We start from the raw sequence: 68,534 nt of genomic DNA on the forward strand, positions 1-68,534 counted from the left end.
TCACGGCGTTCGTAGTGACCGTGGATACGTTTCCAGCTGGAGTTCTTGCAGAGTTGGCATTGACGGAAGTCCCGTCGTGCGTTTGCTTGTCTTTATCAACGTCGATCGTCATACCTGACTGAGCGTGCGCGGTTGCGTGAGAGATAGATCCGTACCCCCCTCCTTCTAACGCTAAACTGTGGGAACCAGAATTCACACCGTCGAGATTTGTTAATCGAAGGAAAGCCAAGCTAACCTAGCCTTCCCTGAAGGTCCCGGTTATCTGCTGGACCACGCACAACACAATCAATATGAAATAGTCGAAAGTAATAAATCGTAAAAGAGCGAAAAGAGAACAAAGAGGTCATACTTCCGAATTCGCGTTTGAGCGAGAACAACAAGTAAGATCCTAGGCCACGAGAGCTGTCGGTACGTTCGCTAATCTAGCCACCTAAGTTCTAACCTAGTCGAGTCGCATCTCGATAGTAAAAACGGAAAAATGCCTAAATTACTCTAAGTATTAAGCTTTCTCTGAGAAAGCTCCCTTTTGCTCCTCGCCTTAAGCCCTCCTTATATACTCTCTCTAGGTCGGTTTGCACCTTTTCCTGGGCCAGATTCGTCGCGAGATGGGCTTTTCCATTTTTCGTCACCCTTCAAGATTATCTTCGGAAACTTCGGAAACTTGACATTTATCTTTTCCTGCGAATAAAAAATAGACCGTCATATCAACCTTGGGCTCAATTCTGTTCTAAAATCATAATTGGGCCGTTTAGCCGCTGTTCAGGCCCCTTTTGGGCCGTTTTGGGACTTGGACGTTTTTACGATTTTTCTTAAGAAACAGCCGTTGGTTTTTCCGAAAGGATTCCAATTCCCCGTATAGTTAAGGCAACTGGTGTTCAAGCTAACCATAGCCGTTTTATACGGAGCAGGAATCCATTTCGACGACCAAGTTTTTATAACTTTTCCCAAAGACTTTCTTTGATAATCCTAACCGAGACGAGACATGGGTATTGCGTCCAAGGGCCCGAGGATTGTGTTACGGGAACTTAGACGAGGATGCACGGTTTCTGGACAGGAGGTCGGTCCTCGCCCAGGGGCGAGGTGACCTCGGTGTGGGTCGTCCTCGCCCATGGGCGAGGTGACCTCGGCGCGGGTCGTCCTCTCCCATGGGCGAGGTGACTTCGGTGCGGGCATCCTCGCCCATGGGCGAGCTGACCTCGGTGCGGGTCGTCCTCGCCCATGGGCTAGGTGACCTCGGTGCGGATCGTCCTCGCCCAGGGGCGAGGTGACCTCGGTTGAGACGGTCCTCGCTTACGATCGAGACCTCAACCAGACTGATCCTCTTCTCGACATTCCTCGGTTCGCATCCGAGAAAAATTGTCTTTTACTTTATTAACCGTTTACCGGGAATGTCTAGTTTTCAAGGATCGAACGAGAGTTGGTTTTCTGGGAACTTTCAGGCATTGATTCTGTCGTGACCGGTTTTGACCCCAACAAGGATCAACCTCCAATCCTACGCGGCCAACTACAACATTGAGTATGTGGACACTCCCTATCTGATCTCGTGCCACATCCTCCGCGACAAGACCACATACAGATTCACTGATAAAGAGGGAAACGTGTTGTTCATCAAGCTGCCCCAACCGCACCTCACGAACTTCAGTTCGATAGAGAACATATGTTTCTTACCTGACCCAAAGTTCCTCTGCGCCGACCCGCGAGCACCACCTCCTGATGATGATATGGATGAGCCAGAGGACATCACACCGAACGAGGAAACGGCGTATGACTTAGGCCCACTCGACGATGACGCGGACGAGGCAGCATACCGTCGCTGGATGGTTGATTCGCAGCGGAAGAACAACAGCCTCATGAAGAAGATCCTCAAGGCGATAACGGGGGGGAAGTTTCGGCGGTCAAGAGCCGCGACCATCCGCAGCTGAGCAGACTCCACAGCAGTCCCATCGCGCAGGCAAGGAACCGGTCGGATCTTCCGCTGGAGCAGGGCGTCATCCGAGGAACCGGAGGACGGCTAGTCGCTCCGAGAGCGGGGAGTCAGACTAATCCCGCCTTTTCACCCTATCTCATTGTCTTATCCAACTGAACAATTTATTATCTTGCCTTTTATTTGTTTGTTTGGTTTGTTTTTAGCCTACCTTAAATTTACTTTCACAACCAGGGATGGTGTGAACTAAGTTTGGGGGACGTGATTGTGTGAAACTAATTATCTTTCGTTTTTAATGTTTGAGTCAGTCTTTGTGTTTCATTGAGTCAGTCCAAACTCTTATGGGAATTAGGACTCTATTTTGTGATGATCTTTTAACCACGTCGTGCTCTAACATTCTTATTCAGTGACCTTAGAAGCGACGAAAGACCCACACTTGGACCTGAAACAGCCCTGACTTATCTCATCTGACTCTCCAGAAGTTTTCAACCGATCAGGTTACACTGGGCCGACTTAACTCCATCCAACTTTAACCTAATTTTGACTGCAAATTCCTCTTGTTATTGGCATTAGAACAGGGAAACGAGACTTACACTCATGACTTCTTACTCTTTTTACCAATCTTACTGATCCTGAGTGGCTAATTCATTTTTAGCTAGTACCCACCTTGTACCTAAGCCTTTATTCCGCCTTCATGCATTCTATTCTTCAGTTTCATATGTGCAGATATGTGCAAAAAGGTTGGAGAGGAAAGGATCGACGCAGCCTCTTACTCGTAATCGCTGCAAGAACAACCAGAACAATCAGGAACAACCAGCTCCAGAACAATCAGAAGAGCAGCCAGTCGAGAATAAAGGAGAACGACCATAGGGCACCGATCATTCCGTGTATTATCTCCTTCTCTGTCACTTCATCATCTATGATCTCATCAGTTATCCAAAAAAAAAAAAGAGAAATATATGTACGTATATTTACCATTTTATATGAGATCATCGATAGAGAAGGAGGATTAAGTCGGTCAGATGCCCTTTTGAGTTGACTCGGTCAGAACTAGGACAAGGAGAGTTGGTACCAATAATAGGGAGCAGAAGAACAGTAAAAGCGATAGCTCCAGAAGTCAGCAAAACGAGTGAGGGGTTGTAGACGTCAATGGATCCATCCTGTCTTGCTATTTTGCGTGATATCCTACATCCACTACAAAAAATTTGGTAAACCTTAAACACTCTTTTGACTCACAATAAATTAGCATATTCATACCTAGCCCGTATACCCTGAATGATGTCTGTGACAAGAAGATCACAACACTTTAAAACGAATATAGGGAGTTCTGTCTAGAAAGTGTGCCTTTTCAGGATTGAGATATAGAGTATGGAGCCGATCTTTGAACAGTGATCAGCGAAAGTTCTAGTAAAAGTGTGTGGTCATAGTCGGTTGCTTATATGGTTCAGAGATTTGAGGTTAAGGTATGGTTATTGAGGATTAGGAGAGTTCCCACACTTTCAAACCTTTTCCTTGTTCTTGATACTTGCCTTGTTCGAGGACAAACAAGGATCTAAGTCTGGGAGAATTAATATATGGTGTTTTTGACATCATTGTGTATATGCTTTCTAACTTTTTTTCATTGTTTTATCGAGCTAGTCTAGTCTTTTTAGAGTCATTTCAGGTCTGGAGAAGATTGAAGAGCTAAAGGAAGAGGCATGGAGAAAGGAGCAAGAATTGGAGATTTCTCCCGAAGAACAATCCGCGGAGCAGTCTGACGGTCGATCCTACCAGGAACAGCCAGACAATTGTTCTCTATAATTATGGAAGTTTCCATATCCTCCAAAGATTTGCCCTAGTAGCCGAATCTCGACTTTGAAGTCTAGGGGGGGGCTCCATATAAAAGCGCCCCCTATCTATTTTATTTGAAGATGCTAGTTTTTGCAAGAGACCTAGACCTTATTCTTAGATATTGATATTGTAAGGGAGACGGCTCCTCTTCTTGACAGAGAAGATCATCCTAAACCCCATTGTTTTACCTTTGATTTACATGCATTATTATTCAGTTATCATGTCTTGTTCGTCTTGTGTTATGGCTGAGTAGTCGGCTAGCTTGTCTAGGGTTCTAGGGTGTTAATCGCGAGGCTAAACATAAATAAGCAACTCTTTTGTTTCTTCGTTCATTCTAGTTCTTAATGCTAGTCCTAACCTGATCACTTACTGCTAGATCTTACGCTAAATCATTCACTAACCGTGTAGTAGTTAACCTGATTTTGAATGAATGAGATGAGCATCTCTGGTCAGCGAAAGTAGATACTAGAGTGTTCAGTGAACCCATCGGACTTGATCTCTATAGCTTGCGATCGACCCTTGATCCAAACGATAGTGGGTTGTTCTACTAAGAGTGATCCGTGTTCTAGATCATGTCTCAACGAGCTTGAATAAATGTTTGGCTAAGTTTTAACACCCGATGAGAAACCCTAGATCGGCTTATCTTTAATATCGAATCTAAACCTTTTAAAATCTTTTACTTTACTTGCAAGTCACTACTTAATTCAAAACCCCATTTTTAGTTTTAGCTAAGTTGAAAGCTCATAAGAATAAAGTGTAGACTGGTCCCCTGGAATGAATCTAAATTTCTACAATTATCACTGTTAACTTCACAGTAGGAAATGTTCAGTTTTAGTGTATCACCCAAGAAGCCTTTCACTCCCTGAGAACTAATAATAAATGTAAGAATGAGTTCATGGACATTAAAACAGACATGAGCAAAGCTTATGACAGAGTGGAATGAGACTTCTTAGAATGTATGATGAGGAAAATGGGATTCAGGGAAAAATGGATCCATTGGATAATGAGATGTGTCAGATCAGTTTCCTATAGTGTACTGATAAATGGAAATACCACAGGTCACATAACTCCCTCTAGAGGATTACGGCAGGGTGACCCACTCTCGCCATACATTTTCATCCTCTGCACAGAAGTTCTTATAGCTAATATAAGAACAACTGAGAATTTAGGACATATTACTGGACTCAAGGTGGCTCAAGCAAGTCCTCCGATATCTCATCTCCTCTTTGCAGATGACAGCATTTTTTCTTCTGTAAAGCAGTCCCAGAGCAATGCAACAGCCTACTCAACGCTCTAAACGCATATGGGATTGGCTCTGGACAAAGAATTAATTTTCAGAAATCAGCTATCACTTTCGGTAAAAAAAGTGCCTCAAGAAAATATGGAAAATTTGAAGAATATTTTAGGCATCACAACTCAAAGCGGCAATGGAAAATATTTAGGCATCCCAGAGCAACTCCAAGGTTCTAAGACCCAGGCCTTTGCCTATGTCCAAAACAATCTTCACTAGAAAATTAATGGATGGATGGCAAAATACCTCTCCAGAGCCGGCAAAGAAGTTATGATCAAATCTGTAGCATCAACCATTCCGACATTCCCGATGTCGTGCTATCTCCTCCCTAAAGGATTTTGTAAGAAGATACCTAGTGCTACATCTAATTTTTGGTCTCAAAAGGTATGCATTGGATAGCATGAGACAAATTTTGCCTCTCTAAGAAGGAATGAGGGATTGGCTTCCGATCACTCGAAGAGTTTAATATAGCTTTATTGGCTAAACAACTATGACGATTGGAACAAAACCCAAATTCCTTACTTACAAGAGTTCTTAAAGGAAGGTACTTTCGAAATCCACATCCGTTCAAAGCACCAAAAGCCTCAAGACCATCTTATGGTTGGAGAAGCATTATGGCTGCAAAAGATCTTGTCACCGAAGGTCTTAGACGTATAATAGGAACAGGAGAATATACACTTGTTTGGCAAGACCCGTGGATACCGGATGAGACCGCCAGGCCTCCTACGACAACGCATGACTATGATCTGAACCTTAGAGTGTCTGACCTAATTGACCCTGTGAAAAAAGAGTGGGACACCACCAAACTCAGGAATCTGATCCACCCCAACGACATACCGTTGGTTCAAAGTTTAAATCTCAGTAGGAATCCCATTCGGGATGGATATTGTTGGAACCTAACAGTTTCTGGGAAATATTCAGTCAAGTCAGGCTATATGCTTGCAAGATCAAAACAAGATGAGGATACTGAATTTAGGAGTCAGCTACCTTCCCTCAACCCACTCAAGGAAAAAGTTTGGAAAGTCAAAACCGGAAAAAAAGCTGCCAGTTATTGTGGCAGATTTTATCAGGGGAAATTTCAGTCAATGAAAGACTTTTCAAAAGACATATTGGGAATGATCCTAACTGCCCCAGATGTGGCCATGCTGAGGAAACGATTAATCATACGATTTTTACATGCCCTCCCACTATGCAATGTTGGGTCCTCTCAATGATTCCATCGGCTCCGGGAGTTTTTCCATCAGAAAATCTCTATACCAATATGGATTACCTCCTCTCAAGATCCAATACGGGTGGAATTATGGAGGATTTAGCCAGGGTCTTCCCTTGGATTATTTGGTATATATGGAAAGTCTGGAACGAAAAGTTGTTTAATGGACGTGATTTCTCACCTATGGACACAATTGATCTGGCGACACGAGAATGTAATGCATGGTTTTTGGCCAATGAGGAGATCGACCCAGGTGAAAGTATCATAGAATGCATACCAAGAACCCCTACTGAGGTACCTACATTCATATGTAGGGTGGATGGATCGTGGAAAAATGATGAAACCACGAGTGGAATAGGATGGATCTTACAGCTACAAGACGGATCAATAGATATCCTCGGACTCCAAGGCTGCCATAAAAAAATCTCGCCACTTCACACTGAACTAAAAAGTTTGGTATGGGCTCTGAAATGTTTATCTCGCCACCAGCGTTACTGTAATTATTTTGTTACTGACTCTCATGAGTTCGTCAAAATGATCGCTAGACCTGAAGACTGGCCAGCCTTTGCAGCTGAACTTAATGAGTTTAAAACTCTATGGACGTCCTACCAAGACGGACAAATGGTCTATAAGGACAAATCCAGTAACACCCAAGCAGACTTCCTGGCAAGACAAGCTCGAACAAGGAAGCGTGTTTTCTCATATGTTAACACGTGTGTGCCACACTGGATTGACATTCGCAACTCGGCTTTTCGCTGATTCGTACTAAGATTTATCTTTGTATCTCATCGTGATAAAAAAAAAATAAGGGATGGTTGAATCCAAAAAACTGACCCGACCATCCATGCCTACTCAGAGGAGTTTAGAGGCAAACACTTGAAAACTGTAATCAGATACTGTTTTCGTTGACTGAACGTGTGTTTCATGGTCCAATAATGTATCACACATGTACAACACAAACTTAGTAGATGAATGCATAATGCAGAAGAAACATTCTCATTCAATGGACTAGATATTTGCACCTTGCGTGCTTATATATCACATTATTCTAGTAAAAACCATCTGTGATATATTGATATATACTTAAAAAATAAATACTTATCTCAAGAGTTAGCATCACAAGATCATATTAAATACTTCTGCAACTTAAAAAGACCTTTAGAACAGAGCTAGAGCTGGCTATGTTTTGGTTCCTTGATCAGGCTATCTCCTGTGTCTGTTCTCTCTGTCTTCTCTTAAGCTTCTTCCTCTTCTGTATTCTATCTCTGCATCAGAGCTTGAAACACCAGCGGGATAGTTTCTGTTCCATTTCTTTACAGACCCCACTCTTGACAATAAAGCCTCTTCATGAGCGTGGATGCGGTTTCTTGACAGTAAAACCTCTTCTGATTTTGAGCTTGTTTGACTCAGCAGATTTGCTTCTCCTCTAAGCAGCTTTTGTCCATTACTTGATGAGTAAGCCTTTGCCTTGACTAAAGAGTCATCCATCACATCAGTGAACTCTACATACTGACTAGTTGTGATGACGTCATCAGCACTAAACCCAAAGGAAGCTCTATAAGCTTCTTCCAACTCCTCCATGTCTTGCCTCGCCTGCCTGTTCTGGTTCCCATTAGTAGAGTACACATCTGAATCCTTGGACACACTTAACCTTCCACCGTTTAGAGGAACAGAAGGGTCGTGATCCAAGTAAAACTTGGCAAAGGTTTCAGGACAGAAGAAGTTCGACTCATCCTGCAGAGGTGTGGAGACTCCAGTTTGAGGTGATCTGGCTGGACTACCAGGATAAAGAGAGTACGTAGAGCGAAGATCATTGTAATGGCCATTGCCAGAGTTCAAGAAACGAGCGTAAGGGACATCAGGGGAAGAAGGAGTAGTCAAGTGTGCAAGCTCCGGAGGAGGAGTGAAAGGAGCAGTGGAGGGCTCGGTGGTGAGAGTGGAGAAAACAGGAGGAGGTGAGACCAGTTGGGTTTCGTGAGCGTAAGGTCCGGTGGCGTACATGCTAGAAGAAGGACCTCCAGGGGAGTTGGCAGAGAGAGATAAGTAGTTGTTTGGTGACTGAGCGGTTGAAGGAAGAGCGGAGTTTGTGAAGGAAGCGGGAGAGGAGGGTGGAGCCATGAAAGCTGGATTCATTGCTCTTGTAGTAGCTTGGTTGGTCAAGACACCTCCGCTTGGTTGTGAAGCTGAGGCATTGCCGCATTCAGGAATGCGAGAGGAGGCGGGGGCGATTTGTTTTAGGGCCTTTTGGGACTTGAAACATGACAAGACTCCTAAACAACCTCCCCACTTTTTCCTCTGCAAAAGAGCACACACAGTGTAAGTTTCAATGCCAAGTTTGGTAGTGAATCAACGGTAATCTTATAAGCTTACATGCATGAGTTCAAGATCACAAAAGTTTGGATTTTTATGTAATTGAAAAATGTAAACTTTAGCATTTCTAAGTTAGCAGTGGCTGTAAAAAATGAATTTCAGTAACGGTTTAGCTTTAGAACAAAAAGAAAGGTGGAGACTTTAACATAAACCCTAATGAACATTGCGTGAAAACAGAGTTAAGAAGCTAGATTAGTGTGAACAGGGTTGAATAGTCAGATCTACTAAGCAAGAAACTGAGACTGAAGAGAACTTAAAACCCACACCACACACGAACTCGGATGTAACGAAAGTAGAAGAATTTAAGAGAAACCTGTTCTTGTTCTGAGCCCATTAGGTGTGTCTCTTCGTCAGAAAACAATGATTTTTTTTTTGTCTGAATTGAGGGTTTCAGGACAAAGAAGCAATCTATCTGCGTTTTCTCCGTCTTGTACAACAGGTACGATCCAGAAACTACACAGAGGAGCTAAATAAAAGGAAAATGGGGACAAAAGATTAAAGCTTTTGGGAAAGACAAAGTTGATAACTTTTTTTACCGGAGTGAGAGAAAAAGAAATGGACGAGGATGAGATGTTTTACAAGAGAAAATGGAAATCGGGTTGAAAAGATATCCTTTACCAAACGAAAAACAATTCTTATTTTTTTTAACCAGAATGTGACTGACCGACCATAAAGAAAGCGCAAAGATGAAACAGAACAAAAAGAAAAAAAAAAAAGAGGAAAAGGAAAAGGAAAAACCTCTGTTTTTTTGGGTGGTTTTGATCTCTACTCGTTTTGAAGAAACTAGCAAAAAAAAATGAAAAAGCCTTTGAGTTTTGATCTCTACTCGTTTTGGGAAAAAAACTGAGATTTTTTTGAAGGTTTGTTAATGTCCTTTAGTTATCATATTGGCTTAGTTGGACATCTAAATGCTTACTTGAGCACGTGAAGGACGTTTACTAAGTTGAACATGTAAAAGTCAAAACCATTTACTTCTTTTCTTTTTGGTTTGGTTTAATAAGAACACGTCCAAAATCAATGTAACCGCTTGCTCAAAAAAAAAAAAATCAATGTTACCGCTAAGTCAAACGGCTATTGAAGTTAATAAATGTAGCAGTTACCAGGAAAACGAGCTTGTTGTGTTTATCTTGGCTTTGATGGTTGAAAAAACAAAGTTTAGATTTAGAAAGTTTTTTGTCCAAAAAAAAAAAAAGATTTAGAAAGTTTTTGGGGAACTTTGTAAACAGTAAAATATTCAATATTTGGATTAAATATATATATATATATATATGGATTATAAAAAGGAGTAAATATATTAGCAAGATTAGCGAAAAAGAATAATTACAATGACTTAACGGAGTATATTTTTGAAGCGCACCATAATTATTTATATATACTGCAATTTGAAGGGATTACAAAAGGTGATTCTTTTCTCTGAATTTTGGTTTTGATATTTATGAATTGTCTTTGGGTTTTGAGGGTTCCAATAAAGCAGCGGAAAAGAGGACCCAGTTGTAGCGTTTGCATCTTTTGTGGGTCTGGATTTATATTTAGTGGGACCTAATACATCTAAACTAGGCCGACTAATGTTTGTTAACACAAAATTATTAACAAAAAATTACAGTTCCAGTGAATAAAACTTTACCTTTTCTAATTTTGAATCATCACTCATAGCTTTAAACTACATCACATGTTACTTTCTTGTTTTTAAAACACACATCACATGTCCCTGAGCAGCTACGGTCGTTTTTCCGAAAATGAAACATCTGGTTAGAGTTTTGATGCCATTAAACTATGGTATATAAAACAAAGAAAGATCTATCTTGACTCTTGATATATCATTTTAGAAAATAACTAAAATCACATGCTTGCTTCAGTTGACATTCAAGATGGGTCTTGTTCTTAAGCAAATAAGGAATTATAGGCTTTATTACAAAGATCCAACACGCTCTGAAACTTTTTATAAGTGGAAAGAAATTCTAGTATGGCACACAAATGAATAAAGTGATGATATTTAAAAATTTATACGTTTTTAGTCTTTAAGAATTTCAAGTTGACAAAGGCACAAACAGTTTATACTTCAGTCTCACCGAACTCAACGCCTTTCAAATCGATATGCTCTACTCCTTCCTTGAGGAGTTTAATCTCATCTCAAGAATGACACAAGGTTTAAGCAAAAAAAAAAAGAATGACACAAGGCAAAGAGAAGCGTTAATACTTACAGTCTGCTGAGAGATGTGGAGAAGACGGCAGTGCATACACAAACGAAACCTTTACCATTAACCCTGACAACAGTGACAGTACAAATCCCAACACCAACAACCACAGCCACAACCATAACAGAAGCATACAACCGAAATCATGCTCAACCTCGAGATCTACGTGAAGAGAAATCAAACTACAAAGAATCAATATAACGAATCAGTGTTTTAAAAGTCGGTTTAGACGGCGCCTAGGTGGCAACTATAAAATCTACGTGCAAAGAAATCAAATGATGGAGAATTAATACAACAAATCAATATTCTAAAAATTGGTTTATGCGGACTAGGCGGCAAACAGACGTAAATGGAAATATTTTAAAAATTGCCGCAAGTGTTCTAAAAAAATGGGTAGCCTGCCTAATTGATAGTCTTACAAAGGATCTAATTACTGCTTACCGATTTTTGGTACTCATGATTTTCAATATTATTACAAAAGATATTTTTTTGTGGGCTTTTAACATCAATAATTACATTAACTTCTCCAAGGGCCCAAATTTCCTACTACCAAAGAATAAAAGCATAATTTTCGTAGAATGTCGATGAACAAAAAAAAAACTTTTATAGAATGTCACACATGTACAATAGTACAAAAGGATCTTTTTTGAATAAGCAAGAAACAGCTAGACAGATAGATACCTCCGGTCCCACCTGAATCAATCATAGCCTGGCGGCTAAGTCTTACAGTTGAATTGTTCATGGGTTGTCCATATGGTGATGTGAACCATACACATTACACTAAAAGGCAAATCTCCAAAATAACACATTTCTAAGTTTATATCATAAAAATAGCTATCAAAAACTAAAATGACCAAAATAGCATTTTATCTTTTGAAAAAATTAAATTTGTTTTATTTTTCAAAATTTGAAATCTTATCACAAAACCCCACTCCTCAACTATAAACCCTAAAACCTAAACTCTAAACCCTAAACCCTAAACTCTAAGTTCTAAACCCTAAATCCTAAACCCCATCCTTTCACTCTAAACCCTAAACCCTAAACCCCACCCCACCCCTAAACTCTAAACCCTAAACTCTAAATCCTAAACCCTAAATCCTAAATCCTAAACCCCACCCCTTAACTCTAAACCCTAATGTCTAAATTAATTTACCATTGGGGTATAAATGTATATTTATCTCTTTTGATAAAACATTAAGTGATATTTAGGTCATTTTTATTCTTAGAGACTACATTTGTGACAAAACTTTTTTAGTGCTATCATAGTCATTTTCTCTACACTAAATACTGATAAAAAGGATACCAACTCTTCTATTCGACTTAGAGCATGATTATTAGAGATTCTTAGAGCATGATTATTGGAGTTTATTAGGGTGGAGTTTTTAGCGGAATATAAGAACCCGTCTCTTAACTTTTAACTAAAAAAGCTAAGAACCGGTTCTTAAATAAGAGTTTTAAGAACCGGTTCTAAACTTTTTTAGTTAAAAGTTAAGAGACATATTCTTATATTCCGCTAAGAATCTCACTCTAAGAACCCTCCAATAATCATGCTCTTAAGATAAAGTTCTTAACGGAATATAAGAATCCGTCTCTTAAATTTTAACTAAAAAAACTAAATATAAAAATCCGTCTCTTAAATTTTAACTAAAAAAACTAAGAACCCTCCAATAATTGTTTGTCGGTCTTGAATTTCTAAATCAGTTACTCTAAATCAACAACTTATGTTTTTCAAATCTGAACTTTTATGTTACTCTAAATCTTCTATTCGAGCATTCATTTCAATCTCAAAGCCCGTTCTGTATATGATGCTATCTTTCTTTCTTCTTTCCTCGAACACACCTTAACCTTTTGTTCTGTCGGTGGTCAAAGTCGGAAAAAGTCAATCCAATTATTTTCTTTTTAATTATTAAAATTATATGAGGCCCATTAAAGTTTTGTTCTGTAATCTTTATGCGCTAAAAGTCGAATCTCAACGGTAGATGGAGTAAGAAAGAAACGAGCATTATTGTGGTTAAGTTCAAAGTGGTGTTTACTCTCTAATGTCGTCAATGCATACGTCATGTAAATGCGAGTGGATGGGGTCCACGGATGCATGCGTCCTCAATGACGTCCACGTCCAAAGAAAAAACTTACTTTCCTAATATGTATATCTAACCAAATGTGTATATTTGAACCAAAAAAAAAAAACAAAAAACAAATGTGTATATATATGTTGCAGATATAACCAACCATCTTCGTCCACAACTCACCAAAAACTTGAAAGTGTTTTGAGAGAAAAAGAATCACAGAAATTCATGGAAATGGAAAATGCAGTAGCGAAAGAGAGTATCACTCTTCTCACTCCCTACAAGATGGGAAGATTCAATCTCTCCCACAGGGTTATTCTGGCACCATTGACGAGACAGAGGTCATATGGAAACGTTCCTCAGCCTCACGCTGTCTTGTATTATTCTCAGAGAACAAGCCCAGGAGGGTTTCTCATCACTGAAGCTACAGGAGTTTCAGACACAGCTCAAGGGTAACAAATTACTCTGCTCGTTTTTAATTTGAGTATTTTATGACAAGATTAAAAGTAAAAGATATAGTTTTTTAATATATATTTGATAGTTTAGTATTAAAGCGGTGGAATAATTTAAAATCTTTTATTTGTGGGGTTTGATCTTAGACTATGAATCTAAAATCTGTTACATTTGTGTGATTTTGGTCTTGAAGCTACCAAGATACTCCTGGGATATGGACTAAAGAGCATGTGGAGGCATGGAAACCAATTGTGGATGCTGTTCATGCCAAAGGTGGTGTCTTCTTCTGTCAAATCTGGCATGTTGGTCGTGTTTCTAATCGAGGTTTGTCATTTGAAGTTGTATTCAATTATTCATAAGGCTGGTGGAACCCATATTAGGATACTGAGTATAATATTGTGTGTGTGTTTTCAGGTTTTCAACCAAATGGGCAAGCTCCCATCTCTTGTTCCGACAAGCCATTGATGCCTCAAATCCGCTCTAATGGCATTGACGAAGCTCTGTTTACCCCACCAAGACGGCTAAGTACTGAAGAAATCCCTGGCATTGTCAACGACTTTAGGCTCGCAGCAAGAAACGCTATGGAAGCTGGTAAAGCATTGTTAGTCAAGAAGCTATACTCGATTCATTCAAAGACACTTATCGTTATGTGTCCTTTAATGTTGTTGCAGGCTTTGATGGAGTTGAGATTCATGGAGCTAATGGCTATCTGATAGACCAGTTCATGAAAGACACGGTGAATGACAGAACAGATGAATACGGTGGATCATTACAAAACCGTTGTAAGTTCGCACTAGACATAGTTGAAGCAGTGGCTAATGAGATAGGCCCAGACCGTGTTGGAATCAGGCTCTCTCCCTTTGCTGACTACATGGAGTCTGCAGACACAAACCCACAAGTGTTAGCCCTTCATATGGCTCAATCTCTGAACAAATACGGGATCCTCTACTGTCATGTGATAGAGGCGAGAATGAAAACAATGGGAGAGATAACAGAGTGTCCTCACTTGCTAGTACCGATGAGGAAAGCTTTTCAGGGTACTTTCATCTCAGCGGGTGGTTTCAAGAGGGAAGATGGGAATGAGGCAGTGGAAGAGGGACGGACCGATCTTGTGGCTTATGGTCGGTGGTTTCTTGCAAACCCGGATTTGCCTAAGAGGTTTGAAGTGGATGCAGAGCTGAATAAATATGATAGGCCAACGTTTTACACTTCTGATCCTGTCGTGGGTTACACGGATTACCCTTTTCTTGAATCAACAGCTTAAATTTTTTCATTAAGAATGTTATGTGTGTTCCTCTTTTATGTAATAAGATGTTTCTGGCATTAAGATAATGTTGCAAGTGTAACATCAATCATTAACCTTCCGGCTCAGTTAGCGTGTTTGCTTGCTCTGACCAGCCATTAGGCTTCCAAGAGCTTAGTCTGGTCTGGTTATCATTACCTGCTTCTGCACCTTTGTTCTTTGCGTCCTGTGGTTTAATCGGAGTTTAAGCTATGTTCTTTATCACACAAGAGTAAAGATCAAACTCTGCCTTTAGTTTACAACAGCTTGCTTGTATCTACTGATCCGCCACACTTGTTGCTTAAATATAGTTATGGTTTATTATGTCAAATAAAAGTCAAAATTAATTATTCCAAAATTAAAGAGTTGAAGATTTATTAAGCAACAAAACCGCAATCTGAAGGCCTTTTGAGATTTAGATTTTCCATGCATTTTATGTTGTGTTGATAAACTTTAAAATTTAACAACATTAGTTGTAAGTATTTGAATTTACAGAAATATACCGGTGCATGGAAGAATGTTTAATATTATTAAATGGTGCGTTTACCAATACAAAATACCATTTTTTAAGTTTTGAAAATTTCTTCTCAGAAGAGTATTTTCGTTTTGTCAGATTTTATTTTCTATTTATAAACCCTCCAACTTGTTTTGGTAATAAGACAAATAATCTAATTTCCCGACGTTTAAAAAATTGACTGGAAAAATTTGAATAAAAAGAAAAATAAAACGCTAACATACGACTTCTCATGGTGCATGGTTATTGGAAGATGTTTAATATTATTAAATGGTGTATTTACTAGCCCTGGGACGGATCCGGATATCCGGGAAATTTAGGGTATCCGGATTCGGATCCGGATCCGTCGGATCCGTGGATTTAATATCCGGATCCGGATTCGTGGTTTCCGGATATCCGGGTTTCGGATATCCGTCTCGATATTCTATTATCCGCGGATATCCGGATCCGGATCCGGATCCGTCAAAATAATTAAAAATAATTTTTTAACAAAAAATATTAATTTTTTTAACAAAAAATACTAATTTTTTTAATATAATACATAAATTAAATATTTATAAATATATTTATATATGTTTATAATATTGTAAAAACTAAAATATAATATTATAAGATTAATTCATGTATAAATATTAATATATCAAATATAAATATTAATAAAATTTAAAAATTTAATGTATTTTAAAAATACGGATCCGGATCCGGATATCCGGACCTAAAAATTACGATATCCGGATCCGGATTCGGTTTGCACGGATCCAAGATTTTAATATCCGGATTCGGATCCGGGCACCCCGGATATCCTATTTTCGGAGCGGATCCGGAGCGGATCTCGGATCGAATCCGGATCTCGGATAATAAGTCCCAGGCCTAGTATTTACTACTATTAAAATATTTTTATTTTTTTAAAACAAAATACTAATCATTCAAAAGAGTATATTTATTCGTTTTATCAGATTTTAAGAGGTAGATGTTGGGCGGTGTTATCATTAAATAACATCTTGGTTTAATACGCTTTCTTCCACGTGTCTTATCATTATCCATTCACGTCACACTTACGGACGGCTAAATAAGCGAGTTAACCAATCAGAGCGCGTGTTTCTATCTTATACCCATTTTACGAGAACTGAGTTGCCAAAATTCAAATTTTAAAATATTATCCCCAAAACTTTCTTTTGTATGCTACAAGTTTCTCTGTTTCCATATCTCAAAACTGTTTTGGCTCGTGGAGATGGAGTTTCACCGAATGAAGAGGAAGGAACTACAAGCCATGTGCAAAAAGCATGGAGTCCCTGCAAATCTGAAAAAAATCGAGATGGCTTATAGACTCACTTCTCTTCTCGAGGATGGACAGTCAAAGGTTTTAGCTTTTGTTGTATTTGTTTCAGAATAACACGACATGGGTTTTTGGTCGGAACTAATGAGTTTTGTAATAATATGTAGAATATGTTTGAGACTACTGTCAAGAAAACTCAAGTTGAGTCTGTTCAAAAGGAGTTAGCTGTGTATGTGTCTCTCTCTCATTTATTAAACTACTAATTAGATTTCTTTTGTGTTATTGAGTTTTTGTCTCCTCGTCCAATCTCTCAGCGAAGAATTTGATGGTTATTGCGAGGGCGAGCTTGTCAAGGTTAGTAATGCTAGTCTTCTCCCACTAGATCAGTTCACAAACTAATGATACTCGTTGTGTACTAATGGCTAATACACAAGAAGATACCTATTTTGTCTATTAACAAGCTTGTTTCTGTAACCAAATAAACCTTGTTTGCCAGGTTACGTTATCAGGTAACCAGGAACCCATACGTACTGATATAACTGAGGCAGCAATGGAGTTAGGCTCTGAGGTTACTGACCTGCACCCTGAACACTCAAAGCTCTAGTGTTAATGGTTGGTTTCTAATGTTGTGTGTGTTACCCTTTGGTAGAAACTTTCACTGCTGGTATGGGAAGCGTACAAGGATGCATACGCAAAGAGTCTTGTGGTAAAGCAATCGTATAATGTCTCTCTTCATCTCTTGTAATTTTGAGATTTTTTTTTTTAATTTCACAGGTTACGGAGGAGGAAGAGGAGGAGGATGTAGTTGGCAGCAGAAAGGTTAAGAAAGTAAAGTTCAGCCCTGAGTCTGAGAATCAAGTCTTCGAGTTCACTCGCTCTCTTAAGAAACTTCCTAGGCGTAAGAATGCTAGAACGTGTAGTAGCCAAGGTGGAGGAAGTATAGAGCTGAGGAGGTCGAAGCGAACTGCGTCTAAGGGGGCGACAGTAGCTGCTGGATGTAATGGAAACTCAGCTAGTGGGATTGTTAAGCCTGAGAAAGTATCTTCTAGTTTGGTTGAAGAGCATAGGGGAAAAGATGATTATAAAGTTGAAGTGGTTCTTAGGCGGTCTAAGCGTTTTGCGAATGACATCATCAAGAATGCAAATGAAACACTTCTAAATTCATAGAAAAGAGTTACTAGGAAAAGAGGAGCATGACTCTATTAGTCTAGACTTTGGAGAGGGTTCAAGTCAACAACACACAAGACTAGTATCATGTTCTGTTATGTTCTATTGTTCTCCTTGTGTTATTATCTATTAGACTGTCGGTTTGTGGTGAAGAAGCTTCATTTGGTCAGTTTTTGTTGGTGAAGCTTTTGTGGTGGAGGTTCTTTAGTCGGTTTTGGTGTTTGTAAACCCATTTTTTCTTGTCTAATGATGTTTCTAAATGTGATGTGCACCCATGCATACATGTTATGTGCACACATGCATTATTAAACGGTAGTAAATGTTAATACCATTTGTAACGCATATTAAATTACAATAAGTATACCCACTACGCCACTAGTCATTCATTATCTCACATAAAGGTGTCTAATGAGTTTCCTATGTATTTACTTTAGCCTTTTCACTCTACCATTTACATGTAACAGTCAAGGCCACAAGTGTCTTTATATAAGCTCTCTCAGTTTATCACTCGCTCCTCATCACAAACACAAACAAATCACTTCCTAAACTCTCTCATGGCTGCTAAACCAAGTTTTGTGGTTGCATACGCTGTGATGTTCATGCTTATGGTGGCTTCTCCCACTGTGAGATCTCGACCTCTCATGAAACCAACCGTTGGTGCACCTTCTCCTTCCGCGAGCCTTGTGTACCGTCTCAGGCTTGATGAAGAAACAGGTTACTGCTGGGACTCACTGATGCAGCTCCAACACTGTTCTGGAGAGCTGATCTTGTTCTTCCTCAACGGTGAGACTTACATTGGACCTGGGTGTTGCAGTGCTATAAGAACCGTGGGACGCAAGTGTTGGACTACTATGATTGGTGTTCTTGGTTTCACTCCTCAAGAAGGTGATGTTCTCCAAGGTTACTGTGATGACGACCAAGACTCTGACAAGATTGGTGATGAACATGCTCTTGCCTCCTCACCGCTGCATTTGTCCCTTAAGTTCAAGCCTAGAACTGTTGTTAGATCTTCTAACCCTTGAATCCAGAGCGTATGTTTTATTTTTCTAAGAGAAACTTTATATAATGTAATAAGAGAGGAATGTTGAGAGAGCAATAGCTTCTCTGTTATTACTCGAGAATAAAAGATTGTTACTTAGAACAAGGTTTTGAAAATATAGCAAATATAATCTTCTCTTCTCAAATCAAGACATACAAGGAACATACAAATTCTCCTTGTTTAGTAAATGAACAGTCATCAAAACAACATGGCTAAGACTAAGCCCTGATCAGGTCATGATCCATAACTATGTCTTCAATTCCAGAGAATCCTTAATTTGTTGGATGAGTTGTTTCGCTGCCAAGGCACTCTCCTGGAAGTCATAAATAAAAGAATAGTTTACAGATTACACAAGTACCTGCCAAATCAAAGATTACAGACTGATACAAACTCTTTCCAAAAAATCTAAGCTTGGAATTACTCACAGTCTGTTAAAACGAATAACCTCAATATGCAAAGAGACTACACTGCATCCCAAACTACACCAACAATACAAAGTACATCATATGCATAGTTAACAGTCTCTATAAAGATAAGATAACCAAAGCATGTAGTTAACAGTCTTTTCAAAGAGAAGATAACTAAAAGATATGTTATCATGAAAGTCTTGGCTTCTCGTGCATAAAAATTAAGAATTAAGAAGAGTGAATTTAGAATAGTTAGGGATAGGAAAGAAAAAAAAACTAATGTAGACCAAACGTGACCATTGCTTTGTGGTAAGAAGATCACTTTACAGTCTTGGCTTCTCGTCCATAGAGTGTTATTTATCATAATGCAAAGTAGTGTACACTACATGCATTGGTCATGATCTTTTTTTTTCTATTTGGTCATGATCTTAAAAACAAAAAGCTAATATAAAGATAGCCGTTGCTTCCCGCCAACGCAACCGTGATAGTTAGAAAGTAGCCAACCGTTGGCAGTAACAAAAGACAAACTCATGACTCCTTTTTTCTCAGTTTCCTGAAGAGGAAGCAACGAATATATATATTCTTAAAGAAACTTATGTAATGGCTTAACTTTTTTAAAAGGAAAAAAAACTGTGGATCAGAGAGAGACTTCAACCAAAACTAAAAACATATGGTAGTACTAAAGAAGAAGAAGGAGCATAGAAAAAAAAAATGGAGCTCGAACTAGGTATGAAGATCACTCGAACAAAAGACGATGTCTCTTCCTCTACAGATTTTAGGGTTTCCAGAGATGCTTTTGGTCAGGTCTCGCTTTCTCGAGAAACCGAGTCTGTGTTCATTCTCACTCTCCATCTCAAAGGTTCATAATATAAACGTTTTCATTCTCTCATAGTAATTTTTAATGTACATCTATCTCTCAGAGGTTGATAGTGAAAGAAATGCAGGATTTAAGAAGAAGGGTATTGATATTGATATAAACGAAGAAGGAGATAGGATTACTATAAGTGGAAGGAAGAAAGTAGAAGAAATGGTTTTGATAAAGTGGGTGGAATGGAAGAAGGAAACTGAGATTCAAGAATTCAAGAAAGTGTTTAAGATTCCAAATATCGTGAATCTTGACAAGATCAAAGCTAGGTTTAGTGAAGAAGATGAGACTTTGACAGTTACATTTCCCAAGAAATTGAAGGGGATAACTGGTTTGAAGATTGAGGAGGAAGAGGAGGAAAAAACAGAGCCAGAAGAGGAGGAAACAGAGGAAATAACAGAGCCAGACGAAGAGAAAACAGAGGAAATAGCAGAACCAGAAGAAGAAATCAAAGAGGAAACAATACCTGAGGAAGAAGAAGAAGAAAAGATTGAAGAAGAGATAGTGGAAGAAGAAGAAGAAACAAAGGATCATGAGGAAGAACCTGAAGAAAAAGAAAGTAAACCTAAAAAGAAGAAAAGAAAAAAGTTTTGTTTTCCATGTGTTGCAGGATCTACTCTGCTTATGTCAATTATTGTTTTCATTATTCAATTGATACAATCCAGAAGAAAATGAGATTTAACATTAGGGTTTCTTTGGGTAGATTTTTTTTTTTGTTTTTAAGGACAAGACCCATTATTTCTTACTACTCTGTTTTGTCAGAAAAAAAAATCGGATTAATATTGTGTAATGTGAGTTTGTTTTGTTTCACTGGTCCTCAAATAGATAATATTTTTTTTTATAAATTTAATTTAAAATGGACATACCTATTCAAGTATAATGCTTAATGGAACAACACCTAAAAAAAAAGAAATATGAACAAAAGACCATTGTTTTCATTGTTAAGTATAAAAAGCAAAGTAAAAAAGCAAGTGGTTACTTGTTCTACAAGGCAGCAAGAGAGGAAAGATTTTGACTATTCATATCCTAAAGAGGAAGTAAGGAATATATAGTCCGTCCTTCTCCTTCCCTTTACTCTTCAGTGGAGCAATCAACTAATCAAAACAGTGGAATCCATCAAATCCTCAGGAGACAGATCCAAACACAGGAAAGAAGTTAGTAATGGAGCTAGAATTGGGATTGAAGGTCACAAGAACAAGAGAAGATGTATCATCCTCAGTTGATTTTCGCTTCTCCAAAGACCCATTTGGTCCTCTGGTGCTTTCTCAAGAAACAGATTCAAGGTTCATCATCATCATCCATCTTAAAGGTCTAAACTAATGCACTCTTTGGTCTCTCTCTTTTTGTGTGCTTGTCTAGGATAGTTAGGGTTGAATGATTTAGGGTTTAGTGTTTTAGGGAATGTTAACTTTGGGGATTGAAACTGTAGGATTCAAGAAGGAAGGTATCGAGATTGAGATAAACAAAGAGGGAGATAGGATTACTATAAGAGGAAGGAAACCTGTTGAAGAAATGGTTATGATTAGATGGATGGCATGGAGGAAAGAAGTTGAAATGAGAGCCTTCAGGAAAAAATTTCTGATTCCAGATGTTGTTGATTTAGACAAGATTAAAGCTAGATTTGATGATGATGATGCCACTCTTACGATCACAATGCCTAAAAGAGTAAAAGGAATCTCTGGATTTAACCTTGAGCAAGAGGTGGAAGAAGAAGAAGAAGAAGAAGAAGAAGAAGAAGAAGAAGAACGAGATGTGAGTAAAGTTGAGAACAGAGAAGTTGAAGAGGATAATGTAGAAAGAGAGACTCAGAGGGAAGAAGGTTTTGGAGAGATGATGGAAGATAAAGAGAGAGAGAGTCAAGTTTCTGAAAGTGAGGGTTTCAGTGGAGGTGTGGATGAAGAAGAAGCTCAAATTGAGGATGATGACTTAGAAATGATTCAAGAGATCGATGAGCAACACAAGATTTTGGAATCTTCAGAAGAAGAGATAGTTGGTGAGAAAGAGTTGGCTGATTCAGACTCAGAGAGTGAGGACAGTGGATTTAGAAAGCTTCCAGACATTATAGAACAAGAAGATAACCAAGAGGTAATGGAGCAGAAAGTTTCAGAAGAGACTAAAAGAGATGACACTGGATCAGGAGCAATTGAAGGACAAGAATCTGTTGAGGACAGTGGCTTAGAAAATCTTCCAGACATTAAAGAACAAAAAGACAACCAAGAAGGAAGGGAATATAAAGTTTCAGAAGAGAATGAAAGTGATGATAATGGATCTGGAGCAGTTGAAGAGATTGAAGAAGAAGAATCTGATGAGGATAGTGGCTTAAAAAAGCTTCCAGACATTATAGAACAAGAAGATAGCCAAGAAGTAATGGAACAGAAAGTTTCAGAAGATGCTAAAAGTGATGACATTGTATCTGGAGCAGTTGAAGAGATTGAAGAACAAGAATCTGATGGGAACAGTGGCTCAGGCACAAAGACTAAGGACAGTGGCTTAGAAAATCTTCCAGACATAATAGGACAAGAAGATAACCAAAAAGTAAGAGAGCAGAAAGTTTCAGAAGAGACTAAAAGTGATGACAATGGATCTGAAGAAGTTGAAGAGAATGAAGAACAAGAATCTGATGAGGATAGTGGCTTAAAAAATCTTCCAGACATGATAGAACAAGAAGATAAACAAGAAGTCATGGAGCAGAAAGTTTCAGAAGAGACTAAAAGTGATGACATTGTATCTGGAGCAGTTGAAGAGATTGAGGAAGAAGAATCTGATGAGGATAGGGGCTTAAAAAATCTTCCAGACATGATAGAACAAGAAGATAAACAAGAAGTCATGGAGCAGAAAGTTTCAGAAGAGACTAAAAGTGATGACATTGTATCTGGAGCAGTTGAAGAGATTGAAGAACAAGAATCTGGTGGGAACAGTGGCTCAGACACAAAGACTAAGGACAGTGGCTCAGAAAAGCTTCCAGACATAATAGGACAAGAAGATAACCAAAAAGTAATAGAGCAGAAAGTTTCAGAAGAGACTAGAAGTGATGACAATGGATCTGGAGAAGTTGAGGAGATTGAAGAACAAGAATCTGATGAGGACAGTGGCTTAAAAGAGCTTCCAGACATGATAGAACAGGAAGATAACCAAGAAGTAATGGAACAGAAAGTTTCAGAAGGAACTAGAATTGAGGAAATTGGATGTAGAGCAGTTGAAGAGATTGAAGAACAAGAATCTGATGAGATAGGTAGAACAAGTATCAGTAGAGAAATAGAAAAGAAAAAGAGTGATGCTGGTGATGGCTTGAGGAAGGCTCAAGGGATTGAAGAACCGGAGAGACACAATGAAGAAAGAAAGATCCAAGAAATGGTTGAAGAAGAAACAGGTGGTCAAGAGAAGGACGCCAAGGGAGATTTTGATGGGAAAGAAACTCAAATTGAGGATGACAACTTAGGAAAGAGTCATGAAGAAGAAACAGTTGGTCAACATGAGTTTTCTGATTCAGATACAACGAGTGAGGGAAGTAGTAGTTTAAGAAAGCCTCCAAACATTTTCGAACAAGAAAATAACCAGGACGTGATGGAACAGAAAGATTCACAAGCAGAGACAAAAAGTGATTCTAGATCCTCTGAAGAGATTGAAAAACAAGAACCTCATGAGCAGCTAGATGGAACAAGTAAAAGTAGAGCAACGTCTGATGATGATGGCTTGAACAAGGTTCAAGGCACTGAAGAACCAGAGAGACGAAATGAAGAAAGCAAGATCCAAGAAATGGTGAGAGGGGATCCTAAAGAAGACGTTGATGCGGAGATGGGTGAAGGGTTCACACCAAACATTGAGAGAACACCAGTAGTTGCAGAAACTGAGACAAAAGCTGGGGAATTTGAATCTATTAAAAAAAAAACAGAAAATGTAGAGAAGAAACATGATGAATTGGTTGAGAAGAAAGAAGAGAAAGATAGAAGAAGCTTCATAAAGCTTCAGGAGAAAGAAGAACAATATTCTTCTGTAACGAATGATGTTCCGAAACCAGTTCAGGAGACTGAAGCACCAGAGATGGATACTTTAGTTAAAACAAATGATGAAGAAAAAGAGAAGAAGAAAAGTCTGGAGATGGAGAAAAAAAACATTGGGGAAGGATTTGCACCAAACATTGCAGAAACTGAGAAAAAACCTGAGGATTTTGAATCTGAAAAACAAGGAGCAGGTGATGTAGACAAGATACATAAACTGGTAGAAAAGAAAAAAGAGGAAGATGCTAATGTGAGGGCAAAGGGTGAAGACAGAAGAAGCTTAATAAAGCTTCAAGAGAATGAAGAGAAACATTCTAAGGGAAGAAAGGGACAAGACAAACAAGAAAATATCAAAGAATTGTTGGAAGAGAAAGCACCAGAGGCAGATACAGAGATAGTGAATGATATTCAGAAACCAGTTAAAGAGATTGAAGTACCAGAGGTGGGTACGTTAGAGGAAACAGGTGATGAAGGAAAAGAGAAGAAAAACATTGTAGAAACTGAGAGAAAACCTGAGGATTTTGAATGGGATAAACTAGGAGCAGATGAGGTAGACAAGATAGATGAACTGGTTGAGCAGAAGAAAGAGGAGGAAGATGCAAAAAATGATGAGGCTGGGCCACGAAGTAGCTCAAAAAAGCCTCAGGGAGTTGGAGAACAACTATCTCAGGGACAAAAGCGACACGAAAAGACCAAAGAATTGGTGGAAGAGAAAACTCCAGAGGCAGAGAAAGCTATAGAGGATGATACTCCCAAACGAGTTCAGGAGGAAACAAAAGATACAGACTCAAGAAAGCCACAAGAGAATATTAGACAACAGGAGTTGGATGAATGTGAAAGATGCGAGAAAGAAAGCAAGAACCAAGAATTGACGAAAATCAACACAAATGATGAAGAGAAAGACACTGAAGAAACAATAACAAAGGAGCAAGATTCATATAGGCCAAATGTAGTTGGAGAAGAAAAAGAGGTTCAAGAACTAGCTGAAGAGAAGCCGCATTTTTCCAAAAATAGAAAACTCAAGGAGGAAGAAAAAGTTCCAGAGAAGAAAACAGAACTTGGTGATGATGATGATGATATCTCAAGAAAAGCTGGAGATTCAGATGAAAAAGAAGAGGTTGATTATGAAATGGGCAAAGGATTTGCACCAAACATTGCAGAAACTGTGAAAAAAACTGAGGATTTTGAGTTTGAGAAACTAGGAGCAGATGAGGTTGAGAAGATACATAAACTGGTGGAGAAGAAAGAAGAGGAAGATGATAATGCGAGAGCAAAAGATGAAGACAGAAGAAGCTTATTAAAGATGAAAGAGGATGAAGAACCACATTCTAAGGCAAGAAAGCGACAAGACATACAAGAAAATATCAAACAGTTGGTGGAAGAGAAAGCTCCAGAGGCAGAGACAGATATATCAAATGATATTTTGAAACCAGTTCAAGAGATTAAACAAGAGGTGAGTACGTTAGGAGAAGCAGGTGATGAAATAAAAGAAGGAAAGGAGAAGAAGAAAAGTGAAAGTTTGGAGGTAACAAACAGGGATGCCAAAAAAGAGACTGATCTGAAAATGGGAGTAGCTGAGACAAAACCTGAGGAGTTTGAATCTGATCAACTAAAAGCAGACAAGATACATGAACCGGTTGAGAAGAAGAAAGAGGAGGAAAAAAGTGTAGGCATTAGCTTAATAAAGACTCATGAAGTTGGAGAACAGCAGTCTCAGGGACAAATGCAAGAGGGTGAACACGAAATGATTGAGGAATTGGTGGAAGAGAAAATTCCAGGAGCAGAAACAAATATATCAAATGATACTTCGAAACCAGTTGAGGAGAGAGGTGAGGGAAGACAAAAGATCCCAAAACTTTTTCAAGAGGAGGAAACAAAGAAGCAGCCAGAAGAGCACAAAGAGAAAATGGTGGAGACGGGGGAAAAGATTGATGATGCTGTCTCAAGAGAAGTTCAAGAGATTATAAGACAACAAGACCTGGATGAAGCAGAAAGATGCGAGAAAGAAAGCAAGACCCAAGAAGTGGTGAAAAGCAAAAGAAATGATGAAGAGAAAGGTGCTGGAGAAACAGAAATAGAGGAGCAAGAGTCCTATGGACCCAAAATACTCTGGGATGAAGAAACTGCAGAGAAGAAATCAGTATTTGATGCTGAAGAAAGAGATATAGATTCCAGAGAAGAGGTTGATGTGGAAAGGGGCAAAGGATTCACACTAAACATTTCAGAAACTGAGACAAAATCTGAGGAGTTTGAATCTCATAAACCGGAACCAGATGAGGTAAATGAGAATGATGATATACATGAACTGGCTGAGAAGAAAGATGAGGACAATGCTAAGGTGAGAAGACAAGACGAAGACGAAGACGAAGACAGGAGCTTACTAAAGCTTCAAGACAAGGAAAAACAACATTCAAAGAGACAAAACCGACAAGAGACAAATATTCCAACACCAGTTCAGGAAACAGGTAATGAAGGAAAAGAGAAGAAGAAAAGTGTTACAATGGAAATAAAAAATGGGTATCCCAAAGAAGAGTTTGATGCGGAAATGGGCAAAGGATTGACACCGAACGCTGCAGAAACTGAAACAAAACCTGAGGAGTTTGAATCTGATGAGGTAGATGAAGTGGTTGAGAAGAAAGAAGAAGAAGAGGACAATGCTAAGATGAGGAGAAGAAAAATTGAAGACAGTAACCTAAGTAAAAAGCTTCAAGAGACTAAAGAACAACAACAGCAGGAGAAGATCAAAGAGTTAGTGGAAGAGAAAACTCCAGCGGCAGCAGAGACAACTGTGGCGACTCAAATTCCGAAACCAAGTCAAGAGATTGAAGAACCAGAGGTTGGTACATTAGAGAAATGTGAGGAGGAAACAAAGGATCAAGAGTTGTATAAACCAAAAGTAATTGGCGATGATGATGATCATCATGTTTCAAGAAAAGTTGGAGATGCTGGACAAAGAGATTCAGGTGCCAAAGAAGAGGTTGATCCTGAAATGGGCACACCAAACATTTCAGAAACTGAGACAAAAGCAGTTGAGGAAGATGACATGATACATGAACTAGTTGAGAAGAAGAAGAAGAAGGTGAGAAGACAAAGTGAAGACAGTAGGCTCCAAGAAGAAAAAATCAAAGAATTGTTGGAAGAGGCAGAGACTGAAAAACCAAAGGTGGAGGAGAGGTTAGAGACATGTGAGGAAAAGATATTTTCAGAGGCAGAAACAAAGGATCAAGAGTCTTATAGACCCAAAATACTCGAATGTGAAGACAAAATCCAAGAACTAGCTGAAAAGAAGATGGACTTTTCAAGAAAAGTCGAGGAGGAAGAAGAAACTGCAGAGAAGAAAACAGAACTTGGCGATGATGATGATGATACGTCAAGAAAAGCTCAAGACATTGATGCAATGAAAAGAAAAGAAGAAAAAGAAGAGATTCAAGAACAAGTACTGGAAGAAAAAGTAATTGATAGTGGCAATAAAACCGTTGCAGAGGCAATACATGAAGAAGATGAACCTGGAAACCAATTCCAGGAACTTATAGAAGGAGAAAAAACAAGTTGTCAAGGAGAAGTTAAAGGTGTAGAGAGCGAGAAGAATACAAGAGAGGTAGACAAAAGATTTAGAGAAGCTCAAGAGGTTGAAAGAACAGACTCAGATGATGTATCTGGAATATATGGTAAAGGAGAACTCCCGGAAGAAGATGATAGACTAGAAAGAGGGACAGGTACTATAGAACCAGAATTGGTTAATCTGAACAGTCAAATGGAGCAAGAACTTGAGGATGAGAACATCAATAGTAGTTGCAAAGAAGAAGAATCAGAGATCAAAACTGATGATGTCATAAGAAAGGTTCAAGGTGTTAAAGAACATGAGTTGTCTGAACCAAAAAGGAACCATGGTAGCAAGATTAAAGAAATGATAGAAGAGAAAATAGGAGAGGTAGAGAAAGAAGATGAAGTACAGGAGTCACATGAACCTAATATACGCAAGGAACGACGCTGTAAGACCAAAATAACTGGGACAGAGGAGCCAAGTGGTCAAGCAAGAGAGGAAGAGGAGAAGGAGAAAGTTGTAGAGGCTAGGACAGTAACAGAGATTAAGGACCAACGACCTGACAAGCCAGAGAGTCATGAGAAACGATACAAGATTCAAGAACTGGTGGAAGCTGGACATAATGAAGAGCAAAAAGATACTGTCAAGGCAAAGCAGACCTCAAAAGGGGTTCAGGAGATAGAACAGCAGGAATCTGATGGATTAAGTAGTTCTGTAGTACAAGAAGACAAGAAGCAAGAAACAGAGGAGAAGAGGACAAAAACTGAAGATGCTAGCTTGAGAAAAGTCCAAGATGATGAAGATCCAGAAATGAGTAAGTCTTATAAGATCCAGGAACCAGTGGAAATGGGAACAAGTGATTATAAAGAAGAAGTCAAGAAACAAGTTGGGGATGATACTTTAAGAATCCAAGAGCCTCCTGACAAACCAAATTTAGATGAACTTGAGAGACGCAGTGAGCAAGGAGACAAGATCCACGAACCAGTGGAAATGAGAACACATGATGATTACAGAGAGAAATTCAAGAAACAAGATGGTGATGTGGACGAAGAAAAAGTGGAAGATGACAGTTCAGACACGTTTCATGAGTTTGAAGAACAAAAATCACATGAACCTGAGAGGCAGGAGAAGAGAAAACATTTCAGTAAAGAATCAGAGGAACATGAGAAAACTAGAGTAGTGGAAGAGAAGGAGACTCTGGAGAGGAAGAAGACAAGAAGTAGAGATGTTCAGGATGATGCAGAGCCAGAATTGCTTAAACCTTACAAGCCACAAGAAGAAGACAAGAAGGTCCATGAATTAGTGGAGAAGGGAACAAGTGATTACAGAGAAAAGGTCAAGAAACAAGATGGTAATGATACTTCAATAAGCAAAGAGCAAATATGTACTGTGGATGAAGAAAAATTGGAGAGCATTGCTGATCCAGGAGAAAAAATGGAAGATGATAATTCAAGAAAGTTTCATGAACCAAAATCAGATGATGATTGGACACAACTGGAACGAGAAAAGATGAAATATTTAGTAAAAGAGGAAGCAACTGGTCCCAAAGATAAATGCACTGCTGAAGCAGGCTATAGTGACCACAAAGAAGAACAACATGAAGATATTGCCTCAGAAAAGATTCAAGAGATTTTTGAAAAGCATAAGTCTGATGAATTGCAGAGATCTCTGGAACAAGACAAGATGCAGGAAATAGAGGAAAAGGAAAAAACTAAAGCAATGAAGGAGAATGAGACTGTGGAGAGAAGGAAAAAAACTGAAGCTGGAGACAAGACCCAGGAACTAGAGAAAATGGAAACAAAGGATTACAGAGAAAAGGTCAAGAAACAAGATGGAGATGATGTCTTAAGAAGCCAAGAAACTGAGAAACTGGATTTAGTTGAAGAAGAAGCAACTGGTCCCAGAGATAAACACACAGGAGGGAAAGAAGAAGAAAGATATGAGGAAGTTGCACAGACTGAGACAAAAGTTGAGGACCAGACCAACAAAGAGGTAGAAGAGAACCAAAAAGAAGAAGAAGAAGAAGGTTCCTTAGATGATCCTATGACAAAGATTCAAGAAATTGAAAAAGAAGACTCACATGATACAGAGATTCAAGAGAAGCTAAACATAGTCCAGGAGGACTTTGTGGAAGAGGAAACAGTGGATCAAGAAGATGAAGTGGCAATGGAAGCAGTAGAGGCAAATTATGATGAAAATAGTTCAAGAATATTGCAAACTATAAAAGAACATGAAGAACACAAGGAACAAAGAAATGGTCCTGGAGTGGAAGGAGAAGATGAAGAAAGAATTGTCGAGAAAGAAGCATATGAGGAAGCACTTGATCTCAAACACACCCGTGGAGAAAGATACAATGACCATAAAGAAGAAGAAAAGTTTATTCCCAAGGCAGAAGTGAAAGCTGAGGAAAATAGCTCAGAAGAGGAGTTTGATGAGTTGCAGAGATCTTTGGTACATGAAGAGATGCAAGAAACAGAAGAAAAAGGAAAACCTAGATCAATGGAGGAGAATGAGACTGTGGAGGGAAGGACAAAAACTGAAGATGATGGTAGCTTGAGTAAGGTTCAAGAAGGGGAAGATCCAGAGTTGAGTAAACATAAGAGACATGAGGAAGAACTCAAGAAAGAAGATGATGAGAGAAAGATTCATCAATCAGTGGAAGATGTAAAAGGAGAAGACAAAACATTGGATCAAGAAGATGATACGGTAGGGGAAGCTGAAGCTGTAGTGGCAAACAATGAGAAAGATAGTTCAAGAAAATTGCACACCACCATTGGAGGAGAAGAACTAAAACAACAAGAAGAGATCCCTGATCCTAGAGTGAAAGAAGGAGATGGGGAAAGAGTTGCCGAGAAAGAGACAAAAGTGGACAAGGTTCATGTCCAAGAACCTGAAGTAAAAACAGAGAATGAAGAATCAAGGAGAGGACAAAAAGGCAAACAAGAGAAGAATGATGAGACAAGAAGTGACGATGGTATTGTGAGAAAGGTTGGAGAGACTAAAGTGAAAGAATCAGATGAAAAGAAAGATCCAGAACCGGAGGAACAGATTGAAGAACCAGAGAGGAAAGAAGTGAGTAATGATGGAGTTAAGCTGGTGACTGAAGAGGATAGCCTTACAAAAGGCCAAGAGTTTATAGAAAAGGAGCCATCAGAGAGACGACAAGTGGGACAAGAAAACATCCAACATCAGAGAGACAAAAAGGATGCAGAAAAACAAGAAGATGAGGGAAAATCAGATGCAGGAGTGGAGATGCAAGCTAAGATTAAAGAAGCAAAGGGTATAGAGGGAAGTGAGAAAGTTGCAGAAGTGGAGATGCAAGCTAACACTGGCATCATAATGAAGGAACACGAAACTAAAAGACAAGAACCATATGAGTTGCTAGAAGATGAAGAGCATGACAAGATTCCAGAACCGATTGTTGAAGGAACAAAGAATCAAAGAGAGGAGGAAAAGAAAGTGGAGGATAGAGAAGTTAAAGAGATGAAGAGAGAAGCTGAGGAACTAAGTGAGATCCAAGAAAATCAACCAGTGGAAGAAGAAGAAGTGAATGGAGTGGGAGGATATAAGGCAGTGCTGAAGACAAAATCTATGGAAGATTCAAGCCAGACTCAAGATGTTGAAGAAAAGGGACCAGACCATACAGAACAAGAAAACATCCAAGAGATGATGGCTGAGGATGAAGAAGAAGAGAAGAACGAGAAGGAGAAGAGAATGCCGCGTGTGGATTCAAAAGCTAACGATGATAGCTCAGAGAAGAGTGAGACCGAAATATTGAGAGGTAAAAAACAAAAGGAAGATCATCAAGAAGTGGTGGAAACAGAAACAAGTGATCAGAGGAAAGAAGAAAGGGAGGAGAAGATTGTTGGTAAAGCAGTGACAAGAGATGAATTTGATAGCTCAAGAAAGAATCAGGACCATGAAGAAATACAGTTAGATAAACTAGAAGAGATGAATGGATCACTTGCAAGAGAGGAAACAAGCAATGATAAAGAAGATAACAGAGGAAACAGAGCAGGTGCAAAGACAACAATCAAGGATGACAAGAAGCAGTTGCTTGTGGAACTTGACACAAGTGGTAAAGCAAAAGAGACTAAGAGTAGAGATGACATCTCAAGAGAAAATCAAAAACAAGACTCTCATGAACAAAAGAGAAACTCTGAGGAACATGACAAGAAGAACATGGGACCAAACTATCACAGAAGTGAAGAGGATGGTAAGGAAGATAAAGAAACTGCAGAAGCAGAGGGCACGAGAAAGAAGAAGGGGATTGAAGAACGAAAATCAGCTAAAATGGTGGAAACACATGATAACCAAGATAACATAACTGATTTGGTGGAAGAGAAAATGAACAATCAAGAAGGAGAAGACAAGAAGAGTATGTCTATGAAGGTCTTGGAAAAATCTGAAGACCATGAATCAACAGAACCTGAAAGGCTGAGGAAACAAGACAAGGATAGGGAACAAGTGCAACAAAGATCAACAGATAACCTTAAATATGAAGAAACCATAGAAACAGTCAAGGAAAAGGAATCAAGAAAGACTCATCAGCTCAAAGAAGAGAGGCTTAAGGAAAAAGAGAACAGGGAAACTGAATGTGAAGATGGTAGCTCAAAACAGATTCAAGAGATAGACAAAGATGGATCAACAGAACCAAGAAGAGTTGAGGAAAGAGACAAGATCCGACCAGTGGATAGAGAAACAAGTGAAGATGATGAAGAAGAAGAGTTAAAAGTTGAAGTTGAAGACTCAGAAGAAGATTGGGAAGCTGAAGTGATTCAAGAGATGGATTCAGATGAAGATAATGATAAACTTAGAAAAATAAGAAGAATCAAACTAGGATTTAGGTTAGTTGGAGGATCAACATTGTTTATGTCACTAATAGTCATAGTTTTTCGTTTGATTCGTTCCAAGAGAAAAATAAGAAGCTACAAGTTCTAAATTCCAACCAAAGCACAATATCATCTTTTTATTATTCGAGTTTTTTAATTGATATGAAATCAAGATCCACACAACTCTTATTATAGTGAGACAGTACAGCTTCCTTCAGCTTACAAACTTAAGCCTATAAAGAGAACCAGCTTACAGAACACCAGAGGAACCATGATATGCAGAGCATTGTGTGGGCATCAAGAAATCCATATCCAATGCTGTGTTTTAGATGAATTGTTCCTTAGGGCTTCAAATGAGCTCAATATAAGGAACTCTCATTTATCGGCCCATTATATTGAGAACCATTTAATTTCATTTTAATCTGATTTGTTGACTCTCTTTTATTTACTAAATCACAACTCACTTAACGGATCAATATAGAAAATGTTAAAAAGAAAACAAAAAAAATAATTGATGATAAAAAGAAAAATCTTTAGATCCCTAATTTAAGCAACTATATTCTATTTTTCTTTAAAATAAATATCATGAACGTTCAAGATAGTTCACCACGATTTTAAACTATTTTCTTCTCCTAAAAATTTTAAATCTACTGATATTTTTCTATCTTCTTTATTAACAAAAAAACAACAAATTATTTTTTTTCTCTACTAAATTTTCAGTTTTGTTTTCCATCGGTTTCTCCATATCCTCTTTCTTCGTTTTTCTGCACCAATTCAAAACTTTTGTTATTCACCCCCTGGATTAATACTTTAAAGTTCATCACGGCAAGATTTTAGATCGCAACGGTTGATTACAGTTTTCATTGAACCTCTTTCAAAGCATAAAGTGGATTGTGGCAGTGGAGTTTTAAATCACATTGGAAAAAATTGATATTGGGTATATATGGTGGTTTTGAAGAAATTGATACTGATTCGGTGATTTTGAAAAGAGTTGGTTTTAGATCACTATAGTATAGTTAACTTAGAAGTTTCCTTTATCAATTTATTTACAGGTCATGAAGATCACGGTTTGGAAAGATGGGGTGGAGCATAAACAAATTTATTATGGTGAAAAGCTTATAACTACATTCACGCAGTGATCTTCCACTTTACTAAAGGGACAAGCCTCAGTTTTCCACTTTTTACTAGGTTTCCTTCCCAAATTTTGATTTATGCATGGATTAATGTTTCTTTTGTTGAAACTTGAAACAATAATTTTTCAGTCGTCGTAACTGCAATTGAGTTCGACAATAACACTTATGCAAGATCAACTATGGCAATTTTTCATCAAGAGATAACAATTGATTTCAATTTAATAAAAAGCAAATTAAAGTTGTAAATTTTAATCTTATAACAACAAACTATAAAATAAGTAATGTTGGTTAATTTTGTTTTGAATGTGTGGTTTTCAAAAAGATGTCAGGTAAAGTAACATAAAATGTCAATGAAATCGGTATATTAAACTGTTTAAAAAATTTGTTACAAAAAAACTGTAAAAATATTATAACAGTAAATTTATTTGGTTCACCAAATCCAAATTTATATTAAGATACATTAAGTTTTTTTTTATTCTGAAAGAAATCATTGAAAAAGGTTAATGGATCAAATAAAGTATTAACTATATTCAAATTTTGGTATAGATTTTATTTATCTTTTAAAAATCCTACAAACATGTACCATCTTATAATAATATGAGTTATTGCTGTACTTTTTCAATTGCTTTATTTCAGTGCAACATTGCTAATATTGTGTGTCACTATTCATATAGGTTGCAACTGGATGTGTGTTTTTTGGAATATGAATATTTGGAATGGTCAATTCCTGTAGATTCCAAAATAAAATTACCATTTACATGGAATAGAAAATAGATCACATTCCATTGATTACTGTGAAATAAGTGGAAACAGAAGGAATGCAGTGATAAAACATTCAGAAGAAAAAATGAACGTGAATGAGAAGGAATGAAACAAAATTAAGTTAAAAAAATATTTTTAATTATGTTTAGATATTATCCAACGTAATTATTGCATTTAAATAGTAGATTTATTAAGATTTTGAAGTTGAAAAAGCAAAAGACTACGCAATAAGACGGCCAGACAATCCCGCTAAGAAAAGAATAGAAGAAAAATATTTTGAAATGACTGGAGATAAGATTATTTATGAGCCAGTGATAGTGATAGGTCTGGACATTCGGTGGTCCGTTCGGTTTCGGTCCGGGTAATTCAGATTTTCAGATTTTTGGTGTTATGCTCATAAGTACCATTCGGTTTTTACTAATTATCGGATCGGGTTCGGTTCGGTTCCTTCCGGGTTCGGTTCGGATCGGATTTAACCAATGTTTAAAATCGTTCAAAAATATATTTTTAAAAACCTCAAAAATTGACAAAAAAAAAATTCAAAATATATAAATTATTTACAAATCTAATTAAAAATTAGTTAAACTATCTAAATTAACTAAAAAGTATTAAAAATAACAAATAAAACAAACTACAAAAATATTTTTGAATACTCTAAAATATCTAAATCACCTTAATATATATAAAAACATTAACATATTTAACTAATTTCGGATATCTTCGGATCCTAATTCGGATTTCGGTTCGGTTCGGGTTATAACCAAAGTCCAAAGTAGTAAAAGCTCATAAGTCTCATTCGGATATTTTTGTAAAACAGTTCGTATTCGGATTCGGTTTTTCTGGTTCGGGTTAAGGTCGGTACTTCGGGTTGAGTTAAAAACGCCCAGACCTAGCCCAGAGATTAGAAATAGACTTGACTACATGCGCCGGCTACGACACCATTACAATATTTTAATCAACCGTACCGGAGTTCGAGTTAATCCTACGAGGGAACAAATAGAGATGCCAAGTTCATTGTGGGACGATCGAATTGCTGTAAGTTAAAATGTTCATAAAACATATACTACACGTATTTGTGAAGATGGGTCATAATTTTTACATAAAAATAATTATAGGAGGCTGGAACAACTAATGGAAAATTTATACGAGTGTTGCAAAGCAAACCTCTTCCTTTCAAAGAGCTACTTGATGAAATTTATGGTGAACATGATTTGGATCAATATTTTTTGAATTTTTTTTGAATATAATATATAAGGGGAGAAGCTGGGTTCCTCCGGGAGCTAAAAACTAATAGAGAAAATTGTCTCTAATAAAAAGGAGACAATTTAGAATTTAGAGCGGGTAGCGGGTAGAGGGAATCGAACCCGCATCGTTAGCTTGGAAGGCTAATCTCTTTTTTTATCATCAATCGAATCACTGTTCGCGACCCAGGATTCTATTTTATCATCAATCCGATCACCGCTCACGTTTTTTCTTTTTCTTATCAATGAATAGATGTATTTACGTTATTCACCATTAATGCTCTGGGAACATATCCAACAAATGCAAACGGAGGAAGCTAGTGATGATGAAACAACAGTGGGAGAAACTGCACAAGATAGTGGAATCCGAATTCCTTCTGAACCGATTAGCCTCTTAGCTTCAGATGATGAATTTCCCACTAGAGAAGAAGCACATCGATCTCCACCTCGTGCAAACAAGTCAATTTTGTGTGTTCAAAGTACATCTACTAAGCGTACGAATAGAAGAAGAGTTAATTTCGAGACACAAATCCAAAGTGGATTTCAGCGTGTGGAAGAGTCTCGAACAAACTTATTAGATGTTTTACGGTCACGAAACCACCAGAAATCAACTTTTGGAGATGCTTTGGCTCTATTAGAAACATTAGATGTGGTACCGATGGGAAGCTTTTGGTGGGCTGCAAGTGGACTGTTGACGAAAGACGAGGAAATCCGAGATGGCTTTATAAAATTACGAAGTAAAGAAAATAAAATTCGGTTTTTAGAAAGGCTAAGTGGTGTTGATAGATAATTTATAAACAGTTAACTGACCCGTACGTAGCCGGGCGGTAATACTAGTACAAAATAGTTCACACTCTAAAAGACAGGATGGGTTGATACTTCATGTGTTTCAGTCTTCTAATCATTTTTATTCTCTGTCCCAATTTTATTTTTGTGGATATATTTTTTCTTTTCGTTATAGTGGAAGACAAAACGAGACGAACACGTATACGATACATTATAATACGAAGCCTTGAAATGGAAAGCATGAATTATTAAATCTTGGAACCTCCACTACATGTTTGTTCCTTCCACACAGAATTCATGTTCCTAGACTTCGAAATACTAAACTTTATATGAATTTTTCATTTTTGTCTCATGTCTTTTTCACTAATCAATTTTTTTTGTTGCGGATTTTTAATCAGATGGTTCTCATCTTCCATTTGGATATGTACTTTGTGTGTTCTATAAAAGTATATATATATATAATTTTTCACTCATTTTCTCTGTTTTAAGCCATTTAAACGTTTTTTATATGATATGCAGGTTTTTCAGATCTGGATTTGCTATACATGTTTTTCAGATCTGGATCAGACTTTGCAAGACTTATGGGAAGTCTTCTCGGAAGTCTTCTAAAATATAAAGCGCTAGAAGATTTCTAGGAAGTCTTCCAGACGACTTCCAGGAAGTCTTCCAAATGACTAGTTCGAAAGATCCATGTTGTTGTCTATGTAATGTCTATGTATTAGCTATGTGGAGGAATGATCTCTAGTCCCATGTTGTTGAAGACTGTAATGTCTACTCCCATGTCTAATAGTTTGTTTATGATCTATATGTGTACTCTTTCAGTTGTGATTGCTTACTTTTGTAAACTGGCCAAAAGTACTTTTATTGATACAACATATTAAGAATCATTTTAACCACTCTACTCACTCATAGCAAAAAACATGATTGATGCATATAACAATAATGATACTTAAGTCATTGTTACAACATATTAAGAATCATTTCAACTATTCTACTCACTCATAGCAAAAAACATCATTGATGCATATACCAATAATGATACTTAAGTCATTGATACAACATTTTAAGGAACAAGTATTTTACCCACTCATAGCAATAATCATCATTGGTGCATACTTAAGAGAAGTAAACAAACAATAGTAACTAGTCAAAACATATTACAATTTTTACAAGTTTTTGTTGAAAAACTTAGTCAAATTTAGTAAAACTAAGGCAGAAAACATATTTTGAAAATATGAGTTTTACATATCTTGAAGTTACTTAATACTCTTAAAAATACGAATTAAGTTATAAATTTCATTCAGTAGCTAAAATATTGATTAATAGACATGAATTAACATGAAAATGTTAAAAATTCTTTATAGTTTTAGAGAAAATGAAATTTTATTAAACATTGACGCATACGACTTCAACGGAGGTCATCTGGCAGACTTCTAGGAAGTCAACCCGTCCATTTATGTTAGTTTTGCCATTAATTTTTAACCTAGACGACTTACATGGAAGTCGTCCATCTTTGTTTGTAAAAAAAAAAAACTCGAGACGACTTACATATAAGTCGTCTAGGGAAAACGAATTAGTTTTGCATTTGACCGGATTGTGTCAGAAATTTGACTTTTCCTGGACGACTTACATGTAAGTCGTCCAATAGAAAATTAAAAAAAACAATATTTTGTTATACCTAGACGACTTCCATGTAAGTCGTCTCAGGTTAGTTTTGCAATTGAAAAATTAAACAATTTTTTTTTCTAGACGACTTACACAGAAGTCATTCGTCCGACAACTTACATGGAAGTCGTACAAGATATGCACGGTTTGACCAGAATCTCGGAATAAAATCATGGACGACTTCAATGTAAGTAATCGTAAGGAAGACTTTCGTGTAAGTCGTCTAGAAAAAACAATTTTTTATTTGTTTTATTTTTCAATTCCAAAACTAACCTGAGATGACTTCCATGTAAGTCGTCTAGGTATAACAAAATATTGATTTTTTTAATTTTCTACTGGTCATCCAGGAAAAGTCAAATTTCTGACACAATCCAGTCAAATGCAAAACTAATCCGTTTACCCTAGACGACTTACATGGAAGTCGTCTCGAATTTGTTTTTTTAACAAACAAAGATGGACGACTTCCATGTAAGTCGTCTATAAAAACACATTAAAAGTCAATTGCAAAACTAACATTTGCATTGACCAGAAGACTTTCATGTAAGTCGTCTACAGCCAGACGACTTACCTGTAAGTCGTCTGGACGAACAGATCTGGGAAAAAAAATGATTTCATAGTTTCAGCCACACATAATTCTTCTCCAAGCACCCAGAATCTCAAACAAAAGTGACCCACCAAGAATCGTAAGCTTCAATGGCTCTATGAACATAAAAATTTTAGAATCAAAATCTTAGGTTTTTTTTGGATGAATATGGAGAGAAAGTGAAAGAATGTTGTTTTCAGTTCATAAGAATTGAGAAAAAAAGAGTGTAAATCGATTTTTAGGTGCATTAAGAGCTTCAAATTGATTGTTCATTGTGGTTGGTGTATTGATGACATGACAATATTGTGAATACTTGAGGAAGATGAAGGTGATAGAGTAAAATATGCATTTTCGAAAAGAAAAAAAAAGTGATGTCATTTTCGTGAATAATATGAATTTTGGGTGTAAAAGAGGAAAATCAAAGTTCCAAAAAAAACATGGATTAGTTTTGTGTTTGACTTCAAGTTTTCAATCGTATTTTTGCAAAAAGCCCTTTGTTATTTCTATAGTAATATGTACTAAATGAAACAATTAGGTACGGTATGTGAACATTCTGCTGATATTCTTAGTATATATAAGGATTCGTAATTTCGTATATATAACATGTAAAGTTTAAGAATGTAAACATATAAATTATCTTAGTCATTCGAAATTTAATGTATCGTTTTCCAAAACGATTCGTTTTTTTCTTCAGCTCCTTATTAATATTGAATAATATATTTATCTGTTTACTTTTTTGATTCTTTTTGGTAGTTTTTATACTTTTTTACGAGACAAAAAAAGGAATCAAAAAGGAAAAAAGAAGAGAAAATGAGGCTAATCAATCACACACTGTTTTATTCATTTAATATTTTAGATTTTAGTAATGTTTGACCAAAAGTTATCAATAATTGTAGATTTTAGTAGTTTTTGACCAAAAGTTATCAAAGTTGAACGGATTTATCACAATATTATATTTAATGGACTCCGATCCATCTGTATGTTTTGGGTGTTGTGTTTCTGTTTATTTCAACCATATATATACAAAATGCATACTTAATACACATTTTATATATTAGATTAATATAAACTAATAAAATTTGGATCAATGTACTACCGTATAAAATAGATAATAGTGACTAAATATACAAAGGAAATTCTGAAAGAATAACATCACCACGTACGGCACTAGCCCTAATTAAAACTCATATTAAATAGTAGATTCCAACTATTTAATAATCAAGTCCGAATCAGATGTGTATTCACGCGACATGTTCTTAGAGTATGATTATTGGAAGGTTCTTAGACTGGAGTTCTTAGTAGAATATAAGAAACTGTCTCTTAACTTTTAACTAAAAAAGTTAAGAACCGGCTCTTAAAACTCTTATTTAAGAATCGGTTCTTAACTTTTTTAGTTAAGAGTTAAGAGACGGGTTCTTATATTCCGTTAAAAACTTCACCCTAAGAATCTTCCAATAATCATGCTCTTAGATCCTTGAAGACCGGAATGAACAATTAGATCCGTTTGAAAGTGAAAAAAGTCTATTAACAAGTAGATAATATTTTTTCAAAAAAAAAAGAAAAGATAATATGTAAGTAGGGTTTCGTTAAATGTAAAATATAATAAAAATAATTGGATTGGTGGATTGGAAAGCACTGGAAAGAAAATTATAGTGAGATAAAATAATGGAAAGAGATTGATAATAAAAAAAGAAGAAGAATGTGGTTTCCACACGAAGAGCACCATCCTTCACCATCATCACTCACGCATCACCACACTTGTACATACAACACCACTCGCTTCATCCTCAAAATGATTAGTGATTTAGTGTAGCCTCTGGTTAATTTATAATTTTATTCATTTTTATAGGACTAATATTGTAGTATACATATATTACTCAACATATATCACGCAGAGAACATGCATGCATACGTACTGGCCTACGTACATATACACTAATACACAACCAATGACATTGCTTAAAGTTCTAAAATTATTTTTCTTTAAGCTGAGAATTAAATACTTTAGACAAAATCTACCATTGAAATGATAATTAATATTTTGCTATAAGAAAAAAAAAAAATATTTTGCTTTAAGCTAATTAAGAAATACTTAAGGATCTGCCAATATTAATTAGTAACCGCGAAAAAAAACATTTTAGTACCAGTGGAATCCCTTTCTTTGGGTGTGTTCATTAGTACCATCTGATTGAGGAAACGTTTCTACAATATTTTATCTTCGTAAATGGTAACCAAATAACAAAGAGATTAAAGTGGGTTTGGAGAGTTTTGGTTTGAGAAAAAAATATGGACTTTATGCAACAGAGGTTACGAGAGGCGGATCCACGTTGGGTAAAGGGGTGTCACCTGACACAGATTAAATTTATATAACAGCAAGTTTGTATCAAATAACGGAAAAATACATAGCTCAGTTGGTGTATTTACTCCCTTCTTGACACCCCTTTAACTTATAAACTTGGGTTCAAACCTTTTTGTCAATTTTTTTTCCTTTTATTTCAGTTTTAATTTGGGCCAAACCCAATTAGTGACACCCCTTAAAACCTATTCTGGGTCCGCCACTGGGGGTTACCAAATGAAAAAAAAATCAGACATGAAAACTTACAAAAACGTTCAGATTTGTTATGAAATGGAGACATGGGAGAAGACTCCACTTCTAGCCCAGAAGTCTTCCAGATCTGAAAAACCTGAATATCCAAATCCAGATCTGAAAAACCTGCATATCCAAAAACGTTCAAATGGCTTAAAAGCAGAGAAAATGAGTGGAAGATTAGATATATCTACCTTTATAGAACACACAAAAATACATATCTAAAATTAATAGATCTACCTTTAAATGAGTAGAAGATGAGAACCATGTGATGAAAAACCTGCAAAAATAAGATAAATTAGTAAGAAAGACATGAGATAAAAAATAATAAATTGATATAAAGTTTGATGTTTATAAGTTCAAAGAGATTAGAGAGAAGTTGGGGAGTTTTGGAATGATGAACATTACATTTTTGTTGCACCCATTTGAGAGGAGAAGAGAGAATGTGTAAATGTTTCTTTATATAGGGAGACAAAAAATCCAATTAGATTAAATATTTTAGATTCAGAAGACTTTCTGGATGAAGAAGACTTCAATATTTTTAGCGGGAAACTAAATATGTTTAGCGAAAAACTAAAATATAAGACTTCCTAGATGACTTACTTAGTAGTCGTCTAGACCCTAAACATAACATCTAAACTAAATTAACTAACTAAACACTTCACAAAATCAAATTAAACTTAAAAAGGGGTACTATACACATAAATTAACACATATAGGTAAAAATTTAATTTTTCAAAAAAAAATTTAAGCTTTCCAAAATCTAACCCTAAGAATACATACAATACTACGACATATGTTACCAAATCCTAAACCAAAGAATATCATGATTAACTATTTTTACTCATCTATGTTGAAAACTATTCAATTTTATTATATCTTAATTAATTTACATCACTTAAAACTGCTTATAATTACATGATTTTAATTTTTCACTTGTCAAAATATTTTTTAAATTTTTTATAAATTATGTTTAAGATCAACAATACCAGACGATTTACCTGGAAGTCGTCTAGACGACTTACAGTATCTTAGAAGACTCAGACGACTTACCATAGAAATATTAAACGAAGAAATAAAATTTTCTAAATTTTGTAGCGAAAAATTAAAAATCTTAGCAGAAATATTAATTATTCAACATACGAATTCCCTATTCACCGGACGACTTACATGGAAGTCGTCTAGACCCTAAACACAACCTCTAAACTAAATTAACTAACTAAACACTTCATAAAATCAAATTAAACTTAAAATGTGTTTACTATACACAGAAATAATCACATGTAGGTAAAAAATTAATTTAAAAAAAAAACATTTAAGCTTTCCAAAATCTAACCCTAAGAATACATACAATACTACGACATATGTTACCAAATCCTAAACCAAAGAATATCATGATTAACTATTTTTACTCATCTATGTTGAAAACTATTCAATTTTATTATATCTTAATTAATTTACATCACTTAAAACTGCTTATAATTACATGATTTTAATTTTTCACTTGTATACAAAATTGATAAATTATTTTTAAAATCAACTATACCAGACAACTTCCATGGAGACGACGTACATCATCTCAGAAGACTCAGAAGACTTAGCGGGGTTATATTCGTAAAAATGAGTTTTTTTTTTGTTTGGTCACAAGGGGTTGGCTGTAATTTCACAAGGTTTTTGAGTTACTTTTGCATTTGATTCAAGTTTGGGTATACTTTTGCAATCAAAATCAAGTTTTGAATCATATTTGGCAAATTCCCCGATAATAAATATGATAATAATATCTTAAAATATGTAAGTAGTGAATAAAGTTGAAATGAATTGTGTTAAAGATTACGTATAGTAATGCAACAAGTTGAAATTTCCTTTTTTCCTTTATTGTTGTTCTTTTCCCCTAATATAAAAACATGCATCATGCATGCCTTTGATCATGAAGAGGACAGAACAGCTTCTTATGTAACTGCATTCTTTGGTTTCCCATTTTATTTTATCTGTAATTATATGTTTTGTTCCTTTCTAATTACTTTATCCTCGAACCGATATCCTATTAGAAACAAATATTAACGTTGTTTTCGTTCGATTTCATACTAAAAATCAGTACATCTTAATTTCCCTTCGCTTTCCTACTTATTAAGCGAAGACCTTGATTAGCGTAGGAAGGTTGAGAAAAGTTATAAAGAGCGTATGATTACACGCATACTCATAATTTCATTTAACTTTATAATATGGAAACGAATCATAGTGTAAGTATCTAATCTTGAAGTTGAAATATAAGAAGGGTCCATGTCGCAAAACAACAACAACAACAACAACAGCAACAGCATTTTTATAGTTGCCTTTCTTCTATAAACATGGTTTGTAATAGTATCTGAAGTAGTTTATCCCTAACTTAGTGCTGCTTAAGAAAAGTGTCCTAAAGAGAAATCATTTATCAAAAAAGGCAAAAAAACTTAGTGCTGCTTAGTAAAATTGTTTCTTTCCAATGTTTAAATTAATACCAACAAAAAATAAAAACAAGGAGTGGTGATGCTCCACATATGGTCTCCACCAAGCCAAAAAGTAAACTTAAAAAACTCCATATATAGAATGAGCATGGACGTGTGTTCTCCACACTTACTCGATTCTCTTAAACGAAAACAAAACACACAAAGAAACATATTATATTATTTTCCTTTGAAAAATGGATCAAGAACGTAACATGGACATAGAGAAGGAATCATCAACAACCTTAGACTACTCCAAACGCGCTCAATGGCTACGCGCCGCCGTCCTCGGAGCCAACGACGGTCTTGTCTCCACCGCGTCGTTGATGATGGGAGTTGGAGCCGTGAAACACGACGTGAAGGTTATGATTCTCTCAGGATTCGCCGGAATGGTGGCCGGCGCTTGTAGCATGGCGATAGGAGAGTTTGTCTCCGTTTACTCTCAGTACGACATAGAGGTGGCTCAGATGGAGAGAGAGAGTGGTGAAGTGGAGAAAGAGAAGCTTCCTAGTCCACTACAAGCGGCCGCTGCGTCTGCGCTAGCGTTTTCCGCGGGTGCGATTGTGCCGCTTTTGGCGGCTGCGTTTGTGAAGGAGTATAGAGTGAGGATCGTTGCGGTTGTGGCAGCGGTTACGGTGGCGCTCGTGGTTTTTGGGTGGCTAGGAGCGACGTTAGGGAAGGCACCAGCGGTTAGGTCGTCGGCTAGGGTTTTGTTTGGAGGGTGGTTAGCTATGGCGGTTACGTTTGGGTTAACTAAGCTCATTGGGTTACATGGACTCTGAATTGTTCGTGAACCATCTTCTTGTAAGAGTTTATATAGTAAGAAGCGTTGCGGATTCTACGGTGAGGTTTTGTTGGAAGTTGGAACCCCATGAAACACGACAGTACGTTTACGGTACGTGAATATACTGTTCTACTTCAAATGATCTTCATACTGCAAAACCCGGTATTTAAATTTTGCGGGTTATATGTTTTAATTTTATGTAAGTGATGTAATTAGAATTCGTGATGATACTGATGTTGAGAGACCTGTTTTACGGTGGATATTGTAAACTATTACGGTGATCGCTCGTTATATATTCCCTGGAACTATTACGGTGATGGCTCTTTTTATGTCAAATTGGAATCTTTTTTTTTTTTTTTTAAGAGCCCTTTGCATACAAAATATAGAAAGATTAAGTAATTTGCAGAGATGGAAAAATCGGTGGCCCAACCGTAAGACTCAGCTCTTTTCCATGCAAAAAGACCGTGTTGACCCTATAGCTTTTTTTTTTTTTGTGCAACAGCTAAAAGAAATGAACGGGTTTGGTAATGATCACATGAATATACATATTAAAATATAGCCAGTATTCGACCAGTAATGAAGCATTAAAAACCGAATTTTTTACATCTAGAGACACTTTCTCACATTCAAATTACACTACAAGACACTTATCACTTGAGACACACTTTCTTTTGTCAAAAAGACTCTTATGACCCTAAACTAAAGAGAATCTCTCTCCTCTTCTTATTTCATTTTATTATTTTTCTTATTCTACTTTATGTATTTATTTACTTTTATCTCAAGTTCTAAAATATATTAAACAAAAATAATTGTCATAATAAACTATATATAAAATTCTCTATCTTTTAAGATCCATGTTCATATATATATTATATATATTAATGTGTAAACAAAATGTGGACGTGGACACGAAAGCGTGGATAACATAATTATAAATTAGTTGTGGACATGAATATCTTAACAAAATTATAAACTAGTTGTGGACATGGACAATATTCATTCGATTCTATTCATCATCTCGGGATCTAAATTCAATTCTAATCAAAATTACATCCATCCACATTATGACAAAGCGCAAATTCCTTAGATCAGAAATCTCTGACATGCAAGATCTATTATTCTCCGACAAAAGGTAAACGCTTCTTCGATTTTTCTCTCCGCTCATACTCACAATATCATCTCTTTCTCATCTTGATTGAAGTTTAACTGCAGATAATTTATCAATTGAGCTGAAGAAGCCAAATGTTTATATTGGAGATAACAGAGTCCGTGTCCACGTTTTATGGTATAATTTTAGTAACATGAGTCCATGTCCACGTATTATTGTATAGTTTTATGGAATCAAAACAGAGAGTTTGTCCACTTATCAACAATAAACAAAACATCACATATCCACACATTACTCATTACTCATCACTCATCCACACATCACCCGTCCACAAATCACTCAACCACACATCACTCGTCCACAAATCACCTATCCACAACTATCATTTCCATTAAGGGCAAAATTGTCCACAATCTGTTGTTGGCACACAACAAAGTGTGTCACATATAAGAAGTGTCTCTAGGTGTAATAGAAAGTCAGAAAGTGTCTCTTAGTGTAATCAACTCAAGTAACTTATTGTCACTCTGTTTCTCTCTCTCTTCTCTCTCTCTTCGTCACTCTGTTTCTTGATATCTCTGTTTTACATAAACACAATTCAAGAAGCAACTTATTGTCAGAAAATAGCAAACATAAGATTCTTTTATTCTGCTTCCATTGTCTAGAAATGGGTTCTTGCCTTATCTCTCGTGTCAATAGTATGTTCTCTGCGAATTCCAAAAAAGTTTCTATTTTTATATAATTTGCTTGGAAAAAAGTTGAAAATTTTCCTTTAGATTCGATCTTTCATGAGTTAATCAATGATGGGTTTTTACAAAAAGAATGAAATTTTCACGAATGTTCACATGATTTAACTAAAGATTCACACTTTTTTTCTTTTCTCCTTGATTTTGACTTCGGTCAACGCCTTGTAATTGCTGTTAAGGTTTTTAACCCTGATGGCTTTCAAGGTCACCGTGAATGGCTGGTATGGTTACACACAACATTGTTCTTGTTATGTCTCTCTAATCTCAAACGTTAATTGTTTGACTTTGTGTGTTTTGTTATGAATTCAGATAGAGATTAACTACTTGGGGCAGTTAAGCCACCAAAACTTAGTTAAACTGATTGGTTACTGCTTGGAAGATGAGCAAAGGCTACTTGTGTATGAGTTTATGAACAAGGGTTGTCTTGAGGATAATACGGGTTAAGGTTGCGCTTGATGCAGCTAAAGGTCTAGCGTTTCTTCATAGTGACCCTGTTAAAGTCATATACCGAGACATAAAGGCCTCCAAACATCTTGCTGGAGTCGGTATACAAACGCTCTTTCGAATAAAAACTGTTAAATTAAGTGTTAAATTAGTTTAGACGGCTAACAAAATATGTTTCTAGTCTATAAATTAGTTTAGCCGGCTAATAAACATATGTTTTTGTATTCATTTTTTATTATTTATTTTGGGTAAAGTTCACTTAAATATTCATATAGTTGATAGGTAAGTAAACACAGTTAAAATGTGATTATATTATATATATACTTTGTAAATTAGCAGTTGTGAAAATAACCTGTTAAGATTTCTCTTAACTTTTTATTGTTATAGTTAGCAGGTAATATATACTAATTATCTAGATATCATTATTCTTATTTAGTATTTTAATAAATGGTCGGTTAACACTATAGTTATCCAACTATGTACGTTTTCTCTATTATAATTATCCTAAATTATAGTTATCCGACTATGTACGTTTTCAGATCTTACCTAAATTTACATGGTTATATTTCAAATTATCCGAATACTTTACATGATAGCTGATATCTATACTATTAAAGCAGGATCCTATTGTCATAATTACCTTAGGGGCATGTTTCCTTCACTAACATTGCATGTTTCATTAAGGACAATTAAGTAATATTAATAACAAATCTATATTGGGTCATTATTTTTGGATCCAGCCCAAATCAAATCTCTCTTGGGCCATTTGGGCCTATTAAAAAATCAGATTCAATTCTCACCTTTTTTTTCCTTTGGACCATTGAGTTCAAGTTCAAATAATTTTTTTTCAACTATTCTTAATTATTATTTTTTCTTTTCTTAATATAATTTAAGCATTCATAAAAATAATTGAATTTTTTTATTGAAAAGTATAAATCTTTATTAAAAGTATATAATTTTTTAATTAAAATATTAACCCCATAATAAAATTAATTTATCAGAGTTATACCAACTTAATTCATTAAAAAAATAAAGTTTAATTTTTTAACATAAATAGTCATTTAAAATGAAATACGATAAATAAAGATAAAATTTTTAAGTCTTTTATAAAATAAAACACAAATATATGAAAATGTGACATTTACTAAATATTTGTCAATTGAAAAAAAAACAAAAATAAATCCGCGCTTTGAAAGCGCGGGTCAAAATCTAGTAGATATTTAAAATTACATGCTGTTGAATCGAATGGTTATGTCTATTGTTAGTTGGTTTGGAACAATTCATAAAAAGTTACTTATGTTGTACCAATATTGTAACTTGAACTGAATTGTATGTGTTCGTTTTCGTAACCGGCTAATGGTAACAAAAAATGTCATGTTAAATGTAGTACCCGGTTGTATCATAAATTTCATCATTAAAACACAGTTTACTATGTCGCAAAAAATTCATCATTAAATTTTGGCCTGGTCCTCTCCGCAATATCTATAAGATCTTTGCTTGAAACTGAAATGCCACTGACGTTAATAGACCTGAAACATAACGTACATGAGCTTTGGTTGGTATCAATATTGCTTAGCTGTATAATGTTTATCTTAACCAGTCACTATAACATTTATCCGGCCATAGAGATAAGTAAATAGTCCCATATCTTGGTTGAAATTGGCCTTGGTTCTCTCCGCAATATCTACAAAATCTTTGCTGGAAACTGAAATGCCACCGAACCTGAAACAAAACGTACATGAACTTCAGTTGAAATTAATATTACTTGACCGTATAATGTTTATCTTAACCGGTCACTATAACACGTATCCAGCCACATAGATAACTAAATAAAGAGTTATGTGATAACATACTGAGTGGTCTTCAAACTATCAACTAGCTTCGCGAACCTGAAATAAACTACAATTTATAGCAATTAGACAAAAAAAGTTAGCCGGCTAAGAATTTCACAGTAGAATTAATTATTTTATTAGCAATCAAACTAAAAGCAATCAACTTTGGGATAGATCGAACCTTTTCCAATATCTGAGAGCAGTTCCCTCATCAGACTCCATCCCCGAAGGCGGTGGGCCGGTGGCAAGATAGGACCGTCTCGTCCACCGTTGGATCCGAAGATGCCGTCTCCGCTTCATTAACCACTATCAGCACCATAGAGTCTGGAGTTTCGAAATTACATTAAAAATCATTCTCAAGCACACACCTTTTGATTACAATCAATTTACATTAAAGCAGATACCTTTCGATTGATAAGAAGAATCAACGCTTGCGGGACATCGGGACATGTTTCCTTAGCATTGAGGGCATCGCGAGGCACGAGGTACGGAGCAAATCCGTCATCTGAGCCGGAAACTCCGCGAGCTATTTGCGGTAAAATCGAGTGACGTGAGCTAGGAACATGGCTCTATTGCCGAGGTCTTTGGCGACGGAAGGGTCAGAACCGTTGCCTCCGACGGAAGACATGCTGAGAGCGGCTTGCTGCTGGAAGAGATCGATGAGAGCTTTAAGATAGAAGGAGATTTCGAACTGTATTGGTTGTGGTGATGAGATTTCTCATTCTATCTCTCACTTCACTTCATGTGTAATGATGCAAAAACAATATAGTAAACTTTAGATAGCAAACTAATGTGTATAGGGGCAGTATGGTCATTAAAAAAAACATGTCATCTAAAAAGTGGAAAATCCATCCCTGCAAATATGTTGGTTATGTTTGTATATACACTGCAATTTCTCTTTTTTTTTTTTAATCAAATTGGAATCTTAATGAAACAATATCGTTTTTCATATAATATAGTTTTGATTTTCTTTCTATTTTGTATTGTGTTTTGTGTTTTGTGGAAAATAAATTGTGTATGTTCAATTCATTATCATCTAATTTTAAATTAGAAACATATTACTTCTAATGAATTCATTAAGGCTGCAACTACATTATTAATTTTTGAAATGAAATAAGGTAGAATGACTTATTTCAGTAATTTCATATTTTCGTCATTTGACATGAATCGAAAGAAATACTCAATTTCACTAACATTTTAAAAAGTATTCAAATTTTTTTATAAACAATACTCTACTTATTTTTATTATGAATGAACAGAACGAAAATATTCATCTTATTTCATTTATTATGTTTTTATTAATTCTATTTCAGGTTACCATTTACAAAGGAAATATTATTTGCTTGTTGTTAAAAAAGGAAGAAAATATTATTTGATCTTGTCATAGGCTAGTGCTAGTTTTTCGTGGTCCAACTATGACTGCAACTGGATGTACATATTTTGGAGTAGAATTACGTGAAATGAGTAATTCATGAAGATTCCACAAAAATGTTACCATTTGAACTAAATAAAAAGTGGTGTTCAGAAAAAAAAAAAAACTAAATAAAAAGTAAAATGCAAGGAATGAATGGAACATAATATGTGACAATAAAATGTAGTTGAAAAACATTCAGAAACAAAACAGTCTCGTAAATGCAAAGAATTAAAAGAATGAAAAATAAAATAAAAGTTTAATTTATATTAATTATAGCTTTTTATTTAATTTAAACTAATTATATTTTCATTCCACTACATTCCTGCAAAAAAAACTATCATTCATGTCACGTAGATACTTTTATTATCATTCTTTTTATTTTTTTAACTGCTACTATTCTATTTGTTTGTATTCCATTTTTCTGAATTCATCGTATTCATTTTAGGGAAAATTTCCAAAAGAGAACAAAAAAACAACATAGTTGTCCCAATGGTATAAATCCATTTTTTACCATTTTTCTCCTTTTTATCATTTCCATATGTTAAAATTAATGAAAATAAATAGTTTTAAGAATCAAAAAATTATTAAAAATATAAACAATTAATAAAACACTCATTTACACAAACACATATTTTTTTGGGTTGAAAAACTTAATAAATCATTTTTTAAAATTACGTTCTACTAAAAGTAAAATTCCTCTTCTACACAAAATGGGTTAGTAGAAAATGAATTCTAGAATGAACAAATCCATCTATTTTTTTTAGAAAGTACAACCTACTTTTAACTAAAATTCTAAATATGGAGAATACGAATTCTACTATTTGTAATGATCGCTACTTTTATTTTGAAAGAAGTTTCTAATTTTATGGAGTATTCTAAAATATCAAGAATGGAAAATCTAAACTTAACACGAACGTCTACAGGGTGTAGAAATTACATTCTGGAATTTTGTTATATTATACACAGTGTAGAAGGTGCATTCTACGGATAAAAAAACTGTTTTTTCGAAAATTAAGGAAGTTGCAGTTTAAAAAATATTCTCAAAATATTCTAACTTCCTAAAATGTGATTTCATCGATTTGTTTTGTGAAAATATCAAAAAAAAAACGATTTTGAATGTTCGTCTTCACCAATCTATGATTTACCCATGATTTCTCCATAGTTTGTCTTGTGATTTTTACAAACTCTTGTTCTATGATGCATATCTATACAACATGTGGTGTTTGGGAATTTGGAGCAACTACAAGATGGATTTTTTCGGCTGATGACAAAGGGGGTAGGCTACTGTTATTGGAATCAAGTTCTACCTTAGAGGTTTTTAAAAGAATGGTTTTGGAGGATTTTGATATGGAAGAAGATAGCTTACCCAATTTGGAGTTGAGTTATCTACCTACTGAGTTGATCAATACATCAACATGTCCACCTGTGATCATTGCAAATGATCGACAGCTTCAGAATTTTTTCGGTTTTGTTCAAAAGAGTGTTTCTACTCGATTGTGTGTATCATCTAAAGCCAAAGCTGAGAATCTAAATGAACCAGGATTTGATCTTAACAAGTCGCCAGCTGATTCAAGTACTGATGAAGAGGAGGGAAACTCGTTTTACAGGGGGAACGAATCAGCTCCTGTGTTTGCTGAGAGACAGAGCGAGAAAAAGAAAGAAAAGATGAGAGGTGTCGAAGTTGATGAGGATGCCTATGATGCTGATACCATGATCTCTGACAAAGAGAACATACATAATATGTCAAAGTTTTCTCTGCTCAATGTTGTTAAGAAGGGACAATTGTTTGAGAACAAAACTTTGATGAAGGCGACTTTCGAGATATGTGCAATGAAGCATAACTTTCACTACGAGGCTATCAAAACGGATAGGCAGCTTTGGTATGTTAGATGTGAGGATAATGCATGCAATTGGTGTATTCGAGCAGAGTGTTTGAAGGATTCTGCATATTTCATTATCAAAAAGTATGTCGGTGAACATACATGCACACCTTCAAGCAAAACCAAAGCGGGTAAGACTGCTTCGGCCAAAACTATAGGCAGTCTGATTATGCATAGGTATGAAGGCGCTAAGGAAGGGCCAAAATGCAATGATATAATACAGATTATGCGTATGGATCATGGATGTGCGATCACGAAATCTTTAGCATGGGATACTCGTGAATATGCGGTTAATGAAGTTAGAGGTATTCCGGGAGTTAACAAAAGTTAAATGTTTAGATCCATTTTTTCTTTTTTCCTTTTTATTTCTTTCCCCGTTTTGGCTGCTATTTTAAACCAACTTTTTTTCTTTATTTTTTTAAATACAATTAATTATGTTTAATGGGATTAATCAAAGGTTACTTTTGGTATTATGGAAAAAAATATACTATAGGGACAATTTAAGATGGGATTTATACCGTAGGGACAACTATGATGTTTTTGTTCTGTTTTGGCAATTTTCTCTTCATTTTATTCATGTAAGGCTATATATATATATATTATATGTATAAGTATGTGTATATGTATGTTGTTTTGAATTCTTGAAGCAAATAAATATTTAGATGAAAAAAATATATTTAGATGATTTAACTTAAGAATAGACGGAAAATGATGCTTCGAACAAATAAAGGATATACAGTAAAGCAGTGGACCACATTTTGGTAGATCACTCGTAACGTTGAACGTAACATATCGATGATCTTAACAACGTTCATAAAGTTAGAAAAAAGAGAGCCGCTTTAAAATTGTTGTCGTATACCATATATTATTTTACGTATGATTCTCCCATTCATGCTTTTTCGCATCTCCATAAAAAGAGGAGTAGCTTGCTTTTAGTTATACATACCACATCTCTTATTATCCAGAACAAAAGAAGATATTTTCTTGGCATAAGTAGCGGTTTAAATAAAAAAAAATATTATTTTGAAAGAAAAACATAACCTAATAACCTATACTCTCTGTTTTCATATAATGTTATTTTGGGACAAATTTTAAAAACATGTTGAAACCAGTCAAACACTAATTCTATATATTTAATACATTATACAAGTTACAATTTATCACTATTAAGTATTAACTAATAAAATATATCAATTTAAATTATCCTTCAAACACAAATTTCTTAAGACATTTATTTATTTAAAAATGGGAAAAGCATTATCAAAATCTGAATAAACGCTAACCAAAACTTCTACAACGGTTATATAGTAGAAAGTGATTTTTGTCAACTCCAGATTATTTTTAAAAGGCATACCACAAGGTAGAACAATATTTGTTGTATATCTCAAAACTCAACATCTTATTTCCCTGCAAGTTTGTGCCAGCACGAGGTGGTTCATAAACCAATTATTCAGCACTTTTCAGGGAGAAAGATAACATTAAAAAAAAAAAACTCTTTCGTCTCTCATTAACCTCTCTCAAATCTTCGTAAATGCTTGGGTCAGATGCAGGAAGATAATAATCTGTTTATTCTGCATCGCCGCAGACACAGCATCACAAGGCCTGTGTGAGTGTTTCAAAACTCCCAAAGTAAACATTTGAATGTCGTGTTCGTGAATCTACTGTATCTTGAAGATGTTCTTCAGTTTTACAACTAGCTTCCACTCTTCCATGGATAACTCATCCTGCATTTTAAATTGTGTTTATTGCTTACATCATTTTTTCTATTCATGATGATGATTTGAATAAGGAGAAACAATTTCGAGTACACTTACCCTGTAGTTAGTTTTGAGAATGTCGATAGATCTCCTCGAAATGTGACTCACAAGCTCATCTTCCATGTCAAAATGCCTCCCAAACATCTTCTGCTCTTCAGGGTTCGAAGCAATAATCTATATTACAGAGAAAGCAAGGTGAATGCGTGAAACACACAGCGACAATAACTCAAGTTTTGCGAGCTTGTTGAAGAGAATGATCCCACTATTACCTTAATAGCCACCTGGCTGCCCTTCTTCGCATAGTCAACAGGCTTGTGGTTGTTCTCAATAGAGGCGATGCGCCCAATATCAATAAACTCTCTACTCGGGACGCAGATGGGAGTTCCAATCTCAAAAAAACAACAAGACAAAATGTTAAAGACATTGTGAATCCTACGACATGTGTGAATAAAGGACATTAATACCTTAAGAATACCCTCGACGACATCAACTCCAAGGACTATTGGGTCTCTCTTATTGAACACACAGTTAGGTAAAATCCGAAGGACACATGGGAAGACTGCTTCATCTGCTGATTCCTTCTTCTTCTCCTCTTTGATACTCTCAATATACGCCTTGAACTGATCGAACAAATGGTAGATGATATCAGCGCAGAAGATCTTAACTCCCATTTCGTCTGCGAGCTCACGAGCGTCTGTTGTCACTTTCACGTCAAAAGCCAAAATCGTAGCGTATTCCTTCTTTCTCTCGAGCATCACTCCCGCCTTCATGATATCCTTCTTATGCACAGGCCCTATACCGATGCCACTTACAGGTATCTTCACAGCTGGGGACTTCAAGAATTCAAGCAACGCTTCAAGTGACCCTAGTGTAGACGCTTGTACATAAACTCCTTCGCCGCTTTTGTCAATCCTGCTCAAAACTGACTCCATGTCTTCCATTGCCTGCTCCTTAATTGCTTCGATGTCATCATCAGGTCCAATCACATGCAGAGCAGTGCCAGCAATAGCGTGTTCAAGGCCCTTTTTTAAACACAAACCGAAAAAGGGAAACCATAATCAGGATTTTATCCAAATAACAATAATTTAACTGCAGAATTTAGCAACTAAGACAAATGTGGAGTCGGTTCAATCACCTGGGCTGTAATTTTAATACCCTGGGCTGCCTTTATTTCTTTATGATGCACATAAGTACCCTGAAACATCAGACCAGGAATTCACGTTGTGTATAGAAAAAGAAATAAGAAAACAATTTAAATGAACGATATTTGTTAAGGAATAACAGCCAAAGGACAAATGAAGTGGAGAACTTAAACGTACCTTCACCCGTAGCTCCTTCATTGGATGAGGAGTCAGTAACGCTCTAATCGTTGTGACTATAGGTCCCTGAAACAGAAGACGAAGAAATAATATTACTTTTCAAAGTTCTAAGTCTATGTACTGTATACCCAGTGCATGACTTTTTTGGTTATAGATCACAAGGTTTATACTTGCCTGTAACCCACACACGACGATTTGATCACCTTCACGAAGTACACCGTTTACCAACACAACATCAATCGTTGTTCCATGGCCTTCTATAACTTTGACCTCCAGGACAGTACACTGTTCGACCATTTCAAGATAGGGTTAAGAATTATCATACTGAAGTAGTTAGGAAAAAAAAAAGATCCCTAAAAGAGAGATGAGATACCTGCACGTCGTCAACATATGTAAGCTTCTCAACCATTGTTTTCTGAGCCCAATTAACCAACAACAGCAAGAGATCTGGGATTCCTTCCCCGCTGAAATATAAAGAACCAAAGTTAGCCAACTATTTAGGATGGATTGAGTTGTCGGTTGAGATGTAAATTGAAGAGATGAACAGATATTCATACGTAATAGCACTGGTAGGAACAATACTGAAAGTTTCTCCCATTTCTTTATTCTTGTAGTAAAGCTCAGTGTTGAGACCTTGCTCCTTGAACTGAGTTATAATCTGAAATAAGAGCGAAACACCTTAAGTGATAGCTCAAGCCGTGCATAAAAAACTCTAGACGTATTAACTTACCCCAGTGAGCCTCATGTTAAATTCATTTACAACATCTTTAGTTTGCTGCTTCATTGCCTTTACGATAGGAGCATTCTTGCATGTTTTCCATCCATATAGCCTATCCATCTGGAGGATGAAAGGATTAATTATCAACAAAGGAATTAACAAACAGAGAACAAAAACTCTCATCCAGCAGAATGACAAGCAGTCTCACCTTATTCAAAGCAACAATGAACTCCGTGTCCCTCATTCTCAATAGATTTAGAGATTCTATGGTTTGTGGCTCCAACCCATGCATTATGTCAACCACCAAAATTGCAAGGTCGCACAAACTTGAACCCCTTGACCGCAGATTCGTGAAGGACTCGTGACCAGGTGTATCAATAACCAATAGACCTGGCACCTTAAGTTTTGCATCGGCTTTCAGTTCCCTGGTTCTCTCTCGGATGTTTTCCGCAGGGAAATATGTTGCGCCAATCTGCTGAGTTATACCTCCAGCCTCGCCTTCCTGTACATTTGTTCCTCTGATGCAATCCAACAGCTTTGTTTTACCAGTATCGACATGGCCCATGATGCAGCAAATGGGAGAGCGGAGATTTTCTTCACCCTCTTTGGGTTCACTGGAAGCTAAGCCTTTGCCTTTCTTAGAGGCATCTTTTGCCCGGGTAGCACGTTTTCCACGTGCAGCATCGTCCACTCCAGGCAAAGTTTTAGTGGCAGGTGCTGTTGGGTTTTCCGTACCTGCTGGTTTAGCAGTTGGTTTTACCGTTTCAGGGCCTGCGTAAAAATTCAGAAGAATAGAATAAAAACAGATAACCAATGGAACATTAAAAACGGACAGAGAACCAGAGTCATACTAACCTGAATCTTGCGTCTTTGAGACAGCGTCCTTCATATCTTTCTTCACTACAGGCTTAGCTTTGTCCTCTTCATCATCGAAATCACCTTTGAACTTAAGATCAACATCATCCCCCCAGCTTTTTGCATCCCATTCATCTTCTTCCTCATCTTCCTCAGCCCCATTCTCTGCAGCTACATCAGCAGTACCTGATTTCTCATCAGTGTCTGCTGACTCTACTAAATCAACCTTTTCAGTTTCTGCTGAACCCACTTCACCTAAAGTATCTGGCTCATCTGCATGATTCTCTTTTGGGTCTACCTCCTCTTCCACCTGAACAGAGGCAGAGTCATTGCCCTTTTGGCGAGCTGACTTTTTCTTGTTGGCATAGACGGGACGCTTTGTGGCAGGCTCACCCTCATCTGCAAGTGGGAGACCTCCACCATTAGCAAGCAATTGGTTCTTAAAAGCCTCCCTCTTGAGAGCTTCACTCTTTTGCTTTGCTGTTAGAAGCTTGCCCTCTAGCTTCTTCCTCAAAAGTTTCTCCTTTTCCTTTTCCTTCTTCTTGCGCTTAGCCTCCTCAGCTTGCCTCTCAAGCTCTTCCTGCCTAAGACGCTCCTCTTCCTCCTTTCTCAATTTCTCTTCCTCTTCCTTCTTCTTTCTCTCTTCAGCTTCTTGCCTTCGTGCAAGAGCCTCTTGCATCTCTCTAACATGTTTAGGAAGTTTCTTCTCAGCTGCTTTACCCTTTGCATCCTTCTTCTTCCCCTGCAGTGGCTCAGCTACTGATTCTTCTTGTTTGTCCTCCTTAGCCTCCACAGACGAGGTTGCAGCTGCTGCTTTCTTTTCCTTCTCTTTCTCCTTCTTCTTTCTCCTTTTCTTCGCTGCAGCACTCTCTTCTTCTTCTTCCTTCTCACCAGCATTCTCTACAGGTGCAACTGGCTGAGCCTGAGCTTGAACTTTATCTTCTTCGGGCTGGGATGAAGCAGGTTTTCCAGAAGCTGGGCCTTCTCCAAGTTCTGCAAGAAGTTTGTCCAAATCATCCTCTTCCTGTACTGTCCTTCCACTTTTATTCTTCTTCTTTTTCTTACTCTTCGCAGGTTCTACAACCTCTGCACTCTTATCTTTACTTATTTCCTCAGCAACTTCATTTCCTAGCATCGAGTCATCATCACCTAATGAAGCCAAAAGACTACTGCCCTTCTTTTTAGACGACTTCTTCTTACCAGTAAACATGATCTCAGGACTCTCTTCCTCCTCAACGGCATTAGTCTCCTCTTCATCATCATCATCAAGCAAAGCAGCCGCAAATGAATTAGCACTCTTCTTGGACGATTTAGAAGACTTCTTCTTACCAGAGAAGGTGATGGGAGACACCTCTTCCTCATCTTTTTCCGCTTCCTCGTCATCTTCATCATCATCACCAAGTGCATCAAAAGCTGAAGCCGCAAACGAATTACCACCTTTCTTACCCTTATTACTTATGACAGGCTCATCCTCCACTTTATCATCTTCATCATCCTTATCAACTTCATCATCATCTAGCAAAGCAAAGCTAACAGAGCCACCACCTTTCTTAGACTTGGACTTCTTCTTCTTCCCTTCAAAAGCAATCTCCGGGACAACATCGTCTTCCTCATCATCCTGAAGCGCACCTTTCTTATTACCTTTCTTACTCTTCTTCTTCCCAGTGATAACAACCTTGTCTTCCTCACCTTTAGGCGGATCCTCAGAGAGCTCGGTTCCTATGGAGTACTCATCGTCGTCGATTTGAACGGATTTCTTCTTGGATTTAGCACCACCACCAACAACGAGAGATGAAGCAGTGGGTTCATCGTCTCCACCACGAGCACTCGGCTTCTTCCGCCCCATTGATAAATTATCTGCAATCGAACGGAATCAGTTTTAGGTTTAACAAATCTATCTACGATTTTCGAGATCGGCACAAACCTAAGGACGAGAAAGCGATACTGTGTTTGAGAGGAGAATCGAGAGAAGCCTTTACCTTACGTACGGAGAGGGATGAATGAATCGGTTTAGGGTTAGCTAGATTCAGAGATAGCGCGGCGCAGAGAGAGAAGGAGTAGCGAAGCTCTTTTGTTTTGTTAAACCGGCGTGAAGGTTCCCTAGGGTTGTTGAGCCAAGAGAGAAATAATAAAACGCTGGTGTCTATACCCGATTCTCACTAGTCGCAATTTCTAACGCTCATTAAATACCTCTGAATCGGTTTTAAAAGGTAAACTATATCTCGCGCGGATTTTATTTTCATTTATTTTTATATACACATTTTGTTTTCAATTTTAAATTAGTATATATTATAATATATATATGTGCCTATCAATTTTTAAAATATAATAAGTTTACGGTATATTTTTTTCATTGAATAGATTGTTTCAAACTTTCACATATATTTGTATATTCTTTTATATATATTTTCGGATTATTATTTTATTATTAAAATCGTAACTATATATATAAAGATTAGTAAAATATTGTTTTATTATCATATTCAAAGATATTGTAACATTTCACAAATTTATAAAGTTTTTAAAAAATTAAACTTTTCGCTTCACATATTTATATTATCGAGTAAATAATTAAACATTTAGTTTTTGTTTAATTTTTTAAATAAACTATATAGTTTAAAATTTGTTTTGATTGGATTAAGGTAATAAAGATTAATCATTGTTAGATAATATGATTTTTGTTATTAAAATTTTTTTTTTATATTTTTAAAAGTTAACATCGACAAATATTTAAATATTTAGCATATAGATGTATAGTATTACAACATTAAATTATATATATTTAATTTATAGTATCTATAAATCTAATGAATCATCTATTGTTTAAATCCAATTATTGGTAGCCCAATAAAAATTTCTGGTAGGCCTGAAATTTAAATGATAAGATTAGATATTAAATGTAACATGACTTTTTGGATTATTATTTCATTATTAAAATCGTAACTATATATATAAAGATTAGTAAAATATTATTTTATTGTCATATTCAAAGATATTGTAACATTTCACAAATTTATAAAGTTTTTAAAAAATTAACTTTTCGCTTCATAGATTTATATTATCGAGTAAATAATTAAACATTTAGTTTCTGTTTAATTTTTAAAATAAACTATATAGTCTAAAATTTGTTTTCATTGGTTTAAGGTAGTAAAGATTAATCATTGTTAGATAATATGATTTTTGTTATTAAAATTTTTTTTTTATAGTTTTAAAAGTTAACATCGACAAATATTTAAATATTTAGCATATAGAGATATAGTATTACAACATTAAATTATATATATTTAATTTATAGTATCTATAAATCTAATGAATCATCTATTGTTTAAATCCAATTATTGGTAGCCCAATAAAAATTTCTGGTAGGCCTATATTAAATGTAACATGACTTTCTAGGATTATGTCCAGTAGGTCCATTTTAAAAAAAAATCACACATGAATCAATGTTATGACTTCTGTTTTAATATATAAGATTTTGGATTATTATTTCATTATTAAAATCGTAACTATATATATAAAGATTAGTAAAATATTATTTTATTGTCATATTCAAAGATATTGTAACATTTCACAAATTTATAAAGTTTTTAAAAAATTAACTTTTCTCTTCATAGATTTATATTATCGAGTAAATAATTAAACATTTAGTTTTTGTTTAATTTTTAAAATAAATGTTTTCATTGGTTTAAGGTAGTAAAGATTAATCATTGTTAGATAATATGATTTTTTTATTTAAAAATATCTTTATAGTTTTAAAAGTTAACATCGACAAATATTTAAATATTTAGCATATAGCGGTATAGTATTACAACATTAAATTGTATCTATTTAATTTATAATATCTATAAATCCAATGGATCATCTATTGTTTAAATCCAATTATTGATAGCCCAATAAAAATTTCTGGTAGACCCAAAATTTAAATGATAAGATTATATATTAAATGTAACATGGCTTTCTAGGAATATGTCCAGTATGTCCATTTTAAAAAAAAAATCACACATGAATCAATGTTATGACTTCTGTTTTAATATATAAGATAATTTGTTTAATACTCCGTCCGTTTAATATTATTTGTCATTTTAGAGTTATAATTTTGTTTCATTTTAAGTGTCGTTTTATGTTTTCAATTTTAAAATTTAATAACAATATTCTCCATTTTATTTTTCTATTGGTTGAAATATGGTTAGGTGTATAGGTAATGATGTTTTTATTTTGGAAATATGCAAAATTAAAAGATTTCTTAATCTGTGTGCATAAACCTAAAACGACAAATAAAGTGAAACGGAGGGAGTACTATTTTAACCTTTTTTTTATTAAAAATATGCATTTTCACTAATTAATAATTACAAATTATTAACTTATTTAATTATTAAAAAAAATAAACAAATTATTTTAAAATACAATAAATATCTTTTTATTTCATGATGGTTTAATTTTTTTACAACATTATGTATTTTTATGCAATGTAGTATTTTGTAACCTCTAATATTTATTGCATCTATAGTCAAAAAAAATTTACTTTATAAATCAAGGTGATGATTGTTTAACTAGTTTTTAGATTTTGGTTTCTGATTTTTGGTTTTTAGATTTTGGTTTTTAATTTTAATTTTTTTATTTATCTGTAGATTTTAGTTTTTGGAAAAACTTGAATGGTGATTTTAGATTTTAGATTTGAGATTTTGGATTCTAGTTTTTTCAATTTTTTGAAAAATTAAATTAAAAATAAATGTACTCTCTGGACGGAATGTACCGTAATAATACTATAAAATTTTGGAAAGGCTTTTTCTCTCTCCAGCGACCCAAATAGCGATTAGGGCTTCTGACGCGCCGCGCCGCTCACTGACCTCACGTCAATGGCCGAGAAATCCCGCCGCCGACTTCATGACTCCGCAATCGATGTCCCCTCCTGGCGAGCCTCCTACGGCGGATCCTACAGGGAAATCTTTCACCTCTAGAGAAGTTCGTATGTCCAACTCGGTTCTAGATTCAAAGTTACAGTCTTCCTCAGACCAAGCCTTGCCCCCGACAGCCTCCGTTCCTTCATACGCCCAACGACTCAAGTCCTCGCTCAGAAATCTCAGAAAAATCTCGAACCCTACCTTTCTCGAAGACGGAACACCGGTAGTCCAAGCGCCAGCCTTCGTCCTTCTCAAGACTGTTGTACTCTGGAAAGACCATATTGTGGCTCATTTTCACGGAACTTGTCCTCCACCAGGAAAAATCTTCGCAGATCTGAATCCAGTGTGGGGTAAATTCGGTGATATCACCGTAAGGATGGTCTCGGAGACTTCATGTTTGTTTTTCGTCCCAAACGTGCAGTCTAGGGAGTGGGTGCTGCAAGTTGGTTATTGGCAAGTTGATCATTGTGCAGTTTCTGTGTTCCCTTGGTCCGCAGAGGGGTCTCTTCAGGATCTGGAATTGAAGTTTGCTCCAATCTGGGTCATTCTCAAGAACGTTCCACCTCAGTTGTACTCTCTAGACGGAATAAGTGTTGTTGCGAGTGCAGTTGGAGAACCTCTTTACACCGAGAAGTCAAGATTGGACCCGTATTACTTCGGTGACACCAAAGTTAAGATTGAGATTGATTTGTCGTCGACTCTTCCATATGTGGTTGAGGTAAGGGACTCTGAAAATAACTCGGTAATAATAAAGATCGAGTACCCCAAACTCCCTCCCAAATGTTGTAACTGTGGGAAATTTGGCCACCTGATGAATCGTTGCCCCAAACCCCTGATGAAGAGGAAACCGAAGCCACAAGTCATAGAAAAAAAGAAGGTCAAAGTTGCTATGGCTCCACAGTTTATTTCTGTCTCGACATCTTGTGCCTCGGTGGAACATTCGAACATGGAAGTAGGAAAAGAAAGTGAAGTTGCTCAAGTTAAGTCTCTTGGTCCTACTCAAAGCACTAAGAGCAGAGCCCGATCGAGATCCAGAGCCAGGGCGCGACGAAGAAGCGTATCACAGCTTCCCTCTTACCGTATCAAATCTTCTTGCAGTGAAGGGGAAGAGGAAGAGGGTGAAATAGTTGAGGTTTCGAGAGCTTTGGAAACTAATATTTCGGAAGAGAAGGAAGCAAAGGATTTGGGTAAGAAGTTTGGATATAAAAGTGAACAGAATAGTGAAGAAGAGGAGTACACTTACTCGGATCCCCCGCAGGAGGAGCATATTTGGCTTCTACCAAAGGCGGCAAGACGTGCTCAAAAGTTAAAAGAGCAGAGGGTTGTTTGGAATGCTTCAGGGGGTCAATTGTTAAAGAAGAAGATTCCATCGTTTCTAAAACGAGGTGGAACCTCGGGGAAGAAACAAAATCTCTGATTTTTTAGTTCGTGTGACTGCCCCTACAGTTTTTGATTATGAAGATATTTAGCTGGAATGTAAGGGGACTAAGCAGTACGGATCGTCAGAGAGTTGTTAAAGATCGGGTTCGTAGTGGTCGTTTCACAGTTGGAGCTTTCCTCGAGACTCGCGTTAGACAGAAAAATGTGACTGCAGTGTATGAGGCAATGGTGCCAGGTTGGAGGTGCGTGACAAATTACTCGGGATCAGAAGGAGGTCATATTTGGGTGGTATGGGAGCCAACGGTCTCGGTTGTGGTCTATAGTATATCAGATCAGATGGTGGTATGTGGGGTGCTTGAACCAAAGACAGGTTTATCGTATACTGCGATATTTGTTTATGGTTATAACACAGAAATTTAAAGAAGAAGATTATGGGAGGAGTTGGTTTTGGTTACAGAAATGAGACTGGTTAAGGAGGCTCCTTTTGTTGTAATGGGAGACTTCAATTAGATCAGAACAGCGTTAGAGCATTTCTCGATTGCTTCTTATCCGCTTCCGGTGAGTGGGATGAGGGATTTTCAAGAGTGCCTGCTAGATTGTGGGTTGGATGATTTAGAAACTCGAGGGGTGTTTTTCTCCTGGTCAAACGGGAGAGCTGAAGATCCTATTCTCAGAAAGCTGGACAGAGCTTTGGGTAACGATTCGTGGAGACAGAATTTCCCGGATATTGTAGCAGTGTTTGAAGCGCCCGGGGATTCAGATCATGCTCCATGCGTAGTAGATTTTGCGGTGGTGCCGGAGATAAGGAAGTCAAGCTTTAGGTACTTCTCCTTTCTATATACCCATCCTAGATATTTGGGTGATATTCAAGCAGCCTGGAATGAAAGTATCTTAACGGGCTCAAAGATGTTCTCATTTAAGCAGAGACTGAAAGCAGTGAAGAAGGCTTGTAGGGAGATCAACAGAGTGGGTTTCGATAATATTCAGCAGAGACAAAAAGAAGCTATGATAAGTCTGAAGAATGTCCAGGAACGCCTTCTGACTGCACCCACAGATTCTTCATTCAGAGAAGAGTTTGTGGCAAGAAAGAAATGGAAGTTTTTTGAGGCAGCGCGCATAACGTATTTTTTATCAGGAAATCTCGAGTCAGATGGCTTAAAGATGGAGATGCAAACACTAAGTTCTACTACAATTCGGTGATAGCTCATCAAGCTAGGAACGCTATAAGATACCTTGTTGATGTGCATGGGGTTAAAATCTACAACAAAGCTCAGATAAAGGACATGGCGGTATCATATTTTCAAAACTTGCTAGGGGCTGTGAATGCAGAGGTAGTTCCCATGTCAGTTGAAGCCCTCAGGAGTTTAATGGTGTTTCGGTGCTCAGAAGGGATTAAGGAAGTGTTGATTAAGATACCTTCTGAGGAAGAGATTAAAAGCTTTTTTTCTCTATGCCGAAGAGTAAAGCTCCAGGGCCATATGGGTTTCCCGCGGAGTTCTTTTGGAAGTCTTGGAGTGTAGTTGGGAGTGATTCGGTGCAGGCAATACAAGAGTTCTTTCAGAGTGGCAGAATGCTGAGAGGATTCAATGAGACAACCATCTCTTTGATTCCGAAGGTAGTTGGAGCAGATAAGCTGAATTTGTTTAGACCCACTGCGCTATGTTCTATGGTATATAAGGTTATCGCAAGGGCAATAAAGAAAAAGCTTCAGTTGGTGGTTGATGATATTGTTCAAAGAAACCAAGTGGGGTTTATACAGAAGAGGCTTCTCTGCGAAAATGTTTTACTTGCCTCGGAATTGGTAAATGATTTTCATAAAGAAGGAGAGACTAGAAGAGGGTGTCTAAAAATTGACCTCTCCAAGGCTTATCATAACTTACATTGGGAGTTCATGTTAAATCTGCTCAAGTCTTTTGATATGCCTGAAGAGCTTATTGGCTGGATAAAGGAATGTATATCAACTCCAACATATTCGGTTATCGTTAATGGAGAGCTAAATGGTCATTTTGAAGGGAAGAAAGGCTTGAGGCAGGGAGATCCAATTTTTTCATTATTATTTGTAATGGCGATGGATGTGCTTTCTAAGATGTTGGACAAAGGGGCGGAGAATCAAGTGTTCAAGCCACACCCATCTTGTGAAGCTCCTCTTATCACACATCTGAGCTTTGCAGATGATGTCCTCATCTTTTTTTATGGCTCTGAGGAGAGTTTAGCTGGTATTATGAGTATACTTGAAGAGTTCAAAACTGTCTCGGGGTTAAGGATTAATAAGGAGAAGACTGAGTTGTTATTGGATGGAGGATGCACGGTTAGATGTCAGGAGATGGCAGAGAGGTTGGAAATTAAGCAAGGGGCTCTACCTATTCGCTACTTGGGAGTGCCGCTGTCTTAAAAAAAAAATGAAGAAGAGTGACTTTCAACCTCTACTGGACAAAGTACTTTACAGATTCAACTCCTGGACAGTCCGTCATTTATCTTAAGTGGGTCGGTTCCAACTCATTCAAGCAGTAATCTACTCAACGATTGCCTTTTGGGTTTCAATCTTTATCATTCCAAAAGAATGCATAAAATTGCTGGAGCAAATGTGCAATGCTTTTCTTTGGAGAGGAGCTCTGACGGCTGCTAGGGGAGTTAAAATCTCATGGGTTTCAGTTTGTACTCCCAAAGAAGAAGGAGGTTTGGGTCTAAGGAGGTTGGAGGAATGGAATCAAGTGCTCGGTTTAAAATTGATTTGGCTGATCTTTGCAGCAGGTGGCTCTCTGTGGGTTTCCTGGGTCCGAAGTCATTTAATTAGGGATAAAAACTTTTGGGAGCTTCAACCACAGAGATCAGATAGTTGGATTTGGAAAAGCCTCTGTAATCTGAGACACATTGCACGCCCTATGATAATATGTGAGTTAGGTAATGGAGCTTATGCTAGCTTTTGGCATGATAACTGGACTTCTCTAGGTCCTTTGATCGATATAACGGGACCTAGAGGACCAGGGGTCATGGGTCTTCATGGTGACGCAGTGGTTGCGGAAGAGAAGATAATTGGTGGGTTAATAGAAGTCGTAGCAGGAACATGCTTATTTCGAGATTGCTTACCAGAAGCATGCCCTATTATCTCTTCTGAAGCGGATGATAGTTACTTATGGAAGCTAGGTAACAGAGTTGCTTCATGCTCTTTCTCCACTGCGGATACTTGGGCAGCTCTGCATCCTCAGGGGGAGTCAGTGTTCTGGCACCGGCAAGTTTGGTTCCATGGGAGGATACCGAAACACGCCTTTATTACTTGGGTGACTGCTAGAAACAGACTGGGAACGAGAGATAGAATGCAGAGTTGGGGACCTCAGGTGCCGTCAACTTGCATTCTATGCAACTTGGCAGATGAGACGAGACAACACCTCTTTTTTTATTGTAGTTACAGCGCCGAAGTGTGGACATTTTTCTGCTCGAGATTGAATATTCACCCTCCTGTCCTGTTTGAAGATGGTTTGATATGGCTCAGGAATCCGTCTCCTGATGAGTTTGTGAAGCTGATAACTAAGCTCGTATACCAAGCAGCAATTTATAGTGTTTGGAAGGAAAGGAACAATCGAATTCATAATCAGAGATTTGGCCCGGCACAGGCAGTGATCCTTGAGATGAAGCAAGCTATTCAAGCCCGATTAGATCCTTTATCAAGAGCTAGCAACTCTAGAAGGACTGATACTACTCTGCTTGGCACTTGGTTTAGCTTTTTTTAGCAGAGTCGATGAAGGTGAAAAGGACTAAAGGGGTAGAAGTTGAAGTTGAAGAAGTTTGAAGTTATAGAAGTGGTTATGGTGGAGAAGTTTAGAAGAGTTTAAAAAATTTTGTAGGTAGTTTGAAGATCTTTGTATAGGTAAGCTTTTGGTTAGTTCACCCGGTTGTGGGCGCCTTTTAGGTGTAAAGGTGTATCTCTTTTTATTAGTTCATAAATGAAATAAAGTTTAAAAATAAAATCAATAATAATAATAATAATAATAAAATATGTCTACAAATAAAACAAATTAAGATATGAAATTTTGTTTCTAAATCAACTTTTGCATACCTATGTTTGTGGTTATTCATTTTAATGAGTATTTTCGAGAAAATTAATTAAAATAATAATTTTAAATTAAATTTTTATTTTTAAATATTTTTTTTTATTTTTATAATATATAAATACCAGAATGTTTCTATTATATATAAAATGATATTTATTAACGGCTTATTAGTGAAATTATCAATATTTTAAATTTAATAAAAAAGTCTGTTGATTTCTTTTATAAATTTAACCAAACTTTTTGGGTTTTATTAAATTAGTAACGATATAAAATATTATCATCATAACACATAAATTTATCAGTATCAACGATGAGTTATTGGAACTTTGAAACATTATATACAAATAAAAATTTACAAAAACTTGTTTATTAAATTTTGATAATTAAAAAATATGGAACATAATGTTCAAAATTATATGAATATGATCGTCCACCATTTGTCATTATGATAAAAAAAAATTCATTTATTGCTTTATTGCATAGTTTTACTATCAAATTAACATAATCCAGTATGAAAACATATGATCGAATATTTTTGAGTGTTGGGATCAAAATAATTGATCTAGTTGTATGCACAATCACTTATTTAATATTAATAAAGTATAAAAATTTTTTTTGACAATATGATTGTTTGGTGAACCGTGAACATATGAGAGTGGGAAAAAGGCATAAACATGGAACAAAGATTAAAGGAAAAATTATCAAAAATAAATAAAATAATATATAAAATGATAAATAGAAAAATTAACGTTAGATAATTCGCGTTGGCCAAAAGCTAGTTTGTAGAATAGTTTTTGTTTTTTGTTTTTCTAAAAACTATTTTTCGTCCGATCAAACTTTTTGAGAAATAGTTTTTCTAAATTTACGGAAACTAGTTTTTAGAATAACTGTCAATTTGTAAACTAAAACCAAAAACCAATTTGTTTCTAGTTTTTGGCTTGAAATTTTTGTTACATTTATTTACTATTACAAAATAACTGTTGTGAAACTAGAGAATAGAATCTATGTTTCTGTATTATTCATAAACACAAGGAGCCATTTATATATAGGGAATTACACCGTCATAGAATAATGGAAAAACTAAAGAAAGAAAATACAAATATGGAAAGAGTACAAATCATAATCTAATAAGGAAAAAACAAGATGCCGATTCTCTCTCTCTCTCTCTCTCCTCACGGTCGACTCTCTCTCTCTCTCTAGCATTGGGCCGGTTATGAACTAGACCGGTTATGGACATCCACAATATGATTTATAATACTCCCCCTTGGATGCCATAAGCATACATGGATTGTAATACGCTTTAGATGTTGCATCATTAAAACCTAACCAGGAAAACCCCGTGGGACAAAACCATGGTGAAGGAAAAAGAGTACAACAAGTATTACTCACCCTATTCTGAACAAATCGCGGCTGGCCTCATGAACAGCCAAGATCTCCGAATGGTTTGAAGATGTGGCCGCGATTGTCTGCTTCATGGAACGCCATGATATGGCCGTTTCACCATGTGTGAAAACATAGTCTGTTTGTGATCGAGCATTGTGTGGATCCGAAAGATAACCTGCATTAGCAAAATCAACTAAATCTTCTTTGTTTTGGTTAGTATAAAATAAACCCAAGTCTTTCGTTCCTTACAGGTAACGAAGAACATGTTTAATCTCGTTCCAGTGTCTTTGGGTTGGACAAGATCTTAATCTAGACAATAGATTCACGGCAAAACATATATCTGGTCGTGTGACTAGTCAGATACATCAAAGCTCCTATGGCACTGAGATATGGCACTTCGGGACCAAGGACATCTTTATCGTCCATCTTAGGACGGAACGGATCAGTGTCCAGGCCGAGGGACCTCA

At 36.3% G+C, this 68,534-nt stretch overlaps 8 protein-coding genes and 1 pseudogene across 8 annotated transcripts; 7 read left to right on the forward strand and 2 right to left on the reverse strand.

Annotated features, from left to right (window-relative positions):
* Positions 1–7,333: 7,333 nt before the first annotated feature.
* Positions 7,334–9,342, reverse strand: LOC106326849 (uncharacterized protein At1g76660-like). Its single transcript, XM_013764796.1, has 2 exons — positions 8,939–9,342; positions 7,334–8,550 (listed from the first exon to the last, which is right to left on the reverse strand). Exons 1-2 carry the CDS (start codon positions 8,957–8,959, stop codon positions 7,459–7,461), a joined length of 1,113 nt encoding a protein of 370 aa, XP_013620250.1. The 5' UTR covers positions 8,960–9,342; the 3' UTR covers positions 7,334–7,458.
* A 3,702-nt stretch (positions 9,343–13,044) lies between these two features.
* On the forward strand, positions 13,045–14,691 carry LOC106326848 (12-oxophytodienoate reductase 1). Its single transcript, XM_013764794.1, has 4 exons — positions 13,045–13,338; positions 13,533–13,663; positions 13,754–13,930; positions 14,011–14,691. Exons 1-4 carry the CDS (start codon positions 13,115–13,117, stop codon positions 14,601–14,603), a joined length of 1,125 nt encoding a protein of 374 aa, XP_013620248.1. The 5' UTR covers positions 13,045–13,114; the 3' UTR covers positions 14,604–14,691.
* Positions 14,692–16,256: 1,565 nt separating this feature from the next.
* On the forward strand, positions 16,257–17,838 carry LOC106326850. Its single transcript, XM_013764797.1, has 6 exons — positions 16,257–16,495; positions 16,579–16,640; positions 16,726–16,765; positions 16,908–16,979; positions 17,061–17,117; positions 17,186–17,838. Exons 1-6 carry the CDS (start codon positions 16,367–16,369, stop codon positions 17,576–17,578), a joined length of 753 nt encoding a protein of 250 aa, XP_013620251.1. The 5' UTR covers positions 16,257–16,366; the 3' UTR covers positions 17,579–17,838.
* A 264-nt stretch (positions 17,839–18,102) lies between these two features.
* Positions 18,103–18,690, forward strand: LOC106326852 (egg cell-secreted protein 1.1). Its single transcript, XM_013764799.1, has one exon. It carries the CDS (start codon positions 18,133–18,135, stop codon positions 18,598–18,600), a length of 468 nt encoding a protein of 155 aa, XP_013620253.1. The 5' UTR covers positions 18,103–18,132; the 3' UTR covers positions 18,601–18,690.
* Positions 18,691–18,697: 7 nt separating this feature from the next.
* Positions 18,698–20,699, forward strand: LOC106326851 (troponin T, skeletal muscle-like). The gene is made up of 2 exons (XM_013764798.1): positions 18,698–19,883; positions 19,969–20,699. Exons 1-2 carry the CDS (start codon positions 19,736–19,738, stop codon positions 20,562–20,564), a joined length of 744 nt encoding a protein of 247 aa, XP_013620252.1. The 5' UTR covers positions 18,698–19,735; the 3' UTR covers positions 20,565–20,699.
* Positions 20,700–20,797: 98 nt separating this feature from the next.
* LOC106323810 (titin) lies at positions 20,798–32,372 on the forward strand. Its single transcript, XM_013761877.1, has 2 exons — positions 20,798–21,198; positions 21,319–32,372. The coding sequence occupies exons 1-2, from the start codon at positions 21,051–21,053 to the stop codon at positions 32,370–32,372; spliced, it is 11,202 nt and encodes a 3,733-aa protein (XP_013617331.1). The 5' UTR covers positions 20,798–21,050.
* Positions 32,373–43,429: 11,057 nt separating this feature from the next.
* LOC106325242 (vacuolar iron transporter homolog 2-like) lies at positions 43,430–44,537 on the forward strand. The gene has a single exon (XM_013763277.1). The coding sequence runs from the start codon at positions 43,698–43,700 to the stop codon at positions 44,280–44,282; it is 585 nt and encodes a 194-aa protein (XP_013618731.1). The 5' UTR covers positions 43,430–43,697; the 3' UTR covers positions 44,283–44,537.
* An 8,486-nt stretch (positions 44,538–53,023) lies between these two features.
* Positions 53,024–58,508, reverse strand: LOC106326865 (eukaryotic translation initiation factor 5B). The gene is made up of 13 exons (XM_013764813.1): positions 58,334–58,508; positions 56,355–58,211; positions 55,708–56,270; positions 55,512–55,619; positions 55,339–55,439; positions 55,155–55,245; positions 54,956–55,066; positions 54,782–54,847; positions 54,598–54,657; positions 53,927–54,484; positions 53,732–53,851; positions 53,520–53,636; positions 53,024–53,429 (listed from the first exon to the last, which is right to left on the reverse strand). Exons 2-13 carry the CDS (start codon positions 58,198–58,200, stop codon positions 53,364–53,366), a joined length of 3,807 nt encoding a protein of 1,268 aa, XP_013620267.1. The 5' UTR covers positions 58,201–58,211; positions 58,334–58,508; the 3' UTR covers positions 53,024–53,363.
* Positions 58,509–62,710: 4,202 nt separating this feature from the next.
* On the forward strand, positions 62,711–66,363 carry LOC106323811 (annotated as a pseudogene).
* The last annotated feature ends 2,171 nt before the right edge of the window (positions 66,364–68,534 follow it).

This window comes from Brassica oleracea, chromosome C2 (genome assembly GCF_000695525.1).
Source record: "Brassica oleracea var. oleracea cultivar TO1000 chromosome C2, BOL, whole genome shotgun sequence".
Classification (NCBI taxonomy): Eukaryota; Viridiplantae; Streptophyta; class Magnoliopsida; order Brassicales; family Brassicaceae; genus Brassica; species Brassica oleracea.

Bases quoted from the DNA above. Each gene is read 5' to 3' on its own strand.
- LOC106326849 (XM_013764796.1), bottom strand. From the start codon at position 8,959: ATGGGCTCAGAACAAGAACAG. The intron at 8,551-8,938 runs GTTTCTCTTAAA...GCTCTTTTGCAG, and splicing joins TGGGCTCAGAACAAGAACAG to AGGAAAAAGTGGGGAGGTTG.
- LOC106326848 (XM_013764794.1), top strand. From the start codon at position 13,115: ATGGAAATGGAAAATGCAGTAGCGAAAGAGAGTATCACTCTTCTCACT. The intron at 13,664-13,753 runs GTTTGTCATTTG...GTGTGTTTTCAG, and splicing joins TGGTCGTGTTTCTAATCGAG to GTTTTCAACCAAATGGGCAA. The intron at 13,931-14,010 runs GTAAAGCATTGT...ATGTTGTTGCAG, and splicing joins AAGAAACGCTATGGAAGCTG to GCTTTGATGGAGTTGAGATT.
- LOC106326850 (XM_013764797.1), top strand. From the start codon at position 16,367: ATGGAGTTTCACCGAATGAAGAGGAAGGAACTACAAGCCATGTGCAAA. The intron at 16,766-16,907 runs GTTAGTAATGCT...CTTGTTTGCCAG, and splicing joins GCGAGGGCGAGCTTGTCAAG to GTTACGTTATCAGGTAACCA. The intron at 17,118-17,185 runs GTAAAGCAATCG...TTAATTTCACAG, and splicing joins CATACGCAAAGAGTCTTGTG to GTTACGGAGGAGGAAGAGGA.
- LOC106326852 (XM_013764799.1), top strand. From the start codon at position 18,133: ATGGCTGCTAAACCAAGTTTTGTGGTTGCATACGCTGTGATGTTCATG.
- LOC106326851 (XM_013764798.1), top strand. From the start codon at position 19,736: ATGGAGCTCGAACTAGGTATGAAGATCACTCGAACAAAAGACGATGTC. The intron at 19,884-19,968 runs GTTCATAATATA...AAAGAAATGCAG, and splicing joins TCTCACTCTCCATCTCAAAG to GATTTAAGAAGAAGGGTATT.
- LOC106323810 (XM_013761877.1), top strand. From the start codon at position 21,051: ATGGAGCTAGAATTGGGATTGAAGGTCACAAGAACAAGAGAAGATGTA. The intron at 21,199-21,318 runs GTCTAAACTAAT...TTGAAACTGTAG, and splicing joins CATCATCATCCATCTTAAAG to GATTCAAGAAGGAAGGTATC.
- LOC106325242 (XM_013763277.1), top strand. From the start codon at position 43,698: ATGGATCAAGAACGTAACATGGACATAGAGAAGGAATCATCAACAACC.
- LOC106326865 (XM_013764813.1), bottom strand. From the start codon at position 58,200: ATGGGGCGGAAGAAGCCGAGTGCTCGTGGTGGAGACGATGAACCCACT. The intron at 55,067-55,154 runs GTATCTCATCTC...ATGGTCGAACAG, and splicing joins CATATGTTGACGACGTGCAG to TGTACTGTCCTGGAGGTCAA. The intron at 53,430-53,519 runs GTAAGTGTACTC...TTTAAAATGCAG, and splicing joins TTCTCAAAACTAACTACAGG to GATGAGTTATCCATGGAAGA.